At 46.8% G+C, this 53255-nt stretch overlaps 1 protein-coding gene across 1 annotated transcript; it reads right to left on the bottom strand.

Annotated features, from left to right (window-relative positions):
* Positions 1-1671: 1671 nt before the first annotated feature.
* On the bottom strand, positions 1672-28595 carry LOC311122449 (calpain-2 catalytic subunit-like; the record flags this gene model as incomplete). The annotated part of the gene is made up of 7 exons (XM_084196800.1): positions 27406-28595; positions 18806-18875; positions 12965-13086; positions 6817-6950; positions 4050-4218; positions 2327-2410; positions 1672-1761 (listed from the first exon to the last, which is right to left on the bottom strand). Exons 1-7 carry the CDS (start codon positions 27640-27642, stop codon positions 1672-1674), a joined length of 906 nt encoding a protein of 301 aa, XP_084052926.1. The 5' UTR covers positions 27643-28595.
* Positions 28596-53255: the final 24660 nt, after the last annotated feature.

Raw genomic sequence — 53255 nt, 5'->3', positions numbered from 1 at the left:
GTTTTGACCATGTGGGAGTTTTTAGTGAGCTTCTCTTCTCCTCCTGCTTCAGCCATGCAGTGTGCCTCGCCAAAGTATCATTAGGGGACCGATGCGTATCATTGGGGGACCGATACGTATCATTGGGGGACCGATACGTATCATTAGGGGACCGATGCGTATCATTAGGGGACCGATGCGTATCATTGGGGGACCGATACGTATCATTAGGGGACCGATGCGTATCATTAGGGGACCGATGCGTATCATTGGGGGACCGATACGTATCATTAGGGGACCGATGCGTATCATTAGGGGACCGATGCGTATCATTAGGGGACCGATGCGTATCATTGGGGGACCGATACGTATCATTAGGGGACCGATGCGTATCATTAGGGGACCGATGCGTATCATTAGGAGGACCGATGCGTATCATTAGGGGACCGATGCGTATCATTAGGGGGACCGATGCGTATCATTAGGGGACCGATGCGTATCATTAGGTGGGGACCGATGCGTATCATTGGGGGACAGATGCGTATCATTAGGGGACCGATGCGTATCATTGGGGGACCGATGCGTATCATTAGGGGACCGATGCGTATCATTGGGGGACCGATGCGTATCATTGGGGGACCGATGCGTATCATTAGGGGACCGATGCGTATCATTAGGGGACCGATGCGTATCATTAGGGGACCGATGCGTATCATTAGGGGACCGATGCGTATCATTAGGAGGACCGATGCGTATCATTAGGGGACCGATGCGTATCATTAGGGGACCGATGCGTATCATTAGGGGACCGATGCGTATCATTAGGGGACCGATGCGTATCATTAGGAGGACCGATGCGTATCATTAGGGGACCGATGCGTATCATTAGGGGACCGATGCGTATCATTGGGGGACCGATGCGTATCATTGGGGGACCGATGCGTATCATTAGGGGACCGATGCGTATCATTGGGGGACCGATGCGTATCATTAGGGGACCGATGCGTATCATTCGGGGACCGATGCGTATCATTCGGGGACCGATGCGTATCATTAGGGGACCGATGCGTATCATTGGGGGACCGATGCGTATCATTGGGGGACCGATGCGTATCATTAGGGGACCGATGCGTATCATTAGGGGACCGATGCGTATCATTGGGGGACCGATGCGTATCATTAGGGGACCGATGCGTATCATTGGGGGACCGATGCGTATCATTGGGGGACCGATGTGTATCATTGGGGGACCGATGCGTATCATTAGGGGACCGATGCGTATCATTCGGGGACCGATGCGTATCATTGGGGGACCGATGCGTATCATTAGGGGACCGATGCGTATCATTAGGGGACCGATGCGTATCATTGGGGGACCGATGCGTATCATTGGGGGACCGATGTGTATCATTGGGGGACCGATGCGTATCATTAGGGGACCGATGCGTATCATTAGGGGACCGATGCGTATCATTCGGGGACCGATGCGTATCATTGGGGGACCGATGCGTATCATTGGGGGACCGATGCGTATCATTGGGGGACCGATGCATATCATTGACTTGTTACATCCCTAGGGTCAATTCCATTTCTATTCAGTTAATTGAGGAAGTAAACTGAGGGAAAATGACTGAATTGAAATGGAATCGACCACCAACCCTGGAAACCATCTTGCAGGTGCTCCGAGGGTTCTTACTTGTCACTCCAGGCCCCAGTCCACTCCACTGTTCCCCAGGGGTTACGCACTCTGACCAGCTTCTCCTTGCGGCCACGGTAGTTCACCTGGTTTAGTAAAGGTCATCATACAGTAGTTAGACCCCTGCTTTGGATTCAGACAGATCTCATACACTATGAGGGACTTTGTTGGCCTGGTCCAAGATTTGTTGGTGCTATATAGCCAGTTCATATGGCCATTGTCCATTAGGAGTTGGCCATAGGAGTTGACCATAGGAGTTGACCATAGGAGTTGACCATTAGGAGTTGACCATTAGGAGTTGACCATTAGGAGTTGACCATTAGGAGTTGACCATTAGGAGTTGGCCATAGGAGTTGGCCATAGGAGTTGGCCATAGGAGTTGACCATAGGAGTTGACCATTAGGAGTTGGCCATAGGAGTTGGCCATAGGAGTTGACCATAGGAGTTGACCATTAGGAGTTGGCCATAGGAGTTGGCCATAGGAGTTGACCATAGGAGTTGACCATTAGGAGTTGGCCATAGGAGTTGGCCATAGGAGTTGGCCATAGGAGTTGGCCATAGGAGTTGGCCGTAAAGCACCAAAAGACCTGTGACCAGGCCAGGATTTTGTGGATATAATATATATCAAATACTGAGTCAGTCTGCCGTTACCTCGATAGCCCCGGTCAGAGAGTAGGCGTGTCCTTTCACCAGCTTCTGATTGGTGATAGCCTCTGAGTCTGCCTGACTGGTGATCTGGAAGAGACAGGGAACAACAAACTCTAACCAAACCATAACCACACCATGACCAAACCATAACCAAACCATAACCACACCATAACCACACCATAACCACACCATAACCAAACCATAACCAAACCATAACCAAACCATAACCACACCATAACCAAACCATAACCACACCATGACCAAACCATAACCACACCATAACCAAACCATAACCACACCATAACCACACCATAACCACACCATAACCAAACCATAACCACACCATAACCACACCATAACCACACCATAACCAAACCATAACCACACCATAACCAAACCATAACCACACCATAACCACACCATAACCACACCATAACCAAACCATAACCAAACCATAACCACACCATAACCAAACCATAACCACACCATAACCAAACCATAACCACACCATAACCAAACCATAACCACACCATAACCACACCATAACCAAACCATAACCACACCATAACCACACCATAACCAAACCATAACCACACCATAACCAAACCATAACCACACCATAACTAAACCATAACCACACCATGACCAAACCATAACCACACCATAACCAAACCATAACCACACCATAACCAAACCATAACCACACCATGACCAAACCATAACCACACCATAACCAAACCATAACCACACCATGAACGAACTACGATAAAAACCTGATAACACCTCAACCAAGTAGCTCACAGAACTTAAAATAATTATCGATGGAGCTTCTTCATTCAGCGTGGGTTAGGGTTAGGGTTAGGGTGCTTTATAGTCCAGGACTAGGGTTTATCGATGGAGCTTCTTCATTCAGCGTGCTTTATAGTCCAGGACTAGGGTTAATCTGTGGAGCTTCTTCATTCAGCGTGCTTTATAGTCCAGGACTAGGGTTAATCTGTGGAGCTTCTTCATTCAGCGTGGGTTAGGGTTAGGGTTAGGGTTAGGGTGCTTTATAGTCCAGGACTAGGGTTAATCTGTGGAGCTTCTTCATTCAGCGTGCTTTATAGTCCAGGACTAGGGTTAATCTGTGGAGCTTCTTCATTCAGCGTGGGTTAGGGTTAGGGTTAGGGTTAGGGTTAGGGTGCTTTATAGTCCAGGACTAGGGTTAATCTGTGGAGCTTCTTCATTCAGCGTGGGTTAGGGTTAGGGTTAGGGTGCTTTATAGTCCAGGACTAGGGTTAATCTGTGGAGCTTCTTCATTCAGCGTGGGTTAGGGTTAGGGTTAGGGTGCTTTATAGTCCAGGACTAGGGTTAATCTGTGTCCGGGAAACCACCTCCAGACGTTTACCGCATTTACCTTCTCATAAACACGTCAGTCTTTTAACTGACGTTGTTACCCAAAGCCACTGTACCTTCAGTGGCACAGTGCATTTAACTAAAGTAAGTAAAACGACCACCATCATTGCAAGTAAAACCTTCACTTAGATAATATCAAGTCCTTCACTGCATGTAACAGTCTCCTTTACATTTCAGTCTTTTATCAGAGACTCTTATCCAGAGTGACTCAACCAAAGTAGGTAAAACAACCACATATCACAATCATGTGAAGTCCTACAATGTTTTCATTACACATGGCAAATAAACTTGAAACTTCAACTTGATAATAATATTCTGAAGTCATACGTACGTCGATGGAGCAGCCCAGCAGAGCTCCAGAGGCCAGGGCTTTCCTGATGATCTGGAACAGGTTAGAGGGAGCCTTCTTCAGGTCATAGTTCTCTGCTATCCCTCCTGTGAAGTCCTCAAAGCCCTCAGTGGTGGAGCCACCTGACAGAGCCTCATAGCATCCATTCACCCTGACAGAGAGACAGAGAGACAGAGAGAGAGAGAGAGAGAGAGAGAGAGAGAGAGAGAGAGAGAGAGAGAGAGAGAGACAGAGAGAGAGAGAGAGAGAGAGAGAGAGACAGAGACAGAGACAGAGACAGAGACAGAGACAGAGACAGAGACAGAGAGAGAGAGAGAGACAGAGAGAGAAGAGAGAGAGAAGAGAGAGAGAGAGAGAGACACGTTTGGACGGAAAAAAAGGGGGACAGACAGACAGGAATGGGGACAGACAGACAGACCAGAGGAGAGAGACAGGCAGACAGACCAGAGGAGAGAGACAGGCAGACAGACCAGAGGAGAGAGACAGGCAGACAGACCAGAGGAGAGAGACAGGCAGACAGACCAGAGGAGAGAGACAGGCAGACAGACCAGAGGAGAGAGACAGGCAGACAGACCAGAGGAGAGAGACAGGCAGACAGACCAGAGGAGAGAGACAGGCAGACAGACCAGAGGAGAGAGACAGGCAGACAGACCAGAGGAGAGAGACAGGCAGACAGACCAGAGGAGAGAGACAGGCAGACAGACCAGAGGAGAGAGACAGGCAGACAGACCAGAGGAGAGAGACAGGCAGACAGACCAGAGGAGAGAGACAGGCAGACAGACCATTAGAAACAAGATAAAGATACTTTATAATGACATCATGACAGAAGTCATCTGTTTAGTGCCCACTAGGTGTTGTGTATGGTGGTGTGTGTGGTAGTGTTGTGTATGGTGGTGTGTGTGGTAGTGTTGTGTATGGTGGTGTGTGTGGTAGTGTTGTGTATGGTGGTGTGTGGTAGTGTTGTGTATGGTGGTGTGTGTGGTGGTGTGTGTGGTAGTGTTGTGTGTGGTGGTGTGTGTGGTAGTGTTGTGTATGGTGGTGTGTGGTAGTGTGTATGGTGGTGTGTGTGGTAGTGTTGTGTATGGTGGTGTGTGTGGTAGTGTTGTGTATGGTGGTGTGTGTGGTAGTGTTGTGTATGGTGGTGTGTGGTAGTGTGTATGGTGGTGTGTGTGGTAGTGTTGTGTATGGTGGTGTGTGTGGTAGTGTTGTGTGTGGTGGTGTGTGTGGTAGTGGTGTGTATGGTGGTGTGTGTGGTAGTGGTGTGTATGGTGGTGTGTGTGTTAGTGATGTGTATGGTGGTGTGTGTGGTAGTGTTGTGTATGGTGGTGTGTGTGGTAGTGTTGTGTATGGTGGTGTGTGGTAGTGTTGTGTATGGTGGTGTGTGTGGTAGTGTGTGGTAGTGTTGTGTATGGTGGTGTGTGTGGTAGTGTTGTGTATGGTGGTGTGTGTGGTAGTGTTGTGTATGGTGGTGTGTGTGGTAGTGTTGTGTATGGTGGTGTGTGTGGTAGTGTGTGGTAGTGTTGTGTATGGTGGTGTGTGTGGTAGTGTTGTGTATGGTGGTGTGTGTGGTAGTGTTGTGTATGGTGGTGTGTGTGGTAGTGTTGTGTATGGTGGTGTGTGTGGTAGTGTGTGGTAGTGTTGTGTATGGTGGTGTGTGTGGTAGTGTTGTGTGTGGTGGTGTGTGTGGTAGTGGTGTGTATGGTAGTGTGTGTGGTAGTGGTGTGTATGGTAGTGTGTGTGGTGGTGTGTGTGGTAGTGTTGTGTATGGTGGTGTGTGTGGTAGTGTTGTGTATGGTGGTGTGTGGTAGTGTTGTGTATGGTGGTGTGTGGTAGTGTTGTGTATGGTGGTGTGTGTGGTAGTGTTGTGTATGGTGGTGTGTGTGGTAGTGTTGTGTGTGGTGGTGTGTGTGGTAGTGGTGTGTGTGGTGTGTGTGGTAGTGTTGTGTATGGTGGTGTGTGTGGTAGTGTTGTGTATGGTGGTGTGTGGTAGTGTGTATGGTGGTGTGTGTGGTAGTGTTGTGTATGGTGGTGTGTGTGGTGTTGTGTGTGGTGGTGGTGTGTGTGGTAGTGTTGTGTATGGTGGTGTGTGTGGTAGTGTTGTGTATGGTGGTGTGTGTGGTAGTGTTGTGTATGGTGGTGTGTGTGGTAGTGTTGTGTATGGTGGTGTGTGTGGTAGTGTGTGGTAGTGTTGTGTATGGTGGTGTGTGTGGTAGTGTTGTGTATGGTGGTGTGTGTGGTAGTGTTGTGTGTGGTGGTGTGTGTGGTAGTGTTGTGTATGGTGGTGTGTGTGGTGGTGTGTGTGGTAGTGTTGTGTGTGGTGGTGTGTGTGGTAGTGGTGTGTATGGTGGTGTGTGTGGTAGTGGTGTGTGTGGTGTGTGTGGTAGTGTTGTGTATGGTGGTGTGTGTGGTAGTGTTGTGTATGGTGGTGTGTGTGGTAGTGTTGTGTGTGGTGGTGTGTGTGGTAGTGTGTGGTAGTGTTGTGTATGGTGGTGTGTGTGGTAGTGTTGTGTATGGTGGTGTGTGTGGTAGTGTTGTGTATGGTGGTGTGTGTGGTAGTGTGTGGTAGTGTTGTGTGTGGTGGTGTGTGTGGTAGTGTTGTGTGTGGTGTGTGTGTGGTAGTGGTGTGTATGGTGGTGTGTGTGGTGGTGTGTGTGGTGGTGTGTGTGGTGGTGTGTGTGGTAGTGTTGTGTATGGTGGTGTGTGTGGTAGTGTTGTGTGTGGTGGTGTGTGTGGTAGTGTTGTGCCGTACTTGGCGTAGGCCTTCTCCAGCAGGGCGCTCCAGAACTCAGAGCCCTCGGCGGAGTGGACGAACAGCAGCTCTCCATCCTTCGTTGGCAGCCGGTCATCAATCACCACGTCCACCCACTCACCAAACTGCCAGAACTGAAGAGGACCACAGCAGACAACATCCAGGCTATATGAAAGAATGAATGCGCTAACTCAAGCCATTTTGTTTCAGAGGCCCCTATGGGTAAACATGTGATAGATGTTCTTGTTTGGATGTTATGTACGTATGAAAAATAAAGCTATTAAATCACTGATCTATAGCTGCTCAGTCAGTCATAAAGGCGCATTGGGAAATTCTATATCAGGTGACTATTCTTTTGTTGTTATTGTGAACTGGCAGTTAGTTCTCCAGATACGCCCTTAGCCGGAGCAGCATCAGGCATAAGGAGGCTGAGAAGGAAACACACACACACAACCAGATCCCTCTGGATATATGGTGTTCTGACTCATTCTGGTTTCCTCCTCTCCTCTCTGACACAAACTTTCCCCAAACCACACCTCTCACTGGGGCCTCAGCACTAAAACAACGGCCCATCTGGCTGAGCTGAAACTTCCAGAATGTAACAGCACATCCCTCAGTCTATATGCCTGAGAAGGGATGGCCCTGTCCTGAATTAACCCTTGATATCCACAAGTGTCAGGGGTGGAAGGGGCTAAGGGATTGTTTCTAGACAAGGCTGATACACGTAAGAGAGCAGCCTCTCCTCTCCTCTCCTAGTGTTGACAGAGAGCAGCCTCTCCTCTCCTCTCCTCTCCTAGTGTTGACAGATAGCAGCCTCTCCTCTCCTCTCCTAGTGTTGACAGATAGCAGCCTCTCCTCTCCTCTCCTAGTGTTGACAGAGAGCAGCCTCTCCTCTCCTCTCCTAGTGTTGACAGAGAGCAGCCTCTCCTCTCCTAGTGTTGACAGATAGCAGCCTCTCCTCTCCTAGTGTTGACAGATAGCAGCCTCTCCTCTCCTCTCCTAGTGTTGACAGATAGCAGCCTCTCCTCTCCTCTCCTAGTGTTGACAGATAGCAGCCTCTCCTCTCCTAGTGTTGACAGATAGCAGCCTCTCCTCTCCTCTCCTAGTGTTGACAGATAGCAGCCTCTCCTCTCCTCTCATAGTGTTGACAGAGAGCAGCCTCTCCTCTCCTCTCCTAGTGTTGACAGAGCGCAGCCTCTCCTCTCCTCTCCTAGTGTTGACAGATAGCAGCCTCTCCTCTCCTCTCCTAGTGTTGACAGATAGCAGCCTCTCCTCTCCTCTCCTAGTGTTGACAGATAGCAGCCTCTCCTCCCCTCTCCTAGTGTTGACAGATAGCAGCCTCTCCTCTCCTAGTGGTAGTGTTGACAGAGAGCAGCCTCTCCTCTCCTAGTGGTAGTGTTGACAGACAGCAGCCTCTCCTCTCCTAGTGGTAGTGTTGACAGATAGCAGCCTCTCCTCTCCTAGCGTAGTGTTGACAGAGTGCAGCCTCTCCTCTCCTAGTGGTAGTGTTGACAGAGTGCAGCCTCTCCTCTCCTAGTGGTAGTGTTGACAGAGAGCAGCCTCTCCTCGCCTAGTGGTAGTGTTGACAGAGAGCAGCCTCTGCTCTCCTAGTGGTAGTGTTGACCGAGAGCAGCCTCTCCTCTCCTAGTGGTAGTGTTGACAGATAGCAGCCTCTCCTCTCCTAGTGGTAGTGTTGACAGATAGCAGCCTCTCCTCTCCTAGTGGTAGTGTTGACAGATAGCAGCCTCTCCTCTCCTAGTGGTAGTGTTGACAGATAGCAGCCTCTCCTAGTGGTAGTGTTGACAGATTGCAGCCTCTCCTCTCCTAGTGGTAGTGTTGACAGAGTGCAGCCTCTCCTAGTGGTAGTGTTGACAGAGTGCAGCCTCTCCTAGTGGTAGTGTTGACAGATTGCAGCCTCTCCTCTCCTAGTGGTAGTGTTGACAGAGTGCAGCCTCTCCTAGTGGTAGTGTTGACAGATAGCAGCCTCTCCTCTCCTAGTGGTAGTGTTGACAGATAGCAGCCTCTCCTAGTGGTAGTGTTGACAGAGTGCAGCCTCTCCTAGTGGTAGTGTTGACAGATTGCAGCCTCTCCTCTCCTAGTGGTAGTGTTGACAGATAGCAGCCTCTCCTCTCCTAATGGTAGTGTTGACAGAGTGCAGCCTCTCCTAGTGGTAGTGTTGACAGAATGCAGCCTCTCCTCTCCTAGTGGTAGTGTTGACAGATAGCAGCCTCTCCTCTCCTAATGGTAGTGTTGACAGAGTGCAGCCTCTCCTAGTGGTAGTGTTGACAGAATACAGCCTCTCTTCTCCTAGTGGTAGTGTTGACAGATAGCAGCCTCTCCTCTCCTAGCGTAGTGTTGACAGAGTGCAGCCTCTCCTCTCCTAGTGGTAGTGTTGACAGATAGCAGTCTCTCCTAGTGGTAGTGTTGACAGAGTGCAGCCTCTCCTAGTGGTAGTGTTGACAGAATGCAGCCTCTCCTCTCCTAATGGTAGTGTTGACAGAGTGCAGCCTCTCCTAGTGGTAGTGTTGACAGAATACAGCCTCTCTTCTCCTAGTGGTAGTGTTGACAGATAGCAGCCTCTCCTCTCCTAGTGGTAGTGTTGACAGATAGCAGCCTCTCCTAGTGGTAGTGTTGACAGAATACAGCCTCTCTTCTCCTAGTGGTAGTGTTGACAGATAGCAGCCTCTCCTCTCCTAGTGGTAGTGTTGACAGATAGCAGCCTCTCCTCTCCTAGCGTAGTGTTGACAGATAGCAGCCTCTCCTCTCCTAGCGTAGTGTTGACCGAGAGCAGCCTCTCTTCTCCTAGTGGTAGTGTTGACAGATAGCAGCCTCTCCTAGTGGTAGTGTTGACAGATAGCAGCCTCTCCTCTCCTAGTGGTAGTATTGACAGATAGCAGCCTCTCCTCTCCTAGTGGTAGTGTTGACAGATAGCAGCCTCTCCTCTCCTAGTGGTAGTGTTGACAGATAGCAGCCTCTCCTCTCCTAGTGGTAGTGTTGACAGATAGCAGCCTCTCCTCTCCTAGTGGTAGTGTTGACAGAAGGCAGCCTTTTCTGCACAACATCGTATTCTCTTCCCAACAGCAGAAATATGACAAACTTTTTTAGAACATATAAGAATTATCTGGCCATGTAAATTCCTAATTCAGTCTACATAGATATTACACATTACATACAAAACAAACTAACACACACAAAAAGAGAGAGAGAGAGAGAGAGAGAGAGAGACAGGTAGACAGAGAGAGAGAGAAAGGTAGACAGAGAGAGAGAGAGAGAGAGACAGAGAGACAGAGAGACAGAGAGACAGAGAGACAGAGAGAGAGAGAGACAGAGAGACAGAGAGACAGAGAGACAGAGAGACAGAGAGAGAGAGAGAGAGAGAGAGAGAGAGAGAGAGACAGAGAGACAGAGAGACAGAGAGAGAGAGAGAGAGAGAGAGAGAGAGAGAGAGCGAGAGAGAGAGAGAGTAGCACGTAGCACAATCACCAGATGGCAAAGTATTATGTAGTGTAGGATGCACCTCCATCACTCGGTCACGTCATCGCCATTGTTATCAACATTCCAGAGACGCCTCAGCCACACTGATGTCCAGAAGTAGCATGGGAGATAATGACTGTTTCACCCAGGGATGTAGTGGAGTCACTAAACCTAGAGATAATGACTGTTTCACCCAGGGATGTAGTGGAGTCACTAAACCTAGAGATAATGACTGTTTCACCCAGGGATGTAGTGGAGTCACTAAACCTAGAGATAATGACTGTTTCACCCAGGGATGTAGTGGAGTCACTAAACCTAGAGATAATGACTGTTTCACCCAGGGATGTAGTGGAGTCACTAAACCTAGAGATAATGACTGTTTCACCCAGGGATGTAGTGGAGTCACTAAACCTAGAGATAATGACTGTTTCACCCAGGGATGTAGTGGAGTCACTAAACCTAGAGATAATTACTGTTTCACCCAGGGATGTAGTCGAGTCACTAAACCTAGAGATAATGACTGTTTCACCCAGGGATGTAGTCGAGTCGCTAAACCTAGAGATAATGACTGTTTCACCCAGGGATGTAGTCGAGTCGCTAAACCTAGAGATAATGACTGTTTCACCCAGGGATGTAGTCGAGTCACTAAACCTAGAGATAATGACTGTTTCACCCAGGGATGTAGTCGAGTCACTAAACCTCGAGTCCCAAGTCCCCTCTGCTTGAGTCCGAGTCCAAGTCCAAGGCTGAAGTCCGAATCCCAGTGCTCGAGTCCTGGTCCAAATGCTCATCTCTGAGTCACTGGGTCCACATTAACTCAAAATAAACCTGTTTACCCAGTCAGATATAGCGTAGTGGCAAGAGGAAATGTCCTTTCTTTCTGTGCCAACAAATATTTGCATATAGGCTAATGGTAATGTTACCAGGGCCACGTTTTGTTAAAATACTTTCTTGAACGTTGCAGATAGAAATACTGTGAATAGAACCGACGTTATTCCTTATTCAACATGTCAGAGAGGCATGTTTGTTCTACATAGCATATTTATATCTGAAGGATCCAAAACGTTGCCTCCTGCTGAACGCAGCCCAGGTTGTTCGCTATAGCTTTCTAATGAGGTAACATGACTGTTCAAGGTGTAGCCCAGGGTTCTTCAATTCCGGTCCTGGAGGGCCGAAACACTTCTGTTTTTTATTTCTACCTGGTAGTTAATTGCACTCACCTGGTGTCCCAGGTCTGAATTAGCCCCTGATTAGAAGGAGAGGATGAAAAACAGAGGTGTTTTCGGCCCTCCAGGACCGGAATTGAAGAACCCTGGTGTAGCCTAAACAAATGGTTAACGGTCCGGTCCGGTCCGCAAGTAGCCTGGTTTTAGAACGGCCCGCGATATTCTTTTTGAATGTAAAATGCGGCCCGCCAACCCACGATAGAAAGGAAGAAACGTAGCGCCGGTATAATGGGTCATATCTTTTGAATAGCAGCCTAAGGGCTAGAATCAAGCCGTTTTCTCTGAGGAAAATATGGAAACTTTGGCTACAGAACCTGGACATGAAATGCAGTGGGAAAAGTGGGAGGGTTGAGCCAGACTCCAAATTCAAAGACCAACTACTTTTCCATAGCCTACTCAAAAGAGAGAAAAAAACCAGCTAGACTTGTTTTACTATTAAACTCAATGCTGCTATTGTTTTCAATTTCGTAAAGCAGCTTGTGCATCTTAACCAGGAACATGGTAGCTAACTAGCAGGCTGGTGGTGACTGGTAAGCTACAGGGGAAGCAAGAGAGTCGCCTGCGCGGTGTGTATAATCGGAGGCGGAGCCTGTCTGCACACACTCATTGGTTGCCCCCCTGCAGCTCACCAGCTGATATAGGCTGTATGTGGTGGTTGCCCCCCTGATGTAGGCTGTGTGTGCCGGGGTTAGATGCTTCCTTCCCACTGCTCAACAGAACTGTGGTGCGTATCTGTGCTGCTAATATTAAATTGTGCTTATCACTGAAAAGCTCTCCAAAACCTCTTGTCCAGTCCACTTAGTAGTCAGATGTTAGTCAATATTGATGTTAAGGAAATGGTCTGCCAACAAATGGCACACTATTCCCTATTGACCAGAGCCTGGTTAAAAGTAGTGCACTATATAGGGAATAGGGTGCCATTCTCTGGTCTAAAGTAGTGCACTATATAGGGAATAGGGTGCCATTCTCTGGTCTAAAGTAGTGCACTATATAGGGAATAGGGTGCCATTCTCTGGTCTAAAGTAGTGCACTATATAGGGAATAGGGTGCCATTCTCTGGTCTAAAATAGTGCACTATATAGGGAATAGGGTGCCATTCTCTGGTCTAAAGTAGTGCACTATATAGGGAATAGGGTGCCATTCTCTGGTCTAAAGTAGTGCACTATATAGGGAATAGGGTGCCATTCTCTGGTCTAAAGTAGTGCACTATATAGGGAATAGGGTGCCATTCTCTGGTCTAAAGTAGTGCACTATATAGGGAATAGGGTGCCATTCTCTGGTCTAAAGTAGTGCACTATATAGGGAATAGGGTGCCATTCTCTGGTCTAAAGTAGTGCACTATATAGGGAATAGGGTGCCATTCTCTGGTCTAAAGTAGTGCACTATATAGGCAATAGGGTGCCATTTTGGGATGCAGGGTGCCATCTAGAATGTGTCCCTGTCTCTACCTGGAAGTGAAAGATCCCAGCGTACTCTCCACGTCCAAAGCCTTGTCCTGCAGGAACGACCCGGGCCATGACGTCTTCATTCAGGGTCAGAGAGGCGATGGCTGCCAGGAGCCAGCAGTCACCTGGAGGGGAAACCGGAGGAGAGACATGGGTGTGGAGGTCGTCACAGGTCGGTATTCAACCCTCATTCTAAAGACTCCTGATTGATTGAATGCTTTTCATTCTATACTGAACAAAAATATAAATGCAACAATTTCAAAGATTTTACTGAGTTACAGTTCATATAAGGAAATCAGTCAATTGAAATAAATTCATTAGGCCCTAATCTATGGATTACACATGTGAAATCCAGGTCCACCCACTGGGGAGCCAGGCCCAGCCAATCAGAATGAGTTTTTCCCCGACAAAAGGGCTTTATTACAGACAGACATACTCCTCAGTTTCATCAGATGTCCGGGTGGCTGGTCTCAGACGATCCCGCAGGTAAAGAAGCCGTATGTGGAGGTCCTGGGCTGGCCATACCATAACCTCACCGCCACCATGGGGCACTCACAACTTTGACATCAGCAACCTGCTCACCCATACAACGCCATACACATGGTCTGCGATTGTGAGGCCGGTTGGACGTACTGCCAAATTCTCTAAAACGACGTTGGAGGCGGCTTACGGTAGAGAAATGAACATTCAATTCTCTGGCAACAGCTCTGGTGGACATTCCTGCAGTCAGCATGCCAATCGCATGCTCCCTCAAAACTTGAGTCACCTGTGGCATTGTGTGACAAAACTGCACATTTTAGAGTGGCCTTTTATTGTCCCCAGCACAAGGCGCACCTGTGTAATGATCATGCTGTTTAATCAGCTTCTTGATATGCCATACCTGTCAGGTGGATGGATTATCTTGGCAAAGGAGAAATTGCTCACTAACAGAGATGTAAACAAATGTGTGCACAACATTTGAGAGAAATAAGCTTTTTTGTGCGTATGGAAAATTTCAAGGATCTTTTATTTCAACTCATGAAACATAGGTTATTTATTTATTTTATAGGTCCAACTCTTTACATGTTGCGTTTATACACAGCCAGTGAAAGCCACCCTACAAAACCCACACAACAGTTCCCCACACAGATAAAAGTACACAGCATTTCAGGCCAAATCTAAATCCTATTCCCGGCACAGCCACACAAGCAACATTCACTCAGTCAGAAACAGATAGCTTGATGTGCTAGCAAAACTGCACACAGAGCACCACTAGTCCAAAACAAGCCTGCAGTCAAAAATAACACAGTCAGCCCAGTTCAGTTCCACAGAGGATCCTTTCATTAAAAGAGAACAGCTGACCTCAGTTCAATTCACAGATTAATTCGAGCTGCAAAAAACACTCAAACTGGACAGTTTTATCTCCATCTCTTCATTCAAAGACTCAATCATGGACTCTCTTACTGACAGTTGTGGCCGCTTCGCGTGATGTATTGTTGTCTCTACCTTCTTGCCTTTGTGCTGTTGTCTGCCCAATAATGTTTGTACCATGTTGTGCTGCTACCATGTTGTTGTCATGTTGTGTTGCTACCATGTTGTTGTCATGTGGTGTTGCTACCATGTTGTTGTCATGTGGTGTTGCTACCATGTTGTTGTCATGTTGTGTTGCTACCATGTTGTTGTCATGTGGTGTTGCTACCATGTTGTTGTCATGTTGTGTTGCTACCATGTTGTTGTCATGTGGTGTTGCTACCATGTTGTTGTCATGTGGTGTTGCTACCATGTTGTTGTCATGTGGTGTTGCTACCATGTTGTTGTCATGTTGTGTTGCTACCATGTTGTTGTCATGTGGTGTTGCTACCATGCTGTGTTGTCATGTGTTGCTGCCATGCTATGTTGTTGTCTTAGGTCTCTCTTTATGTAGTGTTGTGGTGTCTCTCTTTATGTAGTGTTGTGGTGTCTCTCTTTATGTAGTGTTGTGGTGTCTCTCTTGTCGTGATGTGTGTTTTGTCCTGTATTTTTATTTTTAATCCCAGCCCCCGTCCCCGCAGGAGGCCTTTTGCCTTTTGGTAGGCCATCAATGTAAATAAGAAATTATTCTTAACTGACTTGCCTAGTTAAATAAAGGTTAAATAAAGGTTCAATAAAAAAAATCTATAAAATAAACAGTCTCAGCATGTAGTCTGTCCCATGCTTCATTGCTGTGGCTTGCCTCCCGAGTGGTGCAGCGGTCTAAGGCACTGCATCGCAGTGCTTGAGGCATCACTACAGACCCAGGTTCGATCCCAGGCTGTCACAGCCGGCCGTGACCGGGAGACCCATGAGTCGGCCAACAATTGGCCCAGCGTCATCCAGGTTAGGGGAGGGTTTTGCCGGCTGGGATTTCCTTGTCCCATCGTGCTCTAGCGACTCCTTGTGGCGGGCCTGGCGCCTGCAAGCTGACTTCGGTCGCCAGCTGGACGGAGTTTCCTCTGACACATTGGTGCGGCTGGCTTCCGGATTAAGCGAGCAGTGCGTCAGGAAGCAGTGTGTCAGGAAGCAGTGTGTCAGGAAGCAGTGCGTCAGGAAGCAGTGCGTCAGGAAGCAGTGTGTCAGGAAGCAGTGCGTCAGGAAGCAGTGCGTCAGGAAGCAGTGCGTCAGGAAGCAGTGCGTCAGGAAGCAGTGCGTCAGGAAGCAGTGTGTCAGGAAGCAGTGTGTCAGGAAGCAGTGTGTCAGGAAGCAGTGCGTCAGGAAGCAGTGTGTCAGGAAGCAGTGCGTCAGGAAGCAGTGCGTCAGGAAGCAGTGTGTCAGGAAGCAGTGTGTCAGGAAGCAGTGCGTCAGGAAGCAGTGCGTCAGGAAGCAGTGCGTCAGGAAGCAGTGCGTCAGGAAGCAGTGTTTCAGGAAGCAGTGTGTCAGGAAGCAGTGCGTCAGGAAGCAGTGCGTCAGGAAGCAGTGCGTCAGGAAGCAGTGTGTCAGGAAGCAGTGTGTCAGGAAGCAGTGCGGAGGACGCATGGCTCTCGTCCTTCACCTCTCCCCAGTCCGTAGGGTAGTTACAGTGATGGGACAAGACTGTAACTACCAATTGGATATCACGAAAAAGGGGTAAAAAGTACAACAAAAACAAAACAAACTTTTAAAAAAGTACTGTGGCTTGTTATGTCATGCATTTGTGGAGACGATTTCTCCATAAACTAATTGTTTGTCTTCAGTTACAGTAAATAAGTAGGTCTATTGGGTTGTTCAACAATCAAAAGGAACACTAAAGGAGTATTGACCATTATAAGATAGTGTTCCTGCTATTACAATGAGAATAATACCTGGTTATAAAGACATCTTGTATGAGGCTCTGCAGCGGACTAATGTGATCCAGATTGCAGACCCAGAGCTTTGCAAAATATGTGTTATGCGGAGTGTGTGTGTGTGTGTGTCTAAAGTCTGGCACAGTGTGGTTGTTTAAAGAGCCAGGCCTGAAATGATCAAAACATCCTCCTCTGACTGGGACCCATCCCTAGCCTGGTTAAACCAGACTGATCTTCCGTGTTTATGGTGACCGACTGGTTTAACCAATAGTCACACTATTGAATATGCTGTCTGACAGTAACATACCCCGAGGACTGATATTTACCCCGAGGACTGATATTTACTGTAAACAAACACAGCAGGCGGCCTAGCAGTTAAGAGCATTTGGCCAGTAACTGAAAGGTCGCTGGTTCGAATCCCCGAGCAGACTAGGTGAAACATCGGTCGATGTGCCCTTGAGCAAGGCACTTAACCCTATTTGCTCCTGTAAGTCGCTCTGGATAATAGAGTCTACTAAAATGTAAATGACTGGATTAATGAGAGACCAGTACACTAGTCTACCCTGCTGGATTAATGAGAGACCAGTACACTAGTCTACCCTGCTGGATTAATGAGAGACCAGTACACTAGTCTACCCTGCTGGATTAATGAGAGACCAGTACACTAGTCTACCCTGCTGGATTAATGAGAGACCAGTACACTAGTCTACCCTGCTGGATTAATGAGAGACCAGTACACTAGTCTACCCTGCTGGATTAATGAGAGACCAGTACACTAGTCTACCCTGCTGGATTAATGAGAGACCAGTACACTAGTCTACCCTGATGGATTAATGAGACCAGTACACTAGTCTACCCTGCTGGATTAATGAGAGACCAGTACACTAGTCTACCCTGCTGGATTAATGAGACACCAGTACACTAGTCTACCCTGCTCTGGGCAACTGTTGCTTTGTACCAGCCACACCCTCACAACTCACACACTCGGCTCCTGCGGCTCCTGTGGTGACTGAATAATCAGAAGCATTCTGTGAATAAGAGTGCCCTTTATTCACGGTATTAAACAGCATAAAAAAGGTACCAGGACAAAGGATGCTATAGCCTACACACACAAATAAAACACCATGCCAAAGCTAGTCTCGCTTTTTCAGAAATCACAACGTATTCTTTGTTGTATCCTCACCCCCTTGGAGAAGGGTGAGGCTAGGGGAGATTACTGTAAACACGCAGAGTAAATGGAGAGGGAAGTGGGTCTCAACTCGTGGATAGCTGGGTTTCCAGTAACTGGCTGGTGTTAGGACTTCCTCCCAGCCTGGTAACTAGGACTTCCTCCCAGCCTGGTAACTGGGCTGGTTTCAATAGAGATCTCTTTCGGTTTGTCTGTGTTTTCTACTATACCGCATTACGGAAATAACAACCTGACATGTTTTATATTATAACTCAGAGATAACAACCTGACATGTTTCATATTATACCTCAGAGATAACAACCTGACATGTTTTATATTATAACCCAGAGATAACAACCTGACATGTTTTATATTATAACTCAGAGATAACATTTACATTTACATTTACGTAATTTAGCAGACGCTCTTATCCAGAGCGACTTACAAATAGGTGCATTCACCCTATAGCCAGTGGGATAACCACTTTACAATATCTTTTTTTTTTTTTGGGGGGGGGGGGGGGGGGTAGAAGGATTACTTTATCCTATCCCAGGTATTCCTTAAAGAGGTGGGGTTTCAAATGTCTCCGGAAGGTGGTGAGTGACTCCGCTGTCCTGGCGTCGTGAGGGAGCTTGTTCCACCATTGGGGTGCCAGAGCAGCGAACAGTTTTGACTGGGCTGAGCGGGAACTATGCTTCCGCAGAGGAAGGGGAGCCAGCAGGCCAGAGGTGGATGAACGCAATGCCCTCGTTTGGGTGTAGGGACTGATCAGAGCCTGAAGGTACGGAGGTGCCGATCCCCTCACAGCTCCATAGGCAAGCACCATGGTCTGACATGTTTCATATTATACCTCAGAGATAACAACCTGACATGTTTCATATTATACCTCAGAGATAACAACCTGACATGTTTCATAATATACCTCAGAGATAACAACCTGACATGTTTCATAATATACCTCAGAGATAACAACCTGACATGTATATATTATACCTCAGAGATAACAACCTGACATGTTTATATTATACCTCAGAGAGATAACAACCTGACATGTTTATATTATACCTCAGAGAGATAACAACCTGACATGTTTATATTATACCTCAGAGAGATAACAACCTGACATGTTTATATTATAACTCAGAGAGATAACAACCTGACATGTTTATATTATACCTCAGAGAGATAACAACCTGACATGGTGGCTGTTCAGTGATGGTCCAGGAAACCAAATCACCTGTGTAATAACTGGTTAAAGCAATAACTGAATATGTTATTACATATGCTGTGATCAATCACATTAACTTTTATTATACCATCTCCTCCTCACAGATGAAATCATGGATACTTTTACAAAACCGGCGGCCCTGTGGTTTTGGTTTGGTTCCTGTTTTGGTTCCTAATATAAAGGGGACTTACCCAGGCCGCCTTGGCAAATGTCGGTTCTTGAGGCGCCACCAACGATGAACTCTGGGCTGGACACCAGCTCCTATTCAGGGAGGAACCAAAGCATGAGTAAGACTGTGAAAGATATTACGAACTACAGATTTGAGGCTTCCCAACTTTGCAGCCCTAATTGAAGCAATACACTAGCTTGGGGGAAATATCTGCACAATGAGCTACTAATGTAACCTCCGTTATTTCATAGAGCACTGCACAATGAGCTACTAATGTAACCTCCGTTATTTCATAGAGCACTGCACAATGAGCTACTAATGTAACCTCCGTTATTTCATAGAGCACTGCACAATGAGCTACTAATGTAACCTCCGTTATTTCATAGAGCACTTCACAATGAGCTACTAATGTAACCTCCGTTATTTCATAGAGCACTGCACAATGAGCTACTAATGTAACCTCCGTTATTTCATAGAGCACTGCACAATGAGCTACTAATGTAACCTCCGTTATTTCATAGAGCACTGCACAATGAGCTACTAATGTAACCTCCGTTATTTCATAGAGTACTGCATTTGATTTATTATCAACTCTACTATTCAGGGAGGGACCAATACATGATTAAGACTGTGTTTTGAACTTTTAAAGTAACTGTCCAGTGTTTCCAGATTTCTATGAAATATGACCTATAATTAATTACAATATGAGTGAAATCATTTTAATTCCAACATTTTTTAATTAAGTATGTTAAAAAAAAGTAGCTTTTCTGTGTTTGAATGGTGTGGGCGTACCCCAATATAGAATGGTGTGGGCGTATACCGGTCATTAAAACTATTCATGCGAGTAGACCGCTGATTGGCCCGGAGGAGGATTTCACCATTGCAAGCATTTTTGAAATAGTCTGTTTGAGATACAAGTTTAAGATGGTGTTTTTTTTTTTATGTATTTTTTTCTCTAATTTATGCTTTGACCACAAATACGAGTACAGGATGAGTCAACAACATTATTTGGGTATGAGTTAACAGAATATTAACTTTATGTCAATGGTACCGATGTGGATGTGGTGGAGGAGTCAGGCGCAGGACACAGAGGTAAAGTCCAACAGACTTTAATAGTCACCAAAATGCAAGAGAAAACCTCCGACCTCAAAACAGACAACGAGGCGAGGGAAAAATACGCACACGCGTAAACACTAATACACGAAACAAAACGGGAGCAAACACATAGCTCCGACACAATGGCAGGAAGCAACAACACACAACTAATCCAAACAAACACAGGGAACTTATAGGACACGTAATAATCACAAATCAGACACAGGTGCTAAGGACAGACAAAAGCAATCGCACATGGAAATGGTCCAACGATGGCAGCTAGTACTCCGGGGACGGCGAACGCCTTTGCCTGCCCGAACCAGGAGGAGGAGCAGTCTCGGCCGAAACCGTGACAGTACCCCCCCCTTGACGCGCGGCTCCAGCCGTGCGCCGACCCCGGCCTTGGGGACGGCCAGGAGGACGCGGACCCGGGCGCGTGGGATGCCCATGATGGAATTCTGTCAGGAGGGATGGATCGATGATGTCCCTCCTGGGCACCCAGCACCGTTCCTCCGGACCGTACCCCTCCCACTCCACGAGATATTGGAGACCACTCCTCCGGCGCCTGGAGTCCAAGATGGTCCGGACCCTGTACGCCGGAGCCCCCTCGATGTCCAAAGGGGGCGGAGGGGTCTCTCCTATCTCCTCCTCTTGGAGTGGGCCAGCTACCACCGGCCTGAGAAGAGACACATGGAACGAGGGGTTAATATTTTTATACTCTATAGGTAGTTGTAACCTGTAACACACCTCGTTCAATCTTCTCAGGACTTTGAAGGGCCCCACAAACCGCCGACCCAGCTTCCGGCAGGGCAGGCGGAGGGGCAGGTTTCGAGTCGAGAGCCAGACTCGATCTCCCGGTGCGTACACCGGCCCCTCACTGCGGTGGCGATCGGCGCTCGCCTTGTGTTGACGGATGGCACGCTGCAGATGGACATGGGCAGCGTCCCACGTCTCCTCCGAGCGCCGAATCCACTCGTCCACCGCAGGGGCCTCGGTCTGGCTCTCGTGCCACGGTGCCAGGACCGGCTGATACCCTAAAATACACTGGAAAGGTGTTAATCCGGTGGAGGAGTGGCGGAGAGAGTTCTGGGCCATCTCTGCCCAGGGGATATACCTCGACCACTCCTCCGGCCGGTCCCGGCAATAGGACCTCAAAAACCTACCCACATCTTGGTTCACACGTTCAACCTGCCCATTGCTCTCTGGGTGGTACCCCGAGGTAAGGCTAACCGAGACCCCCAGGCGTTCCATGAAAGCCCCCCAGACTCTGGAGGTGAACTGGGGACCTCGGTCGGACACAATATCCTCGGGGACCCCATAGTGCCGGAACACGTGGGTAAAGATGGCCTCGGCGGTCTGTAGGGCAGTAGGGAGACCCGGCAGTGGGAGGAGACGACAGGCCTTAGAAAACCGATCCACAACGACCAAAATGGTAGTATTACCCTGGGAAGGGGGTAGATCGGTCACAAAATCTACCGAGAGGTGGGACCATGGTCGTTGTGGAACGGGCAGAGGATGTAACTTACCTCTGGGCAAATGTCTAGGTGCCTTACACTGGGCACATACCGAGCAGGAGGAGACATAAACCCTCACATCCCTGGCTAACGTTGGCCACCAGTATTTTACGCTAAGGCAGTGCACCGTCCGACCAATACCAGGATGTCCAGAGGAGGGTGATGTATGAGCCCAAGAAATAAGCCGATCACGAACCTCGAGCGGAACGTACGTCCGCCCCACAGGACACTCGGGGGGAGTAGGGTCGGTACGCAGCGCCCGCTCGATTTCCGCATCGACCTCCCATACTACCGGAGCCACCAGACAAGACTCCGGCAGTATGGAAGTAGGCTCAATGGACCTCTCCTCCGTGTCATACTGCCGGGACAGGGCGTCTGCCTTACCGTTCTGGGACCCAGGGATGTATGTGATTTTAAAAACAAACCGGGTCAGGAACATGTTCCACCTGGCCTGACGAGGGTTCAATCTCCTAGCTGCCCGGATGTACTCCAGGTTACGGTGATCAGTCAGAATGAGGAAAGGGTGTTGAGCCCCCTCTAGCCAATGCCTCCACACCTTTAGGGCCTGGACTACGGCTAACAGTTCCCTGTCCCCAACGTCATAATTGCGCTCCGCCGGGCTGAGCTTCTTAGAGTAGAACGCACAGGGGCGGAGCTTAGGTGGCGTGCCGGACCGTTGTGACAGGACTGCCCCAATACCGGTCTCGGACGCGTCCACCTCTACTTGGAAAGGCAAAGAGGGATCCGGATGCGCCAGCACCGGGGCCGAGGCGAACAGGTTCTTCAGCTTGACAAATGCCCTGTCCGCCTCAGCTGACCACTGCAAGCGCACCGGACCCCCCTTTAGCAGGGACGTAATGGGAACTGCAACCTGTCCAAAGCCCCGGATAAACCTCCGGTAGTAATTAGCAAAACCCAAGAACCGCTGCACCTCTTTTACGGTGGTTGGAGTTTGCCAATTACGCACAGCCGATACCCGATCTACCTCTATCTCCACGCCAGACGCCGACAACCGATAACCCAAAAAGGAGACGGACTCCTGGAAGAACAGGCATTTCTCTGCCTTGACATACAAGTCATGCTCCAACAGTCGTCTCAATACTCGGCGCACCTGGGCTACATGCTCGGCTCGTGTAGAAGAGTACACTAGAATGTCGTCAATGTACACCACCACACCCTGCCCATGCATGTCCCGGAAAATCTCATCAACAAAGGATTGGAAGACTGAAGGAGCATTCATTAACCCGTACGGCATGACGAGATACTCGTAATGACCCGAGGTGGTGCTAAATGCTGTTTTCCATTCATCCCCCCCCTTAATGCGCACCAAATTGTACGCGCTCCTGAGATCTAACTTTGTGAAGAATCGCGCTCCGCGTAATGACTCCGTCATCGTCGCAATCAGTGGAAGTGGGTAGCTGTATTTTACTGTGATCTGATTGAGACTACGGTAATCAATACACGGGCGCAATCCCCCGTCCTTCTTCTTCACAAAGAAGAAACTCGAGGAGACCGGAGAAGTAGAGGGCCGTATGTATCCCTGTGCCAAGGACTCGGCTATGTAAGTCTCCATAGCCGCAGTCTCCTCTTGAGACAGGGGATACACATGACTCCTGGGAAGAGCTGCTCCATTCTGGATATTTATCGCACAGTCCCCCTGTCTATGAGGAGGTAGCCTAGCTGCCCTCGATTTACTAAATACTAGTGCTAAATCCTCATACTCGGGGGGAATGCGCAGTGCGGGCACTTGGTTCGGACTCTCTACCGAGGTCGCCCCTAAGGAAACACCTAGACATCTCCCTACACACTGGGCAGACCACTCCATAAGAGCCCTCTGTTGCCACGCTATGGTAGGATCGTGGGTACTTAACCAGGGAAGCCCCAACACCACTGGGTACGCAGGAGAGTCAATCAGATAGAACTGAATGATTTCCTCATGACCCCCCTGCGTCGTCATCGTCAGCGGTGCTGTGACATCCCTGATCAGACCCGACCCCAACGGCCGGCTGTCTAATGCATGGACAGGGAATGGAACTTCTACCGGCCGAAGGGGAATTCCTAACCTAGCACAAAATGCCCGATCAATAAAGTTCCCAGCTGCGCCTGAATCTACTAGCGCCTTATGCTGGGAATGAGGTGCCACCTGTGGAAAACGCACAGGAATACTCATGTGACCAACAGAGAGCTCTGGGTAAGTGGGGCGCCTTCTCACCTGAAATGACTCCCCAGTGCGTGACCTGTTGTCCCCTCTCTCAGAAAACCTTCCCCAGCACCTGGCCGCGGTGTGTCCTCCACGGCCACAGTTGGTGCAGGAGTTGGCTATCCTCGGGTTCTCCCTCCTCCTCCTCTCTCTAGCGCCAGCACCCCCGAGCTCCATAGGAGTAGGCTCGGAGGTGCTGGAGGATGGAATGGACGACCCCCACTCGGGACGTCCGCGGGTAGCCAGCAGGGTGTCGAGACTGATGGAGATGTCCACCAGCTGGTCGAACGACAGGTTGGTGTCCCTGCAGGCCATCTCACAACGAACGTCCTCTCGTAGGCTACACCGATAGTGGTCAATGAGGGCCCTCTCACTCCATCCCGCATCCGCTGCTAGTGTCCGGAACTCCAGTGCGAACTCCTGTGCGCTCCTCTTCCCCTGTCGGAGGTGGAATAGACGCTCTCCCGCCGCTTTCCCCTCAGGTGGATGGTCGAAGACAGTCCTGAAGCGGCGGGAAAACTCCGCGTAGGTGATGGTGGCGGCGTCTATTCCCCTCCATTCGGCGTTGGCCCACTCCAACGCCTTCCCGGAGAGACAGGAGATGAGGGCGGAGACGCTCTCGTATCCCGAGGGCGCCGGGTGTATGGTGGCAAGGTAAAGTTCTACCTGTAGGAGAAAGCCCTGACACCCGGCTGCAGAACCGTCATATGCCCTCGGGAGCGAGAGCCGAATGCCACTGGGTTCCGGTGCTGAGAGAGGAGGACTGGCCGTTGGTGCTGGGATGGTGTGAGAAGGCGTGGGCACCTCCCGATACACCAAGCGGCGCAGTGTGTTGGACACCTCGTCCATGGCGGCCCCGAGTTGCCGGATCATGGTGTCCTGGTAATTGATCCGGTCCTCCAGGGATTCGGGTGCCGCCGCTGTTCCTGCTGACTCCATAATTGGTGTGTTGTTCTGTCAATGGTACCGATGTGGATGTGGTGGAGGAGTCAGGCGCAGGACACAGAGGTAAAGTCCAACAGACTTTAATAGTCACCAAAATGCAAGAGAAAACCTCCGACCTCAAAACAGACAACGAGGCGAGGGAAAAATACGCACACGCGTAAACACTAATACACGAAACAAAACGGGAGCAAACACATAGCTCCGACACAATGGCAGGAAGCAACAACACACAACTAATCCAAACAAACACAGGGAACTTATAGGACACGTAATAATCACAAATCAGACACAGGTGCTAAGGACAGACAAAAGCAATCGCACATGGAAATGGTCCAACGATGGCAGCTAGTACTCCGGGGACGGCGAACGCCTTTGCCTGCCCGAACCAGGAGGAGGAGCAGTCTCGGCCGAAACCGTGACACTTTAATAGCAGATTTGAATGGGAGGATCAGTCATTATCAATAATAGTTATGAAATAAAAGCACATCGGAATGAAGAGGGTAGACTGATAAACATTAAAGTTATGCACAAGTAAGGGGGAGGGTCCACAATGAGCTAATGTAACCTCAACGGTCTCAAAGTTCACTGCCTATGAGTTGATCTGTTGACAGCCTAAAACAAAAAGGAGTGGGATCAGATGACTAACTCCAACGTTCCATGCAAATGGTTGGAGGATGAGTCACCCTGATCATGTTCGTCATTTATTTAGCCGTATGGTACAGGTTCAGTTTGGATAGAATAGAATGAGGAAGTGATTGATTTACGCCCAATAGTCTGCTATAATCAAATGGGTAACAAGCATCCGGACACGCCCATCAGACTACTCCCACGTCACTGACTTAAGCTATAAAGATATATTTCCAGTGATGACTTTTGTTTGACGATGAAGATCAGAACAAAGTATATATAATTTATCTCTTCATTATGTATGATACATATTCTATGCAGAAACGCAAGTGGGGAAAAAGCAAAGCCAAGATTCTGACTTTTTCTAAATGAACTTGAATATTATTTGAAAATGCTGCATGAAAATATTAAAGCAAGGTCATGAACAGTCAAAATCATGGTTTCTCATGAAATTTGATGATAATTAAAGGAAACCAGATCAAAGTATGATGACCAATGTATAAAAAAAGATGACTGCTGCTTCTACATTGACAAAGTCTGATCATAAAGTCACTGGCGCCCTCCCCCAAGTCAAACACTTGGATTCATTATTAAGGAGGACAAGGTGACATCACCTAAACTCTAATTTTAATACACCAACGGTAACATGATATTCTCTTACCTAATTTAAATAAGTACCGCCTTGTAACCAACATCGGAGAAGGCGTGTTTGCAGAGGGGCGTGGTTTATATAGCTAGACGGCTACTCTACTGGTGCCAACATGTGATTATAGGTGTCAGCAAATGTAATTAAAAGTTTACCCTATTCATCTATGGCAAAGATACTTATACGTTTCCCCTTTTATATGTGTCTGGTGTTACCTAGTTACTGGCTAACTAGGTCTTCAGCCAGCATGGAACAAAAAGGGGGGTAATAGTCGTTCAAAATTCAGACACAGTCGTCGAATCAACACATCTGTCAGTGCAGCTGTGAACTGCATAACAAGAGACATGCCAAACTGGAGGTGTATAAAAAAAATATATAGATGTAATTGATGCAATGTCAATGTTGTTTGAGTTGCTTTGCGTATCGCCACGCCTGTCTTTTCAAACTTCCTGGTAGTTAGCCATTCAGAATGACTGTTCAGGGCCTTTAAGTGTGTATACACCTGTGATTGATTGATTTATTTATTTTTAGTGTCATGCATCTTCAGGACATGTCCTTATAAAACACTGCATTTGAGTAGGTGTGTCCAAACTTTTGACTGGTAGTGTACACATACACACATATATATATACACACACACATTCATATTTACATTTACATTTTAGTCATTTAGCAGACGCTCTTATCCAGAGCGACTTACAGTTAGTGCATACATTATTATTATGATTTTTTTTCATACCCCCTGTGGGAAACGAACCCACAACCCTGGCGTTGAAAACGCCATGCTCTATCAACTGAGCTACATCCCCTGCCGGCCATTCCCTCCCCTACCCTGGACGACGCTGGGCCAATTGCGCGCCACCCCATGGGTCTCCCGGTCGCGGCCGGCTACGACATGGCAGTGAAAAACAATTGAGAAAACAAAACAGAAACATTTCAAGTCGCATCTTCGAAGATAAAATGTGTAACAAGGAATACTTCTTTCCTAAATAGACATTCAAGTTTTTCTTAATCTCTAATCCTGAATACTTCCTGTTGTTTTCTTTGCAACATTTTATCAAACAGTACAGCTCTCAGATCATCACATAAAGAACAATAAAATAAAAAGTGCAGTTCATTCTCTACCTCCCCTAAATCACAGACAGTACATAGTTCCTCTACTTCTTCTATGGCATTGAACCTAACTACTTCAATTGCCAGAGGCAGTATACAGGTTTTTAATTGGGCACACAGGGAAGTTTGGTTTCTGGTTAGGTGAGAGGTTCTGGATCGTAGCTGTTTTTGATCTGGTTGTAAATTCTGAGTTTTGGTTGAGCCTTTTTCTTTGAAGTTTAGGTTTGGTTAACTAGTGTTTGATCATATTTACATTGCATCATAACTTGTTTCTAAATATGTGTTGTAGATCAACTTCCTGTGTATAAAGTTTGTCTGTTTTATTTGGTATACTGTTTTGTCAAATATTTTGTTATATTTTGTTATATTTGTTGTTAAAAAAAAATCTTACAGTGATAGAAAATGATAGATAACGCTTTGGTCTATTTTGATCAATACAAATTCAGTCATAGAGTAGACACTTTTCACGCCCAGTAACTTACCCCAGGTCGTTTCCACTGCACACCTCTGGTTTTGGAAGATCTTGGCCCAAGCTCATTGAATCCCAAGGACTCAGGTTCGGCTGGAAAAGTGGAATCCGTGAAGAGTGAACCTCCGTTCAGACACTCGCTCCTGAGAGACTTGAAGTCCTGGTTAAGGTACTTCGACGCATTGGCATTAGTGCCAAATCCTGCGGCCAAAGCCCTCTTCTTGGCCAACGTTGATGCCACCCCAGCCATTGTAAAAATCCTCTTCCTTCTCTCTCGGGTCGGGTGGTTGACTGCGTCGACACAGTGAAAAGAGTTGGGCTGTGTTTCACTGGTGGAAAAAGTAGAAATTCCTTCTCCGCCCCTGGATTTTCAGGCGTGGTCTTTCTGCCTTTTGACAAAAAGTCAGTGCGAGTTTCTTTCCCACAACAATATTTCCACAGATTTCTGTTCCTTCTACTCAACGTTTACCAGTTCAAACGTATTTAGTGTGAATATGAACACTTTTTAGGCATGTACCGAACGGGCGAAAATCAAACAGAGTGTCATATGGGTGGTTGAATTTAAAGTCCGAGTCGACTTCTTAACCTAACGTAGCAGGCGTAACCATGCAGGTAGACAGCCACGGTAATGCCACGGTAATGCCACGGTAATGCAACGTACAGTATGACATATAGGCTATAGGCACAGATAGAACAAGTAGCTTGTCAATCCATTTGCTATAGGCCTAGGTTAGCCAACTTTCTCAATGACAGCCAAGCGTTATGTACAGTAGTGACACAGAGTTTTCTAAACCATCTTTGGTGGTGATGTACACTTGTAAAATAGCGTCGAAATAGCTCAACAAACAAAAGCACACGACATGCCTTCTAGAAACAACATCCATAAATGAAAAGTTGTGCTGCCCTTATCTTCCAACTCCTCAGTAAGGTAACAATTAACAACGAAAGGGGACATGAATAGCCATGCTATCCCAATGACAACATGTACAGTAGAAAGTACTATAGCCAGCTAGCAGGTAGAGTGTGCATAAATGAACAGATAAAAAGTTCATAAATGCATTAATATCCCAATATGCTGGTATATTATTACAATATCAGGGACCATATCAAATCATTATCTGTGTTTTTAAATATTAAATTGATGATGATTTTGTCTGTACCTACCTCTTCCACATGAGTACAGTTCAGGGAAGCGTTATGGGGGGCAGGGGATGTTAATGAGGGAATGTTTACGATGTTTCCAACCTGTTGCAGTAACCATGTCTACCAACAGGGGTCATCTACTAAATGCAGCCCTGGTTGGGCTCAACTAGGCTAGGCCTTGGAATTCAGCCAGTTGAGTGAAACTGCCCCCTTATTGCCAAAACAGAGCCAAATGACTTAGGCCTACTTTAATCTGGATATCTGCAGGTACTCATGCACTAATGTAAATCATTCTGGGTAAGAGTGTCTGCTAAATTACTAAAATGTAAAATGTACCGCTAATGGAAATGTTCTGGATGTATGCGAAATGTAAGGGCTAGGGTCAACCCTGGGCTGTAATGTAAACATACACTCATATCTAATCAAGTCTTCTTGGACGACATTAGGCCTGGGTCATATTTGACCGCTATATCTAATTGATCTGATCAGTGTAGGTTACTACATAGGCTACCAAGGCTGGGATTTCGCTGTCAACACAGGGTTGTAAACAAGATTGTAAACAAATTGTGATTCCGGGTTTCAAAATAACCCAGCCTTCCTCCAAGCCCACAGGTCAGGCCAAGCAGAGAGACAGCGAGAGAGAGAGAGAGAGAGAGAGAGAGATAGAGAGAGAAACAGAGAGAGAGAGAGAGAGAGAGAGAGAGAGAGACAGAGAGAGAGAGAGAGCGAGAGAGAGAGCGAGAGAGAGAGATTTGGGACTGTGCTGGATAACCTCTTGTGATATCCAGGACACATAAGATTTGGTTCTAGGTTTCAGAGATTACTGGGCGCGTAGAGGTCTGTAGAACAGAGATTACTGGGTGTGTAGAGGTCTGTAGAACAGAGATTACTGGGTGTAGAGGTCTGTAGAACAGAGATTACTGGGTGTAGAGGTCTGTAGAACAGAGATTACTGGGCGTAGAGGTCTGTAGAACAGAGATTACTGGGTGTGTAGAGGTCTGTAGAACAGAGATTACTGGGTGTAGAGGTCTGTAGAACAGAGATTACTGGGCGTAGAGGTCTGTAGAACAGAGATTACTGGGTGTAAAGGTCTGTAGAACAGAGATTACTGGGTGTAAAGGCCTGTAGAACAGAGATTACTGGGTGTAAAGGCCCGTAGAACAGAGATTACTGGGTGTAGAGGTCTGTAGAACAGAGATTACTGGGTGTAGAGGTCTGTAGAACAGAGATTACTGGGTGTAGAGGTCTGTAGAACAGAGATTACTGGGTGTAGAGGTCTGTAGAACAGAGATTACTGGGCGTAGAGGTCTGTAGAACAGAGATTACTGGGTGTGTAGAGGTCTGTAGAACAGAGATTACTGGGTGTAGAGGTCTGTAGAACAGAGATTACTGGGCGTAGAGGTCTGTAGAACAGAGATTACTGGGTGTAAAGGTCTGTAGAACAGAGATTACTGGGTGTAAAGGCCTGTAGAACAGAGATTACTGGGTGTAGAGGTCTGTAGAACAGAGATTACTGGGTGTGTAGATGTCTGTAGAACAGAGATTACTGGGTGTAAAGGCCTGTAGAACAGAGATTACTGGGTGTAGAGGCCTGTAGAACAGAGATTACTGGGTGTGTAGATGTCTGTAGAACAGAGATTACTGGATGTAGAGGTCTGTAGAACAGAGATTACTGGGTGTAGAGGTCTGTAGAACAGAGATTACTGGGTGTAGAGGTCTGTAGAATAGAGATTACTGGGTGTAGAGGTCTGTAGAACAGAGATTACTGGGTGTGTAGAGGTCTGTAGAACAGAGATTACTGGGTGTAGAGGTCTGTAGAACAGAGATTACTGGGTGTAGAGGTCTGTAGAACAGAGATTACTGGGTGTGTAGAGGTCTGTAGAACAGAGATTACTGGGTGTAAAGGCCTGTAGAACAGAGATTACTGGGTGTAGAGGTCTGTAGAACAGAGATTACTGGGTGTGTAGATGTCTGTAGAACAGAGATTACTGGGTGTAAAGGCCTGTAGAACAGAGATTACTGGGTGTAGAGGCCTGTAGAACAGAGATTACTGGGTGTGTAGATGTCTGTAGAACAGAGATTACTGGGTGTAGAGGTCTGTAGAACAGAGATTACTGGGTGTAGAGGTCTGTAGAACAGAGATTACTGGGTGTAGAGGTCTGTAGAATAGAGATTACTGGGTGTAGAGGTCTGTAGAACAGAGATTACTGGGTGTGTAGAGGTCTGTAGAACAGAGATTACTGGGTGTAGAGGTCTGTAGAACAGAGATTACTGGGTGTAGAGGTCTGTAGAACAGAGATTACTGGGTGTGTAAAGGTCTGTAGAACAGAGATTACTGGGTGTAAAGGCCTGTAGAACAGAGATTACTGGGTGTAGAGGTCTGTAGAACAGAGATTACTGGGTGTGTAGATGTCTGTAGAACAGAGATTACTGGGTGTAAAGGCCTGTAGAACAGAGATTACTGGGTGTAGAGGCCTGTAGAACAGAGATTACTGGGTGTGTAGATGTCTGTAGAACAGAGATTACTGGGTGTAGAGGTCTGTAGAACAGAGATTACTGGGTGTGTAGATGTCTGTAGAACAGAGATTACTGGGTGTAGAGGTCTGTAGAACAGAGATTACTGGGTGTAGAGGTCTGTAGAACAGAGATTACTGGGTGTAGAGGTCTGTAGAACAGAGATTACTGGGTGTAGAGGTCTGTAGAACAGAGATTACTGGGTGTGTAGAGGTCTGTAGAACAGAGATTACTGGGTGTGTAGAGTTCTGTAGAACAGAGATTACTGGGTGTAGAGGCCTGTAGAACAGAGATTACTGGGTGTAGAGGCCTGTAGAACAGAGATTACTGGGTGTGTAGATGTCTGTAGAACAGAGATTACTGGGTGTAGAGGTCTGTAGAACATAGATTACTGGGTGTAGAGGTCTGTAGAACAGAGATTACTGGGCGTAGAGGTCTGTAGAACAGAGATTACTGGGTGTGTAGAGGTCTGTAGAACAGAGATTACTGGGTGTAAAGGTCTGTAGAACAGAGATTACTGGGTGTAGAGGTCTGTAGAACAGAGATTACTGGGTGTAAAGGTCTGTAGAACAGAGATTACTGGGTGTGTAGATGTCTGTAGAACAGAGATTACTGGGTGTAAAGGCCTGTAGAACAGAGATTACTGGGTGTAGAGGTCTGTAGAACAGAGATTACTGGGTGTAAAGGCCTGTAGAACAGAGATTACTGGGTGTAAAGGCCTGTAGAACAGAGATTACTGGGTGTGTAGATGTCTGTAGAACAGAGATTACTGGGTGTAGAGGTCTGTAGAACAGAGATTACTGGGTGTAGAGGTCTGTAGAACAGAGATTACTGGGTGTGTAGAGGTCTGTAGAACAGAGATTACTGGGTGTAGAGGTCTGTAGAACAGAGATTACTGGGTGTAGAGGTCTGTAGAACATAGATTACTGGGTGTAAAGGCCTGTAGAACAGAGATTACTGGGTGTAAAGGCCTGTAGAACAGAGATTACTGGGTGTGTAGATGTCTGTAGAACAGAGATTACTGGGTGTAGAGGTCTGTAGAACAGAGATTACTGGGTGTAGAGGTCTGTAGAACAGAGATTACTGGGTGTGTAGAGGTCTGTAGAACAGAGATTACTGGGTGTAGAGGTCTGTAGAACAGAGATTACTGGGTGTAGAGGTCTGTAGAACAGAGATTACTGGGTGTGTAGAGGTCTGTAGAACATAGATTACTGGGTGTAGAGGTCTGTAGAACAGAGATTACTGGGCGTAGGGAGGTCTGTAGAACAGAGATTACTGGGTGTGTAGAGGTCTGTAGAACAGAGATTACTGGGTGTAAAGGTCTGTAGAACAGAGATTACTGGGTGTAGAGGTCTGTAGAACAGAGATTACTGGGTGTAAAGGTCTGTAGAACAGAGATTACTGGGTGTGTAGATGTCTGTAGAACAGAGATTACTGGGTGTAAAGGCCTGTAGAACAGAGATTACTGGGTGTAGAGGTCTGTAGAACAGAGATTACTGGGTGTAAAGGCCTGTAGAACAGAGATTACTGGGTGTAAAGGCCTGTAGAACAGAGATTACTGGGTGTGTAGATGTCTGTAGAACAGAGATTACTGGGTGTAGAGGTCTGTAGAACAGAGATTACTGGGTGTAGAGGTCTGTAGAACAGAGATTACTGGGTGTGTAGAGGTCTGTAGAACAGAGATTACTGGGTGTAGAGGTCTGTAGAACAGATATTACTGGGTGTACAGGTCTGTGGACACTCATACTCATGATTCATGTGTGCTTCTCTTTCAATGGACCTTATTCATGCAGTGGCCATGACTGTTCGAACAATAAACACGGGATAGGAACTCCCCAGTGTGAATAACATACATAGACACCCTCTAAAGTCATTCTCAAATGAATAAATGATCAGGAAATCCACTAAGACCACTAAAAGAGGGAGGTAGAAATATAAAGGGAGAGGGGAGAGACTTTCAGTATGAGGTGAGAGGGGTGTTTCCTCATTCGAGGCTTCCTATTAGTCCAAATCCCTTTATGAGTGTTGACAGTAAATTTGGGTAACCACCCATACACTATGAGGCCCTGTGATGATGTGCGGTAGGATGTCGTAAGTGTAGTATGTCAATAACTGTCACAAGGCGGGTCTGGTGAGGTGGTTTTCCCTGCAGGATATAGGCTAGTCTGCTGGTTGAGATGTGTCCTGGACAGGGGATAGCCTACCAGGTCTGGACAGAGTTAGACCTAGCCCTTAAGGGATAACCTACCAGGTCTGGACAGATTTAGACCTAACCCTTAAGGGATAGCCTACCAGGTCTGGACAGAGTTAGACCTAACCCCTTTAGGTCTTTACAGAGGTAAACCCAACCCTAAGGTCGATGTCTGCACCCCCGTGTAAATCAAATTAGCATCATAAGAAAATCCCCATAAAAATCTGTCAGTTTAAAAGAGTTATCTGTTCTTTTGCATTGGATGCGTCTCAATCCAGCACATCCACCGATGTCGCGCTTCCGTATCGGCGGTGAAAGGTGGCAGAGCTAGAGCGGTGTTTGTCAGACCGTGACAATTCCTGAAAATCGGTCTTCTCACAAAGTTGTCTGAACGGTTTGGCCTACAGACTATTACACCCCACTATGGAAAGGTGAGACTCTCATGAACAAGATGGCGTTCTCAGGTTTGGTCTACGACCTCCAGAAGTGCCAGGGGACTCGTCTGAAGTCGGTACAGCCGGTCTGCCAACTTCTGTCTGTAGCGTCCGAACCGTTTGGTCTACACACTAATTTGACCCCTCTGTGGAAAGGTGAGACTTGTTTTGCTCTAGGACGCCCACAGGCCTCACAATACTGGTCGGAAGGTCCCCCCGCTACCAGTTGAAAAAAATGAATGGAAGTATATATGGAGACTGTTTAGTGCCCAAAAATAAGGGGTTCAATACATGTCATAAAAGCCAACAACTGTTTCCTGATCTTTCTTATTAAATCAAAATCAAATCAAATTTGATTGGTCACATACACATATTTAGCAGATGTTTTTGTGGGTGTAGCGAAATGCTTGTGTTCCTAGCTCCAACAGTGCAGTAATATCTAACAATTCACAACAATACACACATCTAAAATTAAAATAATGTAATTAAGACATATATAAAATATTAGGAGGAACAATGTCGGAGTGGCATAGACTAAATACAGTTGACTAGAATACAGTATATACACATATGAGATGAGTAAACATTATTAAAGTGGCCAGTGATTCCATGGATATGTACAGTTGAAATCTGAAGTTTACATACACTTGGAGTCATTAAAACTTGTTTTTCAACCACTCCACAAATGTCTTGTTAATGAACTATAGTTTTGGCAAGTCGGTTAGGACATCTACTTTGTGCATGACACAAGTAATTTTTCCAACAATTGTTTACAGACAGATTATTTCACTTATAATTTACTGTATCACAATTCCAGTGGGTCAGGAGTTTACATACACTAAGTTGACTGTGCCTTTAAACAGCTTGGAAAATTCCAGAAAATGAAGTCATGGCTTTAGAAGCTTCTGATAGGCTAATTGACATCATTTGAGTCAATTGGAGGTGTACCTGTGGATGTATTTCAAGGCCTACCTTCAAACTCAGTGCCTCTTTGCTTGACATCATGGGAAAATCAAAAGAAATCAGCCAAGACCTCAGAAAAAAAGATTGTAGACCTCTACAAGTCTGGTTCATCCTTGGGAACAATTTCCAAACGCCTGAAGGTACCACGTTCATCTGTACAAACAATAGTACGCAAGTATAAACACCATGGGACCACGCAGCTGTCATACTGCTCAGAAAGGAGACGCGTTCTGTCTCCTAGAGATGAACGTACTTTGGTGCGAAAAGTGCAAATCAATCCCAGAACAACAGCAAAGGACCTTGTGAAGATGCTGGAGGAAACAGGTACAAAAGTATCTATATCCACAGTAAAACAAGTCCTATATCGACATAACCTGAAAAGCCGCTCAGCAAGGAAGAAGCCACTGCTCCAAAACCGCCATAAAAAAGCCAGACTACGGTTTGCAACTGCACATGGGGACAAAGATCGTACTTTTTGGAGAAATGTCCTCTGGTCTGATGAAACAAAAATAGAACTGTTTGGCCATAATGACCATCGTTATGTTTGGAGGAAAAAGGGGAAGGCTTGCAAGCCGAAGAACACCATCCCAACCGTGAAGCACGGGGGTGGCAGCATCATGCTGTGGGGGTGCTTTGCTGCAGGAGGGACTGGTGCACTTCACAAAATAGATGGCATCATGAGGAAGGAAAATTATGTGGATATGTTGAAGCAACATCTCAAGACATCAGTCAGGAAGATAAAGCTTGGTCGCAAATGGGTCTTCCAAATGGACAATGACCCCAAGCAAACTTCCAAAGTTGTGGCAAAATGGCTTAAGGACAACAAAGTCAAGGTATTGGAGTGGCCATCACAAAGCCCTGACCTCAATCCTATAGAACGTTTGTGGGCAGAACTGAAAAAGCGTGTGCGAGCAAGGAGGCCTACAAACCTGACTCAGTTACACCAGCTTTGTCAGGAGGAATGGGCCAAAATTCACCCAATTTATTGTGGGAAGCTTGTGGAAGGCTACCCGAAACGTTTTACCCTGTAATGAATACTCAGGGAGAAAAAGGTGTAGATTCACGCAGAGCGCGGCAGGTGTTTATTACGCCTTCGTGGAAGACAGGATTCGTGGTCACAGGCAGGCAATGGTCATACACAGGCAGGAGAAACACAACTAGGACAGAAGGCTAAAACTGGTTCTCACAAACGAGCTAGGAAAAGGCTTAGTAGAGTCAAAACGAACAATACCTCACAAGGCACAAACAGAATGAACTGAACTAAATAAGGAGCTGATGAGACCAGGTGAACACAGGTGAAAACAATGAACAAAAATGAAAGACAGGGCTACGTTCAAGAACACAAAGAAACAGGGCTACGTTCAAGAACACAAGGTGCACTAAGAAAATAAATACAGAACCTTACAGACCCAAGTTAAACAATTTAAAGGCAATGCTACCAAATACTAATTGAGTGTATGTAAACTTCTGACCCACTGGGAATGTGATGAAAGAAATAAAAGCTGAAATAAATCACTCTCTACTATTATTCTGACATTTCACATTCTTAAAATAATGTGGTGATCCTAACTGACCTAAGACAGGATGAAATGTCAGGAATTGTGAAAAACCGAGTTTAAATGTATTTGGCTAAGGTGTATGTAAACTTCAGACTTCAACTGTATATAGGGCAGCAGCCTCTAAGGTGCAGGGTTGAGTAGCCGTGTGGTACCCGGCTAGTGATTGCTATTTAACAGTCTTGACGGCCTTGAGATAGAAGCTGTTGTTCAGTCTCTCTGTCCCAGCTTGGATGCACCTGTACTGACCTCGCCTTCTGGAAGATAGGGGGGTGAACAGGCCGTGGCTCGGGTGGTTGATGTCCTTTATGATAATTTTGGCCTTCCTGTGACATCGGGTGCTGTATGTGTCTTGGAGGGCGGGTAGTTTGCCCCCGGTGATGCGTTGGGCAGACCTCACCACCCTCTGGAGAGCCCTGCGGTTGCGGGCGGTGCAGTTGCCGTATCAGGCGGTGATAAAGCCCGACAGGATGCTCTCGATTGTGCATCTGTAAAAGTTTCTGAGCGTCTTAGGGGCCAAGCCAAACTTCTTAATTCTCCTGAGGTTGAAGAGGCTCTGTTACGCCTTCTTCACCACACTGTCTGCGTGGGTGGACCATTTCAGATTGTCAGTGATGTGTACGCCGAGGAACTTGAAGCTTTCCACCTTCTCCACTGCAGTCCCGTCGATGTGGATAGGGGCGTGCTCCCTCTGCTGTTTCCTGAAGTCCACGATCATCTCCTTCGTTTTGTTGACGTTGAGAGAGAGTTTATTTTCCTGGCCCCACTCTGCCAGGGTCCTCACCTCCTCCCTGTAGGCTGTCTCGTCATTGTTGGTAATCAAGCCTACTACTGTTGTGTCGTCTGCAAACTTGATGATTGAGTTGGAGGCGTGCGTGGCCACGCAGTCATGGGTGAACAGGGAGTACAGGAGGGGGCTGAGCATGCATCCTTGTGGGGCCTCTGTGTTGAGGTTCAGCGAAGTGGAGGTGTTGTTTCCTATATTCACCACCTGGGGGCGGCCCGTCAGTAAGTCCAGGACCCAGTTGCACAGGGCGGGGTTCAGACCCAGGGCCCCCGAGCTTAATGATGAGCTTGGAGGGTACTATGGTGTTGAAGGCTGACAGGGCAGTGTGATGACGATTGCATCGTTTGTGGATCTATTGGGGCGGTAAGCAAATTGAAGTGGGTCTATGGTGACAGGTAAGGTAGAGGTGATATGATCCTTAACTAGTCTCTCAAAGCACTTCATGATGACAGAAGGGAGTGCTACGGGGCGACAGTCATTTAGTTCAGTTACCTTTGCTTTCTTGGGTACAGGAACAATGGTGGCCATCTTGAAGCAAGTGAGGACAGCAGACTTGGATAGGGAGAGATTGAATATCTTTAGGATATAGGAGACACTTCAGAACAAACTTCCTTTTGATATTTTTTGGGGACTATCTGTTGTTCCATGTAGTGAATCTGTTATTCAATGCGTTTGTATGGGCTAATAGCAGTAAGGCCAAAAATATTTTTTTATCAAATAATTTTGACTAGACCCCAGACCCTAGACCCAGACCCTAGACCCTAGACTCGTATATACAGTTGCTAGTTAAGGTCTACACACCCCTTGCAGTCTTCACATTTTGCTGCCTTAAAATTAAATTTTAATCTACATTCAATGTTTTCCCTACCGATCTACATAACCTAGTCCACATTCTCAAAGTAAACATAAAAATAATAGAAAATCTTCCAAATTAATACAAAATAAAGATGTATTGATTGCGTATGTCTTCAGTAGTTGGAAGCACCTTTGGCAGCCATTACAGCTGTGAATCATTTTGAATACGATCCTACCAACCTTGCACAACGCTTAAGGCAACATACAGTTACATACAAATTGCTCAAGCTCAGTAAATTTGGTTGGGAATCATTGATGGGCAGCAATATTCAAACCTTGTCTCAGATTTTCAAGCAGATTTAAGTCAGGACTAAGACTAAACCCCTCAGGAACACAACACCTATTGGAAAGATTTGGCATAAAAATGTGTATAATTGTCCCGCTGAAAAATAAAACTCTATCCCAGGGTTTTCAGAAGACTGGTTTTTCTCTAACTTTTTACCTTTTGCTTTGCTCCTTTCATTTTTATTTTGATCCTAACAAACTCCCCAGTCCATGCAGGTGAAGAAATACCCATAACACGATGCTTTCACCACAATACTGTCTGGTGTAGGAAGGGTGGATGACAAGCATACCAATAGCATGATGCTACCGCCACAATACTGGTGTAGAAAGGGTGGAGCACATCTTGCCACATATCTAGATCCTCTCCTTTAATCCTACAGGTATCTTAGGTCTTAGTCTCCAAAATGCAACACACAGTGGAGGAGAAAGCTCTGATGATGAAAGCATGTTTTTCTTATTTTTTCTTTTTCTTACATATATATATAAATATATATATATATATATATATATATATATATATATATATATATACAGTATATATACATATATATATATATATATATATATATATATATATATATATATATACATATATATATATATATATATACATACATATCCTTAAAAAAAAATATATATATTCCCCTTAATTACTTTCCAACCCCGCCACCCCTTCCCTACTTGGAGTAAATTAGTGAACAACAACGCCCAGGCCTCTACTTCCGGTCTATACTTACTATCTACACCTTATGGACAGAGTTAATTTTACAATAATTATATTATATATATATATATATTTTTTTTTATTGCTCCTGAACTTCTTCTACTCTCAACCTCTCCGATCATTTTCATGATGTCCATCCGGTTTGCTTCTATATGCCATATCTTTCTAACTGTGCTCTTTCCCAAAAGCTCCCAACATACAACCTATATACTTATTATGGACACAGTATGCTTACATTATTAGTTATCTTTGTTATTATGTGTTGTTATTTGTTATTAGTCCCATCCTTCAACTCTATTCAATACCTCCCATCTATCTCTTAACACCATCCATATAGGATTTCTATTTGCCATATATATTTCAACCGTACTGTGATGTTTTACAAAAGTTCTGAACCTTTCTATTCTCATTGCTTCTACAGATTGTGAATTAAAAATAAACATTTTTGCTAAAAGTATTATTATATTATTGATTGATTGACTATGACTTTTCAGATCACCCAGTAATGCTATCTGCAAGGTTAGCTCCAGGTAAATATTCTCTCATAGACTTACAAATCAAATTATCACAAATGATTTTTTTGTTGAATTTTACACTTACGTTGATAACATTTTTACTTTTCAGATCACATTGGAATGAGACAGTGACAGACTGTTTAAGGGACATGCGTTCTCTCAGCTCTAAACTGGTTAAGGGACGTGCATTCTCTCAGCTCTAGACTGGTTAAGGGACATGCGTTCTCTCAGCTCTAGACTGGTTAAGGGACATGCGTTCTCTCAGCTCTAGACTGGTTAAGGGACGTGCATTCTCTCAGCTCTAGACTGGTTAAGGGACATGCATTCTCTCAGCTCTAGACTGGTTAAGGGACATGCATTCTCTCAGCTCTAGACTGGTTAAGGGACATGCGTTCTCTCAGCTCTAAACTGGTTAAGGGACGTGCGTTCTCTCAGCTCTAGACTGGTTAAGGGACGTGCATTCTCTCAGCTCTAGACTGGTTAAGGGACATGCATTCTCTCAGCTCTAGACTGGTTAAGGGACGTGCATTCTCTCAGCTCTAGACTGGTTAAGGGACGTGCATTCTCTCAGCTCTAGACTGGTTAAGGGACATGCGTTCTCTCAGCTCTAGACTGGTTAAGGGACGTGCGTTCTCTCAGCTCTAGACTGGTTAAGGGACATGCGTTCTCTCAGCTCTAGACTGGTTAAGGGACATGCGTTCTCTGTCACTGGTGCTGAAGATGTAGATAAATAGTCTATCAACACAGTACTGGGTGCTGGGTATCATATTATATTCCTAGTTCAATAACACCACAGTCCCAATCCTAATAAGAGTCATACAGAGTTCAATTCAGTCAATTCAAGAAGTAATATGAAATTACACAATTTTGCTAATTGAAAAGCAATGAGGAAAACTGGATTTCAATTGTACCTTTATTTAACTAGGCAAGTCAGTGAAGAACAAATTCTTATTTACAATGACGGCCTACACCGGCCAAACCCGGACGACGCTGGGCCAATTGTGCGCCACCCTATGGAACTCCCAATCACGGCCGGTTGTGATACAGCCTGGAATCAAACCAGGGGGTCTGTAGTGACGCCTCAAGCACTGAGATGCAGTGTCTTAGACCGCTGCGCCACTCAGGAGCCTGAATTGAACTGATCTTAACCCTGGTGTGGTGTCCTCTGTATCCTATCAATCCTCCTGGGTTCCCTCCCAGTTCTGTTCTGTATTATTAATCCTCCTGGGTTCCCTCCCAGTTCTGTTCTGTATTGTTAATCCTCCTGGGTTCCCTCCCAGTTCTGTTCTGTATTATTAATACTTAATTCATCGCATGTGAGAAATAACATATTTTTTTTGTAATGTAACAATGGTCTGCACAGCATTCATCCAGACTACCCTGCTCTGTCTCTCTGTCTCCAGGATGTCCTATTCAAACGTTGTATGTCAGTTCTCCAAGCTGGAGATCTGTAATCTGACCTCAGACAGTCTGACCCCAGTGAGGAAGTGAGCCCACTGGAACCTCACCAGTACAGGGGGACATGGAGAGTGTAGTCCACTGGAACCTCACCAGTACAGGGGGACATGGAGAGTGTAGTCCACTGGAACCTCACCAGTACAGGGGGACATGGAGAGTGTAGTCCACTGGAACCTCACCAGTACAGGGGGACATGGAGAGTGTAGTCCACTGGAACCTCACCAGTACAGGGGGACATGGAGAGTGTAGTCCACTGGAACCTCACCAGTACAGGGGGACATGGAGAGTGTAGTCCACTGGAACCTCACCAGTACAGGGGGACATGGAGAGTGTAGTCCACTGGAACCTCACCAGTACAGGGGGACATGGAGAGTGTAGTCCACTGGAACCTCACCAGTACAGGGGGACATGGAGAGTGTAGTCCACTGGAACCTCACCAGTACAGGGGGACATGGAGAGTGTAGTCCACTGGAACCTCACCAGTACAGGGGGACATGGAGAGTGTAGTCCACTGGAACCTCACCAGTACAGGGGGACATGGAGAGTGTAGTCCACTGCTGGAGGCTGCAGGAACCATCCAGGTACTGTGTGTGTGTGTGTGTGTGTGTGTGTGTGTGTGTGTGTGTGTGTGTGTGTGTGTGTGTGTGTGTGTGTGTGTGTGAACCACCAGTTCAGATCCCAAATCCTACGAGGGGGAAACTTCTGGGATTCTATGTATCCTAGATGCCATTTCCTGCTATTGTGCCCTTAAGCAAGGCACTTAACCATCTACCTCTATTGTGCATTGTTGGGAAAGGGCTCGCAAGTTTAGTATTTCACTGTACTGTTTTACACCTGCTGTGTCCTGTGCATGTGACAATAAAACTTGGAACTTAACCCCTAAACTGCTTCAGGGGCACTGATTTCCCTCTGGGTGTGTGTTCCTTCCAGCCACGTTCTGTTCCAACCCAGGATGGTTACATCAGTGCAGAGAGGATGGTTATATCAGTGCAGAGAGGATGGTTATATCAGTGCAGAGAGAGGATGGTTATATCAGTGCAGAGAGAGGATGGTTATATCAGTGCAGAGAGAGGATGGTTATATTAGTGCAGGGAGGATGGTTATATCAGCGCAGAGAGAGGATGGTTATATCAGTGCAGAGAGGATGGTTATATCAGTGCAGAGAGAGGATGGTTATATCAGTGCAGAGAGGATGGTTATATCAGTGCAGAGAGAGGATGGTTATATCAGCGCAGAGAGGATGGTTATATCAGTGCAGAGAGGATGGTTATATCAGTGCAGAGAGAGGATGGTTATATCAGTGCAGAGAGAGGATGGTTATATCAGTGCAGAGAGAGGATGGTTATATCAGTGCAGAGAGAGGATGGTTATATCAGTGCAGAGAGAGGATGGTTATATCAGTGCAGAGAGAGGATGGTTATATCAGTGCAGGGAGGATGGTTATATCAGTGCAGAGAGAGGATGGTTATATCAGTGCAGAGAGAGGATGGTTATATCAGTGCAGAGAGAGGATGGTTATATCAGTGCAGAGAGAGGATGGTTATATTAGTGCAGGGAGGATGGTTATATCAGTGCAGAGAGAGGATGGTTATATCAGTGCAGAGAGAGGATGGTTATATCAGTGCAGAGAGAGGATGGTTATATCAGTGCAGAGAGAGGATGGTTATATCAGTGCAGAGAGGATGGTTATATCAGTGCAGAGAGAGGATGGTTATATCAGTGCAGAGAGGACGGTTATATCAGTGCAGGGAGGATGGTAATATCAGTGCAGATAGAGGATGGTTATATCAGTGCAGGGAGGATGGTTATATCAGTGCAGAGAGAGGATGGTTATATCAGTGCAGAGAGAGGATGGTTATATCAGTGCAGAGAGAGGATGGTTATATCAGTGCAGAGAGAGGATGGTTATATATCAGTGCGGAGAGGATGGTTATATCAGTGCAGGGAGGATGGTTATATCAGTGCAGAGAGAGGATGGTTATATCAGTACAGAGAGAGGATGGTTATATCAGTGCAGAGAGAGGATGGTTATATCAGTGCAGAGAGAGGATGGTTATATATCAGTGCGGAGAGGATGGTTATATCAGTGCAGGGAGGATGGTTATATCAGTGCAGAGAGAGGATGGTTATATCAGTGCAGAGAGAGGATGGTTATATCAGTGCAGAGAGAGGATGGTTATATATCAGTGCGGAGAGGATGGTTATATCAGTGCAGAGAGAGGATGGTTATATCAGTGCAGAGAGAGGATGGTTATATCAGTGCAGAGAGATGATGGTTATATTAGTGAAGAGAGAGGATGGTTATATCAGTGCAGGGAGGATGGTTATATCAGTGCAGAGAGAGGATGGTTATATCAGTGCAGAGAGAGGATGGTTATATCAGTGCAGGGAGGATGGTTATATCAGTGCAGAGAGAGGACGGTTATATCAGTGCAGAGAGAGGATGGTTATATCAGTGCAGAGAGAGGATGGTTATATCAGTGCAGAGAGAGGATGGTTATATCAGTGCAGAGAGAGGATGGTTATATCAGTGCAGAGAGAGGATGGTTATATCAGTGCAGGGAGGATGGTTAAATCAGTGCAGAGAGAGGATGGTTATATCAGTGCAGAGAGGATGGTTATATCAGTGCAGAGAGAAGATGGTTATATCAGTGCAGAGAGGACGGTTATATCAGTGCAGGGAGGATGGTTATATCAGTGCAGGGAGGATGGTTATATCAGTGCAGAGAGAGGATGGTTATATATCAGTGCGGAGAGGATGGTTATATCAGTGCAGAGAGAGGATGGTTATATCAGTACAGAGAGAGGATGGTTATATATCAGTGCGGAGAGGATGGTTATATCAGTGCAGAGAGAGGATGGTTATATCAGTGCAGGGAGGATGGTTATATCAGTGCATAGAGAGGATGGTTATATCAGTGCAGAGAGAGGATGGTTATATCAGTGCATAGAGAGGATGGTTATATCAGTGCAGAGAGAGGATGGTTATATCAGTGCATAGAGAGGATGGTTATATCAGTGCAGAGAGGATGGTTATATCAGCGCAGAGAGAGGATGGTTATATCAGTGCAGAGAGAGGATGGTTATATCAGTGCAGAGAGAGGATGGTTATATCAGTGCAGAGAGAGGATGGTTATATCAGTGCAGAGAGAGGATGGTTATATCAGTGCAGAGAGAGGATGGTTATATCAGTGCAGAGAGAGGATGGTTATATATCAGTGCGGAGAGGATGGTTATATCAGTGCAGGGAGGATGGTTATATCAGTGCAGAGAGAGGATGGTTATATCAGTGCAGAGAGAGGATGGTTATATCAGTGCAGAGAGAGGATGGTTATATCAGTGCAGAGAGAGGATGGTTATATATCAGTGCGGAGAGGATGGTTATATCAGTGCAGGGAGGATGGTTATATCAGTGCAGAGAGAGGATGGTTATATCAGTGCAGAGAGAGGATGGTTATATAAGTGCAGAGAGAGGATGGTTATATCAGTGCAGAGAGAGGATGGTTATATCAGTGAAGAGAGAGGATGGTTATATCAGTGCAGAGAGAGGATGGTTATATATCAGTGCGGAGAGGATGGTTATATCAGTGCAGAGAGGATGGTTATATCAGTGCAGAGAGAGGATGGTTATATCAGTGCAGAGAGAGGATGGTTATATCAGTGCAGAGAGAGGATGGTTATATCAGTGCAGAGAGAGGATGGTTATATCAGTGCAGAGAGAGGATGGTTATATCAGTGCAGGGAGGATGGTTATATCAGTGCAGAGAGAGGATGGTTATATCAGTGCAGAGAGAGGATGGTTATATCAGTGCAGAGAGAGGATGGTTATATCAGTGCAGAGAGAGGATGGTTATATTAGTGCAGGGAGGATGGTTATATCAGTGCAGAGAGAGGATGGTTATATCAGTGCAGAGAGAGGATGGTTATATCAGTGCAGAGAGAGGATGGTTATATCAGTGCAGAGAGAGGATGGTTATATCAGTGCAGAGAGGATGGTTATATCAGTGCAGAGAGAGGATGGTTATATCAGTGCAGAGAGGACGGTTATATCAGTGCAGGGAGGATGGTAATATCAGTGCAGATAGAGGATGTTATATCAGTGCAGGGAGGATGGTTATATCAGTGCAGAGAGAGGATGGTTATATCAGTGCAGAGAGAGGATGGTTATATCAGTGCAGAGAGAGGATGGTTATATCAGTGCAGAGAGGATGGTTATATCAGTGCAGAGAGGATGGTTATATCAGTGCAGAGAGAGGATGGTTATATCAGTGCAGGGAGGATGGTTATATCAGTGCAGAGAGAGGATGGTTATATATCAGTGCGGAGAGGATGGTTATATCAGTGCGGAGAGGATGGTTATATCAGTGCAGAGAGAGGATGGTTATATCAGTGCAGAGAGAGGATGGTTATATCAGTGCAGAGAGATGATGGTTATATTAGTGCAGAGAGAGGATGGTTATATCAGTGCAGGGAGGATGGTTATATCAGTGCAGAGAGAGGATGGTTATATCAGTGCAGAGAGAGGATGGTTATATCAGTGCAGGGAGGATGGTTATATCAGTGCAGAGAGAGGATGGTTATATCAGTGCAGAGAGAGGATGGTTATATCAGTGCAGAGAGAGGATGGTTATATCAGTGTAGAGAGAGGATGGTTATATCAGTGCAGAGAGAGGATGGTTATATCAGTGCAGAGAGAGGATGGTTATATCAGTGCAGGGAGGATGGTTATATCAGTGCAGAGAGAGGATGGTTATATCAGTGCAGAGAGGATGGTTATATCAGTGCAGAGAGAAGATGGTTATATCAGTGCAGAGAGGACGGTTATATCAGTGCAGGGAGGATGGTTATATCAGTGCAGAGAGAGGATGGTTATATATCAGTGCGGAGAGGATGGTTATATCAGTGCAGGGAGGATGGTTATATCAGTGCAGAGAGAGGATGGTTATATCAGTGCAGAGAGAGGATGGTTATATCAGTGCAGAGAGAGGATGGTTATATCAGTGCAGAGAGAGGATGGTTATATCAGTGCAGAGAGAGGATGGTTATATCAGTGCGGGAGGATGGTTATATCAGTGCAGGGAGGATGGTTATATCAGCGCAGAGAGGATGGTTATATCAGCGCAGAGAGAGGATGGTTATATCAGTGCAGGGAGGATGGTTATATCAGTGCAGAGAGGATGGTTATATCAGTGCAGAGAGAGGATGGTTATATCAGTGCAGGGAGGATGGTTATATCAGTGCAGGGAGGATGGTTATATCAGTGCAGAGAGGATGGTTATATCAGTGCAGAGAGGATGGTTATATCAGTGCAGGGAGGATGGTTATATCAGTGCAGGGAGGATGGTTATATCAGTGCAGAGAGGATGGTTATATCAGTGCAGAGAGAGGATGGTTATATCAGTGCAGGGAGGATGGTTATATCAGTGCAGAGAGGATGGTTATATCAGTGCAGAGAGAGGATGGTTATATCAGTGCAGAGAGGATGGTTATATCAGTGCAGAGAGAGGATGGTTATATCAGTGCAGAGAGAGGATGGTTATATCAGTGCAGAGAGAGGATGGTTATATCAGTGCAGAGAGAGGATGGTTATATCAGTGCAGAGAGAGGATGGTTATATCAGCGCAGAGAGAGGATGGTTATATCAGTGCAGAGAGAGGATGGTTATATCAGTGCAGAGAGAGGATGGTTATATCAGTGCAGAGAGAGGATGGTTATATCAGTGCAGGGAGGATGGTTATATCAGTGCAGAGAGAGGATGGTTATATCAGTGCAGAGAGAGGATGGTTATATCAGTGCAGAGAGAGGATGGTTATATCAGTGCAGAGAGAGGATGGTTATATTAGTGCAGGGAGGATGGTTATATCAGTGCAGAGAGAGGATGGTTATATCAGTGCAGAGAGAGGATGGTTATATCAGTGCAGAGAGAGGATGGTTATATCAGTGCAGAGAGAGGATGGTTATATCAGTGCAGAGAGGATGGTTATATCAGTGCAGAGAGAGGATGGTTATATCAGTGCAGAGAGGACGGTTATATCAGTGCAGGGAGGATGGTAATATCAGTGCAGATAGAGGATGTTATATCAGTGCAGGGAGGATGGTTATATCAGTGCAGAGAGAGGATGGTTATATCAGTGCAGAGAGAGGATGGTTATATCAGTGCAGAGAGAGGATGGTTATATCAGTGCAGAGAGAGGATGGTTATATATCAGTGCGGAGAGGATGGTTATATCAGTGCAGAGAGGATGGTTATATCAGTGCAGAGAGAGGATGGTTATATCAGTGCAGAGAGAGGATGGTTATATCAGTGCAGAGAGAGGATGGTTATATCAGTGCAGAGAGAGGATGGTTATATCAGTGCAGAGAGAGGATGGTTATATATCAGTGCGGAGAGGATGGTTATATCAGTGCAGAGAGGATGGTTATATCAGTGCAGAGAGAGGATGGTTATATCAGTGCAGAGAGAGGATGGTTATATCAGTGCAGAGAGGATGGTTATATCAGTGCAGAGAGAGGATGGTTATATATCAGTGCGGAGAGGATGGTTATATCAGTGCAGAGAGAGGATGGTTATATCAGTGCAGAGAGAGGATGGTTATATCAGTGCAGAGAGATGATGGTTATATTAGTGCAGAGAGAGGATGGTTATATATCAGTGCGGAGAGGATGGTTATATCAGTGCAGAGAGGATGGTTATATCAGTGCAGAGAGAGGATGGTTATATCAGTGCATGGAGGATGGTTATATCAGTGCAGAGAGAGGATGGTTATATCAGTGCAGGGAGGATGGTTATATCAGTGCAGAGAGAGGATGGTTATATATCAGTGCGGAGAGGATGGTTATATCAGTGCGGAGAGGATGGTTATATCAGTGCAGAGAGAGGATGGTTATATCAGTGCAGAGAGAGGATGGTTATATCAGTGCAGAGAGATGATGGTTATATTAGTGCAGAGAGAGGATGGTTATATCAGTGCAGGGAGGATGGTTATATCAGTGCAGAGAGAGGATGGTTATATCAGTGCAGAGAGAGGATGGTTATATCAGTGCAGGGAGGATGGTTATATCAGTGCAGAGAGAGGATGGTTATATCAGTGCAGAGAGAGGATGGTTATATCAGTGCAGAGAGAGGATGGTTATATCAGTGTAGAGAGAGGATGGTTATATCAGTGCAGAGAGAGGATGGTTATATCAGTGCAGAGAGAGGATGGTTATATCAGTGCAGGGAGGATGGTTATATCAGTGCAGAGAGAGGATGGTTATATCAGTGCAGAGAGGATGGTTATATCAGTGCAGAGAGAAGATGGTTATATCAGTGCAGAGAGGACGGTTATATCAGTGCAGGGAGGATGGTTATATCAGTGCAGAGAGAGGATGGTTATATATCAGTGCGGAGAGGATGGTTATATCAGTGCAGGGAGGATGGTTATATCAGTGCAGAGAGAGGATGGTTATATCAGTGCAGAGAGAGGATGGTTATATCAGTGCAGAGAGAGGATGGTTATATCAGTGCAGAGAGAGGATGGTTATATCAGTGCAGAGAGAGGATGGTTATATCAGTGCGGGAGGATGGTTATATCAGTGCAGGGAGGATGGTTATATCAGCGCAGAGAGGATGGTTATATCAGCGCAGAGAGAGGATGGTTATATCAGTGCAGGGAGGATGGTTATATCAGTGCAGAGAGGATGGTTATATCAGTGCAGAGAGAGGATGGTTATATCAGTGCAGGGAGGATGGTTATATCAGTGCAGGGAGGATGGTTATATCAGTGCAGAGAGGATGGTTATATCAGTGCAGAGAGGATGGTTATATCAGTGCAGGGAGGATGGTTATATCAGTGCAGGGAGGATGGTTATATCAGTGCAGAGAGGATGGTTATATCAGTGCAGAGAGAGGATGGTTATATCAGTGCAGGGAGGATGGTTATATCAGTGCAGAGAGGATGGTTATATCAGTGCAGAGAGAGGATGGTTATATCAGTGCAGAGAGGATGGTTATATCAGTGCAGAGAGAGGATGGTTATATCAGTGCAGAGAGAGGATGGTTATATCAGTGCAGAGAGAGGATGGTTATATCAGTGCAGGGAGGATGGTTATATCAGTGCAGAGAGAGGATGGTTATATCAGCGCAGAGAGAGGATGGTTATATCAGTGCAGAGAGAGGATGGTTATATCAGTGCAGAGAGAGGATGGTTATATCAGTGCAGAGAGAGGATGGTTATATCAGTGCAGAGAGGATGGTTATATCAGTGCAGAGAGAGGATGGTTATATCAGTGCAGGGAGGATGGTTATATCAGTGCAGAGAGAGGATGGTTATATTAGTGCAGAGAGGATGGTTATATCAGTGCAGAGAGAGGATGGTTATATCAGTGCAGAGAGAGGATGGTTATATCAGTGCAGGGAGGATGGTTATATCAGTCCAGACAGGATGGTTATTTACAACTTTAGTTTCTGCTACCACATAACGTTCTGAGAACCATATGTTTCTTAGGTGGGAATTTCAGTACTTCAGCATAACGTTTCCTCATCGTTCTATATAAAGTAATGTTCTCAAATTGTTCAGAGAACATTAAGAAACAACGTTCTTCTGTGGGAATTTCAGTACTTCAGCAGACCGTTGTCTGCAGGTTTCCTCATGGCTCTACTTGAAGTCCTGTTCTCAGAACATTAAGACAACCATCCATAAAAACCACAAGAAAACATTATTAATGTTCAAAGAACGTTCTGAGAATGCTATTTAAAAACATATCCTGTACATATTATTTTCATCATCAACAAAACTCTCTCTATCCTCTTATCTTGTTAAGTGTGTTCAGGTGTTTTGGCCACGCCCACTAATTGGCCACACCTGATCTTAATGAGTTCCTGTTTCCTTTGAAATGGGGTCTGTTTGAATAGACTAAAATTATCAGCTTTGTATGAGTGAAACAAAACATGGCACGCTAGCTTCATCCTGGTGGCACAGTGGACTAATTCCATAAATAGAAAACAGAAGGTCATAGGTTTGAATCTCACTAACCGTGCCACAATAATACAAAAAAATAACTCCCAGGAAAACTTTCAGGGAACCATAATAAAATGTTCTCAGAACATCCCTACAACCTAAAAATGAACGTTCCCAGACCATGCAAAATGTTCACTTCCATTCTCAGAACGTTTAAAAAATGTTATGTTTTACAGATCAGGAAACAAATGGCTTTGTTCCCAGAACCAATAGGAAACCAAAAAACGTACGTTCCCACAACTTCCTAGGAGCCGGGAAGTGTGTTGTGATTTTAATTACACTTGAATCATGTCTTTGTATTTTCCCCAGCCTCTCTCTCCTTAATCATGTCTTTGTATTTTCTCCAGCCCTCCTTAATCATGTCTTGTATTTTCCCCAGCCCTCCTTAATCATGTCTTGTATTTTCCCCAGCCTCCCTCTCCTTAATCATGTCTTGTATTTTCTCCAGCCCTCCTTAATCATGTCTTGTATTTTCCCCAGCCCTCCTTAATTACATTTACATTTTAGTCATTTAGCAGACGCTCTTATCCAGAGCGACTTACAGTTAGCACATATATTATTTTATCAAACCCACAACCCTGGCGTTGCAAACGCCATGCTCTACCAACTGAGCTACATCCCCTGCCGGCCATTCCCTCCCCTACCCTGGACGACGCTGGGCCAATTGTGCGCCGCCCCATGGGTCTCCCGGTCGGCTACGACAGAGCCTGGATTCGAACCAGGATCTCTAGTGGCACAGCTAGCACTGCAATGCAGTACCTTAGACCACTGCGCCACTCGGGAGACTTAATCATGTCTTGTGTTTTCCCCAGCCTCTCCCATGTCATGTCTTTGTTCCTCAGGTTACTCCATCGTTAAAGCAGACCAATAGGATCTGACTGAGGAGGAATGGAGGGGGAAGTCCCCTAACTGGCTAGTCCAGATCTAACTGTCACAGCAATTATGAACACTAACAAGGGAGGGCCATTGATATGTTGTGTGCACAGTCTCTACACTAGTTATATATGGATGTATTCATATGATACAGGTATGGCTAAGCTAAATATCAGATTAAATATGACAATGATTTCATGTGCATGTCAATCCTTGGGTCACTCACCTCACCCTTGTACCATCAATATACTTTAATGGCTTTATTTCGTTGGATCAATGAGCTAGGCCATACATTAGGACTAGGACATTTATTCAACTATTTTTTTGTGTGTGTGTATTTTACCCCCCTTTTTCTCCCCTTTTTCGATCTTGTCTAATGGCAGCAACTCCCCAACGGGCTCGGGAGAGGCGAAGGTGGAGTCATGTGTCCTCCGAAACATGACCCGCCAAACCACACTACTTTACACCTGCCCGCTTAACCCGGAAGCCAGCCGCACCAATGTATCGGAGGAAACACCGTTCACCTGACGACCGAGGTCAGCCGAGGTCAGCCTGCAGGCGCCCGGCCCGCCACAAGGTGTCGCTAGAGCGCAATGAGCCAAGTAAAACCCCCACAGGCCAAACCCTCCCCTAACCCGGACGACGCTGGGCCAAACCCTCCCCTAACCCGGACGACACTGGGCCAAACCCTCCCCTAACCCGGACGACGCAGGGCCAAACCCTCCCCTAACCCGGCCGACGCTGGGCCAAACCCTCCCCTAACCCGGACGACGCTGGGCCAAACCCTCCCCTAACCCGGACGACGCTGGGCCAAGCCCTCCCCTAACCCGGACGACGCTGGGCCAAGCCCTCCCCTAACCCGGACGACGCTGGGCCAAACCCTCCCCTAACCCGGACGACACTGGGCCAAACCCTCCCCTAACCCGGACGACGCTGGGCCAAACCCTCCCCTAACCCGGACGACGCTGGGCCAAACCCTCCCCTAACCCGGCCAAACCCTCCCCTAACCCGGTCAACCCCTCCCCTAACCCGGACGACGCTGGGCCAAACCCTCCCCTAACCCGGACGACGCTGGGCCAAACCCTCCCCTAACCCGGACGACGCTGGGCCAAACCCTCCCCTAACCAGGACGACGCTGGGCCAAACCCTCCCTTAACCCGGACGACGCTGGGCCAAACCCTCCCTTAACCCGGACGACGCTGGGCCAAACCCTCCCCTAACCCGGCCGACGCTGGGCCAAACCCTCCCCTAACCCGGACGACGCTGGGCCAAACCCTCCCTTAACCCGGACGACGCTGGGCCAAACCCTCCCCTAACCCGGACGACACTGGGCCAAACCCTCCCCTAACCCGGCCAAACCCTCCCCTAACCCGGCCAAACCCTCCCCTAACCCGGATGACACTGGGCCAATTGTGCGCCGCCCTATGGGACTCCCGATCACGGCCGGTTGTGATACAGCCCGGGATCGAACCCGGGTCTGTAGTGACGCCTCTAGCACTGCGATGCAGTGGGATCGAACCCGGGTCTGTAGTGACGCCTCTAGCACTGCGATGCAGTGGGATCGAACCCGGGTCTGTAGTGACGCCTCTAGCACTGCGATGCAGTGGGATCGAACCCGGGTCTGTAGTGATGCCTCTAGCACTGCGATGCAGTGGGATCGAACCCGGGTCTGTAGTGACGCCTCTAGCACTGCGATGCAGGGATCGAACCCGGGTCTGTAGTGACGCCTCTAGCACTGCGATGCAGTGGGATCGAACCCGGGTCTGTAGTGACGCCTCTAGCACTGCGATGCAGTGGGATCGAACCCGGGTCTGTAGTGACGCCTCTAGCACTGCGATGCAGCCCGGGATCGAACCCGGGTCTGTAGTGACGCCTCTAGCACTGCGATGCAGGGATCGAACCCGGGTCTGTAGTGACGCCTCTAGCACTGCGATGCAGGGATCGAACCCGGGTCTGTAGTGACGCCTCTAGCACTGCGATGCAGCCCGGGATCGAACCCGGGTCTGTAGTGATGCCTCTAGCACTGCGATGCAGTGGGATCGAACCCGGGTCTGTAGTGACCCCTCTAGCACTGCGATGCAGCCCGGGATCGAACCCGGGTCTGTAGTGATGCCTCTAGCACTGCGATGCAGTGGGATCGAACCCGGGTCTGTAATGACCCCTCTAGCACTGCGATGCAGGGATCGAACCCGGGTCTGTAGTGACCCCTCTAGCACTGCGATGCAGTGGGATCGAACCCGGGTCTGTAGTGACGCCTCTAGCACTGCGATGCAGGGATCGAACCCGGGTCTGTAGTGACGCCTCTAGCACTGCGATGCAGGGATCGAACCCGGGTCTGTAGTGACCCCTCTAGCACTGCGATGCAGCCCGGGATCGAACCCGGGTCTGTAGTGATGCCTCTAGCACTGCGATGCAGTGGGATCGAACCCGGGTCTGTAGTGATGCCTCTAGCACTGCGATGCAGGGATCGAACCCGGGTCTGTAGTGACGCCTCTAGCACTGCGATGCAGGGATCGAACCCGGGTCTGTAGTGATGCCTCTAGCACTGCGATGCAGGGATCGAACC

Source organism: Coregonus lavaretus, assembly GCF_964263955.1.
Source record: "Coregonus lavaretus genome assembly, contig: HAP1_SCAFFOLD_510, whole genome shotgun sequence".
Taxonomy (NCBI): Eukaryota; Metazoa; Chordata; class Actinopteri; order Salmoniformes; family Salmonidae; genus Coregonus; species Coregonus lavaretus.
This window is presented reverse-complemented; position numbering and strand designations above follow the sequence as displayed.